Source organism: Helianthus annuus, chromosome 11 (genome assembly GCF_002127325.2).
Source record: "Helianthus annuus cultivar XRQ/B chromosome 11, HanXRQr2.0-SUNRISE, whole genome shotgun sequence".
Lineage (NCBI taxonomy): Eukaryota > Viridiplantae > Streptophyta > Magnoliopsida > Asterales > Asteraceae > Helianthus > Helianthus annuus.
The window spans coordinates 12325527-12397615 of NC_035443.2; the positions used below are offsets into that span (position 1 = coordinate 12325527).

Sequence of the window (72089 nt, forward strand, 5' to 3'; positions counted from 1 at the left end):
CTAAATTCAAACTTGCTTATTTCGTGGGGAACACTACTTGGATATATAGGTAACCCCTGAAATCTCATTTGAAAGGTCCCTTATTCTGAGATACTAGGTCTTTATACTCAGTGATATCTGGGGTATTATTCCGGGACTTCTGCTGAATGGAAGTTCTGACCTAGTCCCCGAATAATACTTTCCGCATTGCTTGAAACATAGCATCGCCCTCAGCAAATTGATGAAACAATAAAATTGATAGTCATTGCTGTTGAAACAAAAGATCCTCTAAAGGGGACACACCTAAAGTCGAACCGTCATCTCTCTGCTGAACGGAAGTTCTGACCTGAGCTCTCACGGTTTCGCACCTAACCCCTTACAGATATCATCTGTGGTATACTCACCTGTAAGACTGAATATTGGGATCTGAATACGGGAGTATATTCAAGAGGTGGGACACATGAATGAGTTTAAGTTCTTAAAACACCTAATACGTATCCTGAATCAGTTGAAATTTGTGTGAAAATTTAAGTGGATCAGTATATCGACAATCTAAGTGAATTGTTTAATTCTTAATGTGTAACTAAGCTCAACGGTACTTGTGACTTGTCAAAAACTGATATGATCCTCTGACGCATACTCAAATAAAAATATTGTCTGTAAATATGTTTGTACATATTTCTTTACTGCTTTATATTTTCAGAAAAATTCAAAAAGATTTTGATTTCTGCTTTATTTTTGACAACCGATGTTTGAAATGCTGAGTTTCAAAATCTAAGTAAGCTGATTGTGTTTCTGAAAATAAAACAAGTTCATTAATTTGAAACTTGAATTAAAACAACAAAAATCAAAAACAGTTTGTGATATCTCCAAGGTCATTAGTTTGGACTTGGATGATTAACTGTGAGGGATTTGGATGCTGATATTGTTAAAATCTGTTGAAAAGCGCCAGTTTTCGTTTTTTTCGCTGAAACTGCCAAATCTATGAAGCCTTTTGATAGGGGGAGAGAGTCAAGATAATCCTGGATATATTCATTAAAGTCAGGATCTTGATTTAGAAAGTTTAAAAGAGCCAGATTACGATTTCTGGATAATTTCAAAACATTGTCACTTATGAATGTTTGAGAAATTGCAGATACCAGACTACGATCTCGACAGCCGAGTCTAAGGGGGAGTCTGAAGACGAGCTCAACGCAAACGGAAGCGTATAAGGAGCCAGGAATCGTTCCTGGAAGAGCTTGTAACCGGAAAGCCAGATGTCGATCCCAAAGCACGGAAGCTTGACGAAAGGGGGAGCCTGAAGAGTTTACCGAAAGGGGGAGCTGAAGCTGAAAACAGATCCACCGGGATTCTGTTCGAGCAAGAGGGAGTCTATGTTGCTGAATACGTGTTAAAGCTTCAAAAAGACTCAAGAGAGAGAGAAAGAAAAGTCGCTACAAGCTTGACTACGGATTGACTGCGGCAATATCCAAGGGGGAGTCTGTTAGTGCAGTAATGTCTATCACCTCCGTCAATTCCGGTCGTAGCAGAAACAGAAGAATTTTAGTGATTATAGTGTAATATCTTGTTACTAAAAGGCAAGGTGGCATTATTGTAAATAAAGAAACCTTCCTTATCACCTTGGCCTATAAATAGAACCCTTAGGGTTAGGATTTAGAACTTTTGCCATTTTGGAGATTTAGAGCTTTGGAGCTAGAGAGAGAAGCTAGAGAGAGAAAGTAGAGAGAGAAAGGCAAAAGGTGATTCGTGTTGCTTGTACACTTTCATACGTTTCTATAGAATCACAGATTGAGTACGTCTCGTGTGTTTCGGTCATTCACGTTCACGGATTCCGCACGTCGAACGTGTCATACGCAATCATTTCGGAGTAAAACCGGTCCTAACAACAAAGCATGTCTAATCAATCAAGATGATGAAAAGTTACCAGAAGGATTTAGCTGGGATAGGTTTGTGGATGAGAATGGGGAATTTAAAGCTTTCATTGCTAAAATTGTAAAAGAACCAGATTTGTTTACAGAATGGATGAAAGTGGTTGGTGTTAATGTGAAGAATCAAGAAGAAGAGTCTGCTTCATCCGATGAAAGTTCAGAAAGAGCAACTGTGTTTGATCAAACACCATCTGATTCTAGTTTTTCAGATGATAGTTCTGAAAAGTCAATAGATTTTGATCAATCACCAACTGATGACAGTGATGATGATGAGGAAGAAAGGCATATTAATGTTGCAAAAACTCAGTTATCTCCTGAAAGTTTTCAATTTTATTTTGCAGATCGTTTGGAGAAACTGAAGGAGAGACGAGCAGCAAAAGAACAAAAGAAAATGAAGTGTGAAAGTGTTGATCAAAAAGAAGAAACTGTTTAAAATGAAGAAGTTAAAATTGTTGCTGAGGAGATTGTTGAAACAGAAAAGGTAATTGAAGTTGAAAAAGTTGTTGAAGCTGAAAAGATCATTGAAGTAGAAAAGATTGTGGAAGTCATCAAGCCTTGCTTAAAGTGTTTAGAATCTTGCAAGCAGTGTGCAGAAAAAGATGAGAAGTTGACTGAGTTTGAGAAGATGAAAGAACAATTACTGTTCAATCTCAATTATGTGAAAGAGTCATATGATGTGCTAAATAGAACTGTAACTGGTCTTCAAAAGACGAATTCTGAAAGAGAAGATGCATTGACCATGATGAATGCTGTGATGATGTCGAAGCAAAAAGCCATAAATCATTACATTGAGGAATGTGCCAAGCTAAAACAAGAGTTTGAGACTGAGAAAATAGAAAATGAAAGAATTAGAAGACTGTTGCAAAGTTATTCTAGTTCTGATTATTTGATTGATTGAATTTATCCAACTGTTGCAGGTTTTGAAGCATTTCAAGATGATGAGAAGCCAAAGAAGAAGGATACTGGTAAGAAACAGAGTGTTAGTTATAACAAGTGCCCGCCTCCAATTTGGGAAGGGTATTCTCCTAGAAAACCGAACGAGGAGCAAGTCAAAAAGGCTGTCAATATAAAGTTAAAATCCGAAACAACTGATGAATTACCAGAAAACATTGACGTTACGTTCACATCGTCTGACACTGATCATGAGTCTGAGTTAATAAAAAAGGTGGTCGATCAGGTGTTGGATACAGATGAGGAGTCGGAGTCAAAGTCTGAGTCTGGAAGTTCAAGTTCGTCAGACAACAATCCAAAACAGTCGGTTAAACGGGTTTATAGTAAAGAGTTTTTGCTATCAAAATCTAATTTGAATGAGGAAACATTTGAAGTTGCATATACTTTGAATGATTCTGACAAATTATATTCTGATAAAGAATTTCCAATAATCTGTGTTCAAATTGAAAAGATCAAAAAGGTTTTCAAATTAATAGAAATTAATATTTCTGAAATAAAAGATTTAAATCTTTCTGCAAAACCTAAAAAATACACTTCAAGAGTTCAACAGCGGTTAAACAAGAAAAAGGGTTACAGTTCTGGTTCTGGTTTTCAAAAGAAACCAAACCATAACGGTAATTTCAAAAAAGAAAGGTTTAGGTTTCGTTCCACCTGAAAATTATAAAAATGAGAAAATTTCTAAAACAAATACAAAATTTGTTTCAGGGACAAGTTGTGAAGAGGAATCAAAAAGCTCATTCTGGAAACAATCAAACAGAGAATTCATTATCCAGAAGCAAGAGAGAATGGGGACTGGAGTTTTTCATATAAAGGAGACTAGAACCTGTTACAAGTGCAATAAAGTTGGTCACATTGCATGGAACTACTCTCAAGCTACAAAGACAAAACAGGAAGTCTCTAAAAAGCTCAAAGAAAAAGTTGTTGAGAAAAATGGACCACCAACTGAAAAATTAAAAATTTTTGAAAATTCAACTTATGAAGTTGGTGAATGTTCACAGAAAAAAATTTTACAAAAGGAGAGCCAAAGACAACCAAATGTGGGTTGTTAAGAAGTTTTCTGAGAAATTTGGCGATGAATCTGATTTCACAAAGTCAGAGGAGCCACAAGTTGAGGTTAAAAAAGAAAACTCAGTACCTCCAGTAGATGATGTTAATTTTCCACCATTGAAGGCTGAGAATTTTAAATCAAAAGTTGGGAAGGTTGAAATCTCAAATCAATTCTGTTCTATTCTGAGAAGAAAGAATTTGATGTTGAGAAAGCATTTAATGGAAATGTGAAAAAGATTTTTGGAAAAATGATTGAGGGTAAAGTTCAAGGGGTTAAAGATTTTTATGCAACAAAGAAGGCAACCTATAACCCTACTGAACAAGAGTTATCATCACCCAAGGCTGGTCAGGCTTGGGTGGACATTTTCTTTGTTTGAAAAACCTGACTTGCCGGAGCTCCCAGGTTGGTAAGAGTGGAGCAGGAATCAACATCATTCTTTGTATCAGGTTTGATTATGAATACCTACATGTGGTATTTGATTTGATCTACAAGTGGTAAATCAGGGACATTAAGTTGTACTTGAATTTCTACAAATGGTATGTTTGGGTTGTGAGTTAACAAGTGGTTGAAAACAAAGTGATGAAATGATCCCCGTTTCCTACAAGTGGTAAAATCAACAAAAAAATATTTTTCGGAAAAATTATTTTGAAATCAAAATGAGAAAATAGTTTGTTGTAAGGGGGAGTTCTGATTGTTTATGCCAAGTGGATGGCGAATTGAAGCAATTCACATCATGTTGTCATTTTACTTGTACAGTTTGTTTTCAAATTTCTTTAAATGTGTTTGCATTTTAGGGGGAGTAAAAATTTCAGAAAATCCAAAAACATTAGAAAATTGGAAAAGCCAAAAACATGATAAAATGAAAAAGAGTTTTGTTGTATAAAAGAGGAAATGATAGTACATCAGTGGACTATCACAACATGCTAAAGAATTGGAAAGTCAAAAATGTGATAAACAATCTCACTGCGGATGTGCCAGTAGATTTTTGCACATTCAGTAAATTGTTTTCGAGATATAAACCTAAATTTCAAACTTGCTTATATCGTGAGGAATATTTTTTGAATATATAGGTAACCCCTGAAATCTTGTTTGAAAGGTCCCTCTTTCTGAGATACTAGGTCTTTATACTCAGTGATATCTAGGGTATTATCCCGGGACTTCTGATTTTGCGGAAGCAATGGCCTAGTCCCCGAATAATACTTTGCAAATTGCTTGAAATATAGCGCTGCCCTCAGTATAAAAAATGATGAAACATTGAAAAATGCTAATCATGTGCTGTTGAAGAAAAGATTCTCTAAAGGGAACACACCAAAAGTCGAGCCGTCATCTCTCTGCTGAACGGAAGTTCTGACCTGAGCTCTCACGGTTTCGCATTTAACCCTTTAACAGATATCATCTAGGTATACTCACCTGTAAGACCGAATATTGGGATCTGGATACGAGAGTATATTCAAGTGGTGGGACACGCGAATAAGTTTAAGTTCTTAAGACATTAATCTTGTATCTCGAAACAATTGAACTTTGTGTGAAAATTTAAGTGGACCAGTATACTGAAATCTAGGTGAATTGTTTAGAACTTAAAATGTTTAAAGCTTAACGGTGTTGGTGATTTGTCTTATAAACTAATATGATCCTCTTACACAAACTCACAAAAATATTGTCTGTAAATATTTCTGTATTGCATTTCATCTAAATCAAAAATCCAAAAAGATTTTCAGTGTGTTTTAGTATAAATTTTGAAAAATCCAAAAAGATTTTCGACAACTAATGTTGAATAGCTGATTTTCAAAATTCCAAGTGCTAAACATGATGATTATTTTGTGAGGGGGAGTTTGTGTTCTAAAACGATAATATTTTGAATGATTGTTTTCAAATGGTTCATCAGAAATTCTGGTTGAATTTAAAGGGGAGTCTGAATATTAAATTGTTAAATTTGTGAAATTTATTGTGTGGTAGAGGATATGCAGGAGACAGGTTACGATTCTGATTCTGTGAAAGCCAGACGGCGATCCCAGCAAATTGAAAGGGGGAGTCTGAAGACATCCGAGAAAAAGTTTTGTTCAAGGGGAGTCTGTTGATGCTGAGCAAGAGAGTAGAGTGAAGAATTGAAGAAAGTTTTACCGTGTCAGATACTTCAGAGATAGCAATCAGACTAATAAAGACTGAAGATGTTGAAGACTCGACACTTAAGACTCGTCAACATCCGAGGAGGAGTCTGTTGGTGCATACGTCTATCGACTTCGTCTTGTATCGAGTCTTGCATTGCTCATGGCACGAAGTTCAAGAAAACATGTCAAAGGCTAATTCCGCATGAAGGGCTAATTCTGCTTGAATGGAGCATTATGTAATTCCGCACGGAATTACAAGGTAATTCCGTGTGAACATGTAATTTCGTTTGTATCTGATTCCGTGTGAGCATGTTTCGTGCAGAATTAGTGAGTCTATAAATAGGTGTAATACCGTGTCATTTGGTACAAAATTACTTAGAGGTTTTCCGACGGCGAAGCTCTGTCGAAGTGTCGCCTTGCTGTAAAACTGTTTCAGATCAATACAAACGACAGTTAAAGTGTATATCTAGCTGAATTCAACTCATCATGTCTGTTTCCGCCTTTTATGTTGAGTAGAACGCCTCTGATCGACTCATTTCGGGTCCGAAAACGATCCTACAACATATAATCCAGATGACCGGAAAGAATTTAGCTCCCAGATAAAAGAGCTCCTGGATTTAAAATTAATCAAAGCTAGTCATAACCCTCATAGTTCTCCTGCATTCATGGTAAGAAAACATGCAGAAATTAAGAGAGGTAAGCCTAGGATGGTGATAAATTATAAAAAAAATTAAATGATAATACTGTTTTGATGGATATTTTTTACCTCATAAAGAAAGTCTAATAAATTGGACAAGAAATAAGAAGATATTTTCTAAGTTTGACTGTAAAAGTGGATTTTGGCAAATAAAAATGCATCCTGGTAGTATTGGATACACAGCTTTTTCAACTCCTCAAGGGCAATATGAATGGCTTGTCATGCCTTTTGGATTAAAAAATGCACCACAAATATTCTAAAGGAAAATGGATATAATATTCAAAGATTATGATTTTATTTTTGTTTACATAGATGATATTTTAATTTTATCAGACAATGTTAATTTGCATCTAAAACATCTTGATATTTTTGCAGATTTATGTATAAAACATGGGTTAGCCTTATCCGAAAAGAAAACTAGTCTATTACAAGAGAAAATAGACTTTTTAGGGATGAAAATAGATGGAAAGGGAATAGAACTCCAAAGTCACATTCTTGAAAAAATTACAGCCTTTCCTAATAAGTTAGTAGATAAAAAACAGGTATAAAGTTTTCTTGGCATATTAAATTATGCTTCGGATTTTATAAAAAATCTTGCAGAATTAAGAAAGCCCTTTCAAAATCTACTTAAAAAAGATAAAATATTTACTTTTGATAAAAATCTAGAAAACCAAGTTAAAAAGATTAAGGAATATTGTAAAAACCTACCAAAATTACAACTTCCTAAAGAAAGTGATAATCTTATTTTAGAGACAGATGCCTCAGAATGCTATTGGAGTGGGGTACTTAAGAAAATAGATTATAATTCTGAAAATGAAAAAAATAGGAGAAAGTATTTGTAGATATTGTTCGGGTACTTTTAGTGATACTGAAACAAGATATCATATAAATGAAAAAGAATTATTAGTTGTTATTAAAAGTTGTCAAAAGCTTTATTATTTTTTATTACCAAATAAATTTTTGCTAAGAACAGATAATACACAGGTAAAGGCTTTTATTAAAAATAACTTGCCTTTTAAACCAGAATATAAAAGACTTATTAGGTGGCAAACACTATTGTCTGAGTATCATTTTGATATAGAAATAATCAAATCTGATAAAAATGTTTTAGCAGATTTCTTAACCAGAGATGGAGGAGCAAGAATTAGCCCAAAGGATGGATAAATATATTGATGATATGGATAAACAAATAAAGTCGATAAAAGAAATTGCAAAAGATATGGGAGAAATGTTAAACATCATTGAAACAATCCCCGAGAAGATCCCAGATATAAAGGATTTGATTGAGAGAAATTGTCTTCTCATAAATTCTAAGATATCATTTTATGAGTTTGACAGTATGAAGATAAAGCTTCTGGTAAAGCATCACATAAAAGAAAGAGTAGATCTTTCTTTCATTTATCCTGAAGTAAAAAGGGAAAAAAGAGATAATCCTTCCACTTCATCAGTTGGAGTACAAACGATAGATCTTACCTCTGACCAGGAAGAACCTAAAGAAAAATCTTTTTCATTTTTCCCTAATACGGGGAAAAGCTCTACCTTTAAAAAATTTTTTCAAGAATTGCCAACTCAACCAAATTATGTTGACCAACAATGGTTCAAGATGAAGGAACTATATGGCCTTCAAAATACAGATATAAGATATATTGATTTTACAGGAAGCTTCCTTAGAATCAATTATCTACAAGGAAACTCTGCTGAAGAGATAAGATACTGGTATGATTTTGGAGCAGTCAATAAGATATATCTTACTTTACCCGATTTTCCCGAAATCTCATGTTTACCAAAATGGGTTAAAGATGGAGTTAGAGATTGTTATCTAAATAATCCCACAATAACTCCAAAAGATGTCATGGCTCTAAAACTCTTTTCTGCAGGGCCTGGTTTTTACAATGAATTTTATTATCCAGCTTTTCACTTTATTTAGAGATTGTTATCTAAATAATCCCACAATAACTCCAAAAGATGTCATGGCTCTAAAACTCTTTTCTGCAGGGCCTGATTTTTACAATGAATTTTATTATCCAGCTTTTCACTTTATTCAGCTAGAAAAGGTTAATTTAGCCTTTACTTATTCAGTTAATACTGAAAGAAAGATTTTTCATAACTTTAATGAAAATGATGTTCATTACAGAAGAGGATTAGGAATTAAAGTAATACTCCAAGCATTGCAAGCTGCTTTTAAAAATGGATTTAGAACATATGGTGAGAAAAATATGTTTTCTTCTGTCATGATTTCTCCAGCAAAAAATAATCCACCATCAGCCAAAAAATATTTAGAAGATAAAATCCAATTTTTAGAAAAAGGCATAATAAGATCGAGTCCTCAGGCTCAAGAAAGGGTTTGCTTATTTAGGGATCATAAAAAGGGTATGAATCCAAGAGATATGTGTCCAATATGCTATAAACAAAAAGACAAGGACACTATGAGTATTGTTTCTCAAAATGAGGGTCAAACATCTGATAATTAAGGATTTTATAAATCCTTTACTCCAAAAATGATATTCAAATCATCAGATTTTTACCGTTCGAAGATCAGGAATTTAAACAAGCCTTTAAAACTCACATGGAGTCAAAACTTGCTTTTCCCATGCCCACCTACTTTAGAATACAAGGATGAACATGGCTAAAGAGGAAATAATGGATAAATAAGCTCAAGTTCCCAAGAGTGGACTTTCTTTTACAAAAAACAACTTTCAATACCTCCTGACAAAGTTAAAGTTACAAGAAGGGTCATGTCTTAAGGAAAGCATGTGAAAAGAAAAGGACAAAGACCTGGAGCTTATCTAAAAAAGAGGAGGATAAAAGGAGGAGAAAGGAAGGAGAAAGGCCATCAAGCTTCAACAAGTGTTTAAAAAAGTTTTTGTGTACTAAAAAAGTGTGTTGTATTTTACTTAAGCTTTTGTATCTTTTCTAAACATCTTCTAGTGTAAATCATCCACCATGAAATAAAAAGATTTCCCTTTTCCTTATAAAGTCTTTTTGAGTGTTCTTTCTATTTTTAGATATTTCTCTATTAAAAAGAAAAAAATCTCCAATCTTAAACCGTCTCTTTTTACCCTACACCGGAGGTAGGAAACGAAACCAGGTTGTGCTGGATATTGCTGAAGGATCCAAAGGGGAGTTACCTAAGGCCTCTTAGGTTTGGTGTGAAAGAACCTAGTAAAAAGACCCGTGATGTAACTCGACGATATTTTGGTCAAAACGGAAAAAAGGTACGGAAGCATGTTGGACCCTTGTTCTTTTTAATTTTGAAATATTTTAAAATAATTGACACTATTAAGTGTGAAAGAACCTAGTAAAAAGACCCGTGGTGTAACCCGGTAATATTTTGGTCAAAACGGAAAAAAGGTACGGAAGCATGTTGGACCCTTGTTCTTTTTAATTTTGAAATATTTTTAAACAATTGACACTCTTAAGTTTTATAAGGAAACTTTTAACAAACAAGTTCAAACAAAGTTTTATTTTATGTTTGTTTTTATAATCTAGAAAAAAAAAATGTTACTTTTTTAATTTTAAGGTCTTTCTTAAAATTTATGTCATATAAAACATATTTAATATATGGCTAACTTTAATAATAAACATAAACAATTTTGATATAATCTTTAATCTTGTAGATAATAACCTACTTGAGTTATCAATTTTGAACTGACAAAATATTTCGGCAGATACCGCTATGAATGGTATCAGAGCCACGCAGAATTCCTTCGCAGTGGCTCTAGATATTGATAGTACTTTGCATGAGATTGAGTTTGATAATTTAATTGTATTAAAAATTATCAAACTTTAATTAATAATAATAATAATATATTATTATTATTATTACTATTATTATTATTACTATTATTATTATTATTACTATTACTATTATTATTATTACTATTATTATTATTATTATTATTATTATTATTATTATTATTATTGGCGGGGTTCCTTTACAAAGTGTGTTTTTTTCTAAAAGTGTAAGAAGTGATATCGACCATTGGATGAGTGTGTTCAATGGCTGAGATCATCTTGGTGACCTTTTGGTAATATGTAACACCCCAAAAAAATGCATAATGGATTTATTGTTTCTTTAAATGTTTTAAAATGCAATATAAAAACCTTATTTGACTATAAGTTAAGTGGTATGACAATAGTGTAGAAAGAACAAAAGTTATACTTTAGTAATAACAAAATGGAACTATAGGGGTTGAAAGTGTACATTGAATAAAGTAAAAAAAAAGTGCAGTGTGTGTATGTGTGTGTCGCAAGAGAGAAGCAGGAGAGAAGGAGAACCCTTCTCATCCAACAACCATAAAAAAATCAGCAATTGGGTGTGTTTTAGGGCAAGATTCGTATGCATGTGTCTAGTTCCTCAATCATCTAAGTGTCTTCAACATAAGGTAAGTTAAATTATATGTTTTGATGATCTTGATGAAGTGGGTTTTAATCAATCCGTGAAATTTGTATGTAATTGAGCTTGAATATGAGTTAGAATCATCATGTAGGAGGTGACTTATGCTTGAATTTGATTATATTGAAGAATTGAAGTGAAAACCTGTTAGGATCTGAGTTTGGATTGATTGTGATTTGTGTTTGAATTTAGATGAACAAATGAAAGAGTAGTGCAGCGGAATTTAATGGAACCAAACTTTTCACAATCAAACGGAAGAATGCTATCAACCATACATTTTCTAACACTGAATCAAATGATTAAATTTATTTTTAAACTCTGATTACAATGTGTGTATGATATGCAAACTCCCCCTCAGCCTGAGCTCAGTGTTTGTTCGTGCAGAAAGAAGATGGTGAATGAGCTAAACAGAACAGTACAGAGTACTGTTCTCTTTATAGGCACTTGCAAACCACTGAGCATCAAAGCTGACGTCACTATGAAATTGACATCTAACCTCCTAACAAACTCTAACCTCTGATCTATACAAACACTGCTATGCTAACTACTGATATTACATTTCAATCCATAAACTAAACATAAACTGCTGCTGCATCCTTCCACTGCTGTGAACCCAGCAGTACTTGTCATGATCAGCAGAGCTTGAACCAAGGCAGTAGATTGAGCAGCAGAGCTTTAGTTCTTCTATCAGACTTTGTCTTGGTCAGCAGTTGTAGGTCAGCAGATTGCATGATCAGCAGATAGGAGGTCAGCAGATGTTGAAACCACTTTCAAGGGGAGAGACTTACAACCAGACATCTGCTTATTTTGAATCTACTGTTGTGATCCAGTTTTGGCTTTTATTATCTGTTCCTTTGGTAGGATTCAATCCCAACAATCTCCCCCTGGAACAGATAATGCCAAAACTCTCCATTATTGTAGATTTTTATTGCCTCAACAACAGTTCCCTTATTTGCCCTTTGAATTGTAGTTCAAAGGTTAAGGCATTTGTATCATCTTCATCCCTGCTAAGTGGAAGATCAAGGAGATCCTGCAAATCTTCAACTCTCAGGCCAAGAGCTTGTTCCCTTGTAAATTTCTTCATTTCGCCATCTGCCCTGACCATAGTCAATACGTGGTTCTGTTTATCAGTTTTCCACTCTTGTATTTTTAGGCGAGATGGGTTTCTTGGGAGATTTTTATTTGATGAGGAGTTTGGTGAGGCTGGCCTATTCATAACTAGCTAAGCAGTGTTTGCAGATTTTTCCAGTTCAGATTCTTCTTTCAACATTAACAACAAGCCCTTTTTCACAATGGCATTTCTAGTAAGAATCTCTTGAACTGTTTCAGAACCTAACTGGCTTTGTCTCCTTCTTTTGTAGATGGCAGTACGAGCAGGAGCAGTGGTTCTTTTGGGATGTGGCTTTGATGATCCTTTCGAAACCTCTGCTTTGGAGTAATCAGGCTTTTGTGGAGCTGTTGGATCTTTCTTCCTTAGCTCTTCCAACCTTTTGTAGGTGGCCCTGACCCTCGCTTCTCCCCACTTAGACACAGAGTTCTTTGACCCATAATCAGCAATTATCAGCTCCTCTTTCATTCTCTTCAGCTCTAAAGCCTTATCAGCTTCAACCTTTTTGAATTTTTCTGGGGGAGTCTGCTCGACCTTATTCTTGATCATTTCATGAATCCTGGCTACTTCCTCTTCAAGCTCAGGAATGGTCCAGTTACTGAACATGTGTTTCTCCCCCTTGTATGTCTTGTAGGTCATTATATTCTCAATGTAGTCTTTTCTCAAGGACTCATCTGCCTTCTCTGAGATTTGCTGACATACATTTTTTGCAAACTGTTCCAAAGCTCTGACCTGTGTAAGTAGAAACTGATAGTTTTGTTGATACTCTCTATCAGATCTCCCTTGTTTGTTTTTGATTGAGATATCCTCTGCTTGCTTGGCCTTGATTTTCAAGTATTCTTCAATATTAGTTGGCCTGGGATATCCTTCAATCGATGGCAAGCTCCTTTTGGCAGGGTCATCCTCATAGTAGAAAGACTTAATTTCATCTCTGACTGTCACAAGTTCAAGAGGAAATTGAACACCTGCAGGAGGTAAGGGTTTGTACAATTGAGCTGAAGAGAGAGGAATGGGCTTTGAAACTGTGACAAGTGCTTGGGATTTTGAAACTTTTGGTGGTGGTGATGGAGAATCATCATCTGATATGACAACCCTTCTCCTTTTTATTTTAGAGAGGGCAGATGATGTTTTGGGTGGATCAGTGGGAGTGATTTGGGTGGCAGTGGTATGTGGCTGACTAATAGTTGTTGAAACAACTGGTGTTTCAACCACTGTTGTCACTACAACAGATGTTTTAACATCTGCTGTCTTCTGCTTTAGGGCAGGAACAGATGGTGGTGGTAAGGCAGTGGTGGTGGTGTGTGTTGAGGTGGTGTGTGTTTGAGTGGGAGCAATTGTTGTAACAACTGTTTGGATGGAGGTTTGATGTTAGTGGCTTTTGGACAGTGGTTTTGGAGTGTGCTTTGGAAGGCTGGATGGTGTGGATTTGGGTATCCTTACTTTTCTAGTAAGTTTTCCTTTTGGAATCGGATTTTGACCATCCTTTTCACCAGAACAACCCTGCGCATTCAGCTTCATAAAAGCTTTCTTCTCCTCATTCCACCTTGACAAGGCCTTTGCCGCTCTATCCCTTTTTACACTTATGACAACATCATCAAGTGCATTCTGGGTAACATCAACCTTTTTACTACCATCTGGCAAAGGAATATCTCTGAGCATTGCACCTGTTACTGTATCAAGATATAGCCCATTTTCAAACCCTTTCTTTGTCCACTCCTTAATTTTATCCCCCTTTTTGGCATTATCTGCAGGGAGGTCATCAATATAAAGCACAGTCGGAGGAGTGGTGCCAGTGGTTGTCAACAGGTGGGCCTTAAGAGCCTTGATGTCATCGCTTGTATCCCTGAACCTAGACTCCATTGCCTTTTTGAGATTTTGAACATGTTTTTCATGTTGTTGCTCGGCCAACTGAAATTGTTGATGGAGAAAAGGTTGAAAGAGGTTCCAGAGCTCATTTGTAACATCTGCTGGTGGTGGAACAGGTGTTTGAGATGGAACAGCAGTGGATGGTACCTTTTGAATTGTTAACAATTGTTGCAGCATTTCTTTAATTTCTGCAACAGATGTATCCAATTTTTCAACACGTTCTGTCAATTCTTGGTACTTTAAACCATCACCCAATTTAATGGGATCATCTGATTTCCCACTAGCAGTGGTTTTATCAGAAGTAGAGGTAGGGAGTGTACTCCAAACATCAACAACTGATGCCCCTTTTTCTTGGTACTGGGGTCTTCTTCCTTCAACACTTGATAATCTTTTGATGTTACCAGTGGTTAGTACAAACTCACTGGCAGATAACAGAGGTGTTATAGAAGGAATTGCCTCCAAGGAAGTCTTATTGATGTAACCACTGTCCAAGTGTAAACCTGTAGGTTTAACACTTGTAGTGGCTGCTTCACTTGGAATACCACCAAGAGTTACGTGTAACCTCCTCAGGTTGTGTTGGTGGTTTAGCAAAGATTGATACATCAAGCCCAGTCTCTTGTTGAGGTATTTTCTCATGAACGAGTGATTGAGAAGGACTGGTTTGTGCTAGGTTCAAATCAATTGCATCCAACAGCAGTTTGGTGTTTGGTGGAACTGGGGATGTGAAGGTAGGTTTAGAAAGCGGAATTGCCACGGGTATTGGGCTGTGGAGGATGGAAACGAGTGCTTCCAGAGCCTCATGATGTGGTGACCCTATTTGTACAACCTGTTCTTTTTGTGAAGAGACAGGAGGAGTTTCAGGTATAGGTTGAGATATTTCTACCAACTGCTGTGAGGAAGTAGCAGCAGTGGTTTGTGGTGATTTTTGTGCAATCACAGGCAGTTGCTCTGGTATCTCATCCTCCAGAGTTGCCTTTTTGATGGGTTTGGGGGGGTTTTGAGTTTTCTTTTTTTGTGATTTTTTGGTGATTTTAGGTGTAAGTTTCAAGACAGTTGTTTGGCTGCCTTGATCACCTTGAGCAGTGGGCTCAGCAGCAGATACCTGAGGAGCAGTGTTTGCTGCTAAAGTCTGCTCAGGCACCTCTGCTTGTGTTTTACAAGGTGCTAACATTCTTAAAAATGTTTCAGCAGTTAAGCTGTTTATTTGAAAAGATTCACCTTGGTTTATTACCGCAATATCATCCTTACTAAACTTTTTCTCAAAATAATAACTTAAAAATCTTGGGAACAGTAAGAATGATTTTTTTGTAACATTTTTAACCAAATCATTGAAAATTTCCTTGGAGTAGTTAAGATTTTCTCCTTGTAAAATAGCATACCCCAAGTTTTGAATTTTCATTGGTATTTCATTAAAGGAAGTGGTTTTGTTTGAAACACACATGAGAAGGGTATGAAATAAAAATCTGGTTGCAGAATGGAAGAAACCTTTTTGTAAGGTGTCCCTCTTCATTGTGTCTGCATACCCTCTCTCAATGAAGTCAATTTTTAACTCGTTTTTAGGGAAAGAGTCTTTACCTTGCAGATCATCGAGTTGAAAGACTTCAGATATGGATTGCGGTGTTATTCGGACTGCTTTCTTCTGCAGAGTAGAGTTAATGGCTATGACATCTTTTCCTTGTTTTTCAAGGATGCAATTTTTCCAAAACTCTCTCTGAGTTTGCAGGTAAATCGGTGCATCAGCGGTTAACAAAGTTTTGTACTTTGAAGCGTTGAGCAGATCGAGGATGGAATCAAATGTGTCGATGGTACCGGGTTTTGTGAGAAGACCCAGTAGATTATGAGATGGTTTGTGTGAGATTTCGGTGGAGGTAGCCTTTTGAGAGGCCCCTTTAGAAGCTTTTGCGGATGATTTCGATTTTGTCATTTTGAAGATGAGAATCGAAGATGAAGTTGTGAAGGAATTTGACGAAATGTGATGGAAACTGCTTTGAGAAGAGAATGTTTGGAATTCAATTCGACAGTGAAACCCTTTTTGGATTTAATCAGGGTTTTATTCAGGGAAAAAGTGAATGCTGATGTGGCAGCGGTTATAATGATCTGACGGCTAAAAGCTGACCACGTGCCAACCCCTGATGAAATGGTAAATAATGGATGATAGTTGTTTTGACAACCACTGATGGATCAATCATCAGTAGTTACAACGGTAATGAAATGAAGCAGTGGGTGTATCAGTGGATAGAACAATGATTTTAAACATCAGTGTTTTTGAAAGAGCAGGGGTTGACTATTAGCAGCGGACATACTTTAGAGAACAGATGTTGAGGCACAACAGCATTTAAGGTACAGCAGTGGTTGAAAACAATAATGAGGATCATCTGTGTAACAACTGTTTGTGCAGCAGTGTTTTGACTTTTGACAAATAATTTTAGCATCTGCTTGTTCAGATGTAGGAATTGATTTTGTCTTGTGAAAGCACAATATCTTATCTAGCATCTGTTGAGCACCAGAATTGCTATTCTTAACAAAATACATTTTAGATGTATATTATCAAGATTAAATTGCCAGCAGTTTTCTACAGAAATTTTTTGTTCAAGGTTTTGCCAAATGTCCATTATTCCAGACAGTGGTTTAGCATCCCAGATGATGAAGACTCTTCTACTAAAACTACTCATTTTGTGTCTAATTACTTGAACTAGAACATGAGTATCTTAGTAGTTCAAAATCAATTTGCAATCAATTTTTGATCCGTGACAACCAAACTTGAGCTTAACATGACCTTGATATGTGTGCCATTTCCTTTTGATCAGATTTAAGGATAGTAATTTCACACAAAAATAAGGAAATTGCATCCTGACCAGAGATGAACTTTTACTATCAAAAATAAGTAAAAGTACAAAATATATTTTATAAAAAGTGATATATATATATATATATGGTTTTATTTAGAGAAAACCACCCTTTTAAAAAAAATTAAAGGAAGTTTTGAAAATCATCAAAAGGATCTAACAGCTTTTCAAATAAGTTCATGATCATATCATTCTCAAGTTATTTTGACCATTGTTTGGGATCATTTTCTTGACAATTGATTGTAAATTCTTCTTCTAAGGACAATCACTGGAGATGCCATAGTTACCTGAACGATTCCTGTATTTGATGAAAGCACACAGTTGCATGATGGCCACTGTTTACCCAAACTTTGACCTCATAAGTGATTTATGCTTATTCTCTTTTTCTTTTGGATTCAAAAGTTTTGAGATAACCACAATTTGAGATTTGTTCATTTCCCTTTTCCCTTTTTACCCTTTCCATTCACATGTTCAGAAATACTCACTGGGAGATTTTATTTTGAACAAACTTAGTCCATAATCATTTTGAAGTAATGTTTTGAGAGATCTGGCCACATTTGTACATGTTTTATTACCAGATCTCACATTACGTATGATTTGGACTGTTTTGACATCTTATTTTCTTAATGTGTTTTGACAAAGTTGTTTTGGTCCTTTTGAGGATTCTCAACTTGCCTTTGAGCACATAAGAAATTTTGACTAAAGCTTTATTTCCCTCTTTCTATGTCAGCAGAACACTAGTGTTTAGATGAACATAGGTTTTGCTGATCTGAGGTGCATACTTTAGTGTAAGATATGAAAACATCACAAATTTCATAACAACAGTTGAAATCAATTTTGAATGAGGATGAACACATCATAGTTTTCAGATAAGTTTCCAGATCTGGAAAACATGAGTGATTTGTGCATGACATCACCAGTTGTATGAGATTTGTGAATCTTATGACATCTTGGTTGTTTTACAGAGCTTTTGAGTCATCATTTTGAACATGATTTCTCGTGACTCTGTTTTTCAACTGAAATACGACCAACCTTAGTATCAATGAATTGTGAGCTGAACTGTTATGTCAAATTGATTGTTAGATCGAATTTAACTGTCCAGGCTCTGATACCAATTGTTAGGATCTGAGTTTGGATTGATTGTGATTTGTGTTTGAATTTAGATGAACAAATGAAAGAGTAGTGCAGCGGAATTTAATGGAACCAAACTTTTCACAATCAAACGGAAGAAATGCTATCAACCATACATTTTCTAGCACTGAATCAAATGATTAAATTTATTTTTAAACTCTGATTACAATGTGTGTATGATATGCAAACTCCCCCTCAGCCTGAGCTCAGTGTTTGTTCGTGCAGAAAGAAGATGGTGAATGAGCTAAACAGAACAGTACAGAGTACTGTTCTATTTATAGGCACTTGCAAACCACTGAGCATCAAAGCTGACGTCACCATGAAAGTGACATCTAACCTCCTAACAAACTCTAACCTCTGATCTATACAAACACTGCTATGCTAACTACTGATATTACATTTCAATGCATAAACTAAACATAAACTGCTGCTGCATCCTTCCACTGCTTTAAACCCAGCAGTACTTGTCATGATCAGCAGAGCTTGAACCAAGGCAGTAGATTGAGCAGCAGAGCTTTAGTTCTTCTATCAGACTTTGTCTTGAGGTCAGCAGATGTTGAAACCACTTTCAAGGGGAGAGACTTGCAACCAAACATCTGCTTATTTTGAATCTACTAATGTGATCCAGTTTTGGCTTTTATTATTTGTTCCTTTGGTAGGGTTCAATCCCAACAAAACCACTTGTTGTAGAAAAATGATGAGATATGGTAATCTTGTAGTAGTGAAATTTGTGTAATATTAATGTATGGATGTTAATGTATTAGATAATTGCGTTATCTCCCAGGAATCCTTATACACAAAATTGAGAGTGAATCTTACAACTCCCCTTTTTATTTATTATACGTTTTTTGGGTGTATCATATGTCGCATATTATTTTTACATTTTACAAATTCAAATACGTGCAATTACCATTATGTGAAGTATATGGGTTATGTGTTGATTGTTTATTTGTCAGTTGGTGTGTTTCATTCATTCCAGACATTACATCATCATAGGATCGTCTGCTCCCCATTACCTATGAGCAGAACTTGATGTTGCCAACCATACGAGGTCAGCTCCGTTTGATTGAGCTTAGACATTGCAGCACACAATAATACAGTGCAACATACATACATTCATTTGAATCATTATAGTTGATTTGTTTATTGTTTGAGGTTTTGTTATGAGATTTGACATATGACATACTGTAAGATTAAATATATTTTTATGTTATATTTAATCTAGTAGCCATTATAATCATTTACATTATATGGATCAAAATATATAACAACCTATTAAATAATTAGTTGGTAATTGTTGATGGACCATATTACCCTTATTAACTAATTAGGGTTTCCTCTTGGGTGCATATATAAGGAGACTAATGTAGAGGTTTCAAGGTTAGACAATTGACATAACCTAATAACTCATAACATCAATCGACCTCCTCTCTTCAACCGAACACCCTATTCGGTTTCTACTCGAGACCACTGAGGTTTCGACTAAGGGTTTTAAATCTTCACAACTCGAGACCATGGTTGCGACTCGAGACCTCATTATGGAGTCGAGATCTCATAAAATTCAGTACTCGAGACCACAAGATGAGTCGAGACTTGACTCGAGACCTCATAACTGAGCCGAGATCTCATAACTGAGTCGAGATCTCACTCGAGACCTAAGACTAACTCGAAATCTCAACCTCATTACTTTAGGCTATTTAATGTGAACTAAAATTTAGCTCGGGGCTCCGCCCCGAACCCCGTGCGCAGTTCAATCCGCGCTAACAGGTGGTTTGCTATTAAATGATTGGTTTTGTAAATATTTAGTTAATTAATCAGGATCAAATAATGTTTTACAAAACCAAAATGGCTTTACTTGAATGAGCTTCTGATGTATCATTTCTGGCCAAAGCTGATTTGATACATCTACTTATCGTTCAAGTATTATGAAAGCTATGTTAAGTGTGCATTACAAACGTGAATGTCTTAATATCTGGCCAAAGCTGATTTAATTCTTTCATGTATAGCATACTTAACAAGTGCATAACTAAAGTGATTGTCTCATTTCTGGCCAAAGCTGATTTGTCATGATTACTTTGCACACATGCTTAAATGATTACACTTCTGGCCAAAGCTGATTTGTCTTCGTTTAAGTAGAACTTTAAATAAGTCTATTATTTTGATGTTAGTAATAAACATATCACAACCTCTTCACATAATGATCCTTATATCAATGATCCTTCATTAATTTTTTATGATCATTTTGTCTGCCTTATTTTTTAGTACCCATAATTTTCCTCACTGTAATTTCTACTATAAATCAATATCTTATCCACTCTAATTCTTAAACCTAAAATGTTTTGCTTTATTTAACGTTTCTATAAGAATTAGCTCTTAAATTAAATCCTTGATTATCTCTTAAGATACGATAATCATATTGCTCTCTTCTGATAAAGATACTACAGAAGAAAGTTAGAGCATGATGAATAGGATAAATCGAACATGATGTCTCTTATGATAATCAAGATCTCTCTAACATAATTGCTATCACTAAAGTTATTCTAGATTAAGTCTTTCCTAAGACAAATCTATTATATAATGGAATAATCACAAGAATTCCTAAGATGCATGCCTTCATTTAAAATTCTAAACTATAAGGTTAAGTGATATATGTGAATACATTATAATGTACAATACCATGACCCATAAAGTTAAGGGCTTAAGCATGGAAATAAGTACAATTTTTCAGTACATGACATACTAGGATTTTCACTTGTGCAATTTGATGCCTTATAAATCAACATAACACTCAAAAGTACCAAAGTATAACGAGTGTGTTGATAAGCAACATACGTACAAAGAAATAAATGTTTGAAGCTGCAAAAATAAATTGTTACTCACCTTACAACCACTTAAACTTTAAAAGAGGATTGTTCCAAGGTCCATAGTCAAAATACAAGTACAAAATTCCAACTCTAAGGTTCTTCAAGGGAAAATCTCATAGCATAATTATGCCATTAGACTAGGCATAAGCAACGAGACTATCCATTATTCAGAAGAACATTTGGATAAGTTAATTAGGTAGTCACTTACTAAAGATATTTAAGTCTGCTAATTTTAATATTCCAATTAACACATGATTAGTTGACTCTAGTTCCATATGTTTCCTTACCAGAACTCGACAAATAACTAACATGAGAGTTAGTGACAAAATTAAATGTTAAGGCTATAAGAACCATAATAAGCAGTCTTCTAACAACGTTTTTCGATACCTTATATATATTCTGAAGATTAGTCAGAATATGGTATCATAATTAAGCAATGTTATGAAGCTTGTGAGGTTTGCATAGTCAACATAAAGTCACACTTACCTTAAACTCTCATTTTATTTGTTCTAAATATCTGGATAGAAACATTACTAAGATGAAACTAGATGATACCTTACATTTTCACAACTTTTGTTATCATGCAAATGAGAATTTGACAAAAGGAAAATGAGACTTATAAATTTCATCCATTATAACCAAAATTCATGAGAAATCATGACATTGTTAATGAGGATTATTTTTTTATCTAATCTCATTCTAAGTGATTTTAAATCATGACGTTACAACCCTAAATATTACTTGGCTTAAGGAATAAGTATGGGTCTATCATAATTCATTCATTGACATTCGTGGAATTTATTCCAAATGAAATATTCAGACATAATTCTTTTATCATTTGAAAGATTATCAACTTGTATCTAAATTTTGTCGCATTTGGCCCACGGTCTTAGAAGAAATCTATTCATATATATATATATATATATATAATAAGATTTCTATTAAATATGTCCCTAAAGTTTCTTATGATATCTGGACATTAAAGAAATCAAATAAAGCCTAACGTATATGTGATAGGTTCCCACGCCACGTAGATCATTGAAACTTCTCTTGTAGCATTCTAGAGATATTAAAGATCAGTGGGAGCATTAAGTGTCTTAATAATAACTTGCAATAGTTGCAAGAGGTGGGGGAGTGGAAATTTTACATTACCTAAATTTACACCTCTTGTACAAGACACTGTTCCATCTTGACACTGTTCTATCATAACTTGTCTCCTTAAAATCTAATACTACTCTTACAAAAGTTTCATTGTTGCTTAATTGTGGGCACACTTAGATTTCTTACCTAAACTAACATACTCCTCAACAAGAGAAACTACAAAGACTGATGTCATTAATTTGTTTTCTCTATTAGAATTTGTTGGTCGTTAAATATTGACCCTAAGCATGCTAAGTTCCTAAAGTTTTCTAAGGCCAGTGGGAGCAGTCAAAGTCCTTATCATGACTTGCAAGGAATACAAGAGGCGGGGGGAAGAGTGTCATTAATTTCACTCCGAATTTAACTCCGATTACACCTCTTGTATACCTTACTGCCCCAACTCTTACAAACTTAGAATCCTGAAAATGATAGCAACCTAACCAAGAGCTAATCCATAAAACTGAAACTTCTAACAAACCCAATAATCAGCTCAGGAGGTCATCTAGGTTTAAAAGCCTACTAACTTTGATGATTACATAACCTCCCTAACTAAAGTCGAAATGGATTTTGGAAAAGTTTACTGGTCCTATATCTTCAAATTAAGCCATTAGTATCAATCAATCCTCTGAATGGAATAAAACTGTTTTCTAGTAAAACTGATTTTATGTGTTCGTATAACGTTTAGGATTTGATTGAATTACCTAAGAGTGTTCATAACTAAACCAAATCCTAATATAAGCATTAAGACACGAACAGACATGATTGATTGTCAAAGGTTGTACTTAGGAAGAGATAAATTATCAAAGATTTCTTTGAGGATCATCACTGTTCTAGTAGCTTATAATAGTTTAAAGCTACACTAGATGAACATTAAAAACAATTTTCCCTAATAACTGGCTGGCATATTTACATGTTCATAAAACAACCTGAAAGTTCCAAACTGAAGGTTAAAGAACACTTTATTTGTAAGCCTATAAAATCCATGTATAGGTTAATGCAAACATCATAATGTGATGAGATCTTAACGTAATTATTTTCATCAACAACCAAGTGGATTAATGTACCTACCTCAAAATGAGTGGGAGCAACTAAGATAAACTTGTCTATATAGATGATATTCTTTTGACAAGTATATGTTACATAAGTCAAAGCATTGTTAACACAAACTTTGATATAATAGATCTCAGAGATATCTCTTAAGTGATAGATATCATAACATACCGAGGTAGACCCAATGGGACATTAGTTCCGTTCCATAGGTTTAACATTAAATGGGTCCTTACATATGTAACAAAATATTGCTCTCCTTTAGAGGATAATAGGATAAATGAGATTATTTCCTTACGCTTCATTAATTAGAAGCCTTATGTAAGTTCAAGTCTATACTCGTTTAGATATTACTCACATTGCAACACACTAGATATGTCTAGATTAATGTGAAGCATCTAGTGGAGTATTATAATATCTTTAAAAGAAACGAGAGGCTATGATTTGAAGAAGAAGTGAGAACTCAAACCGGTTTATTACTCTAAATTGTGATATTTAAAGATGACATAATGTAATTCCGGGTATACCTTTATGTCAGCAGACAAAACCTATCTCATGGAGGAGTCATAATGGACTGATAATAACAACCTAAGTTATAACGGCATAATATAGTCACTAAATGTTCTTGGAAATTTATCAGTGGACTCATATGTTTATTAACTCCATATAATTAATGTTTTGAAGACTTAGTGTGATAAAGTCAGCTACCATGACTCCTTGAACAGTAACAGTTCAAGAGGTGCTGCATTAAATTTCGATACGTAATTAATTATTCATTTATGAACGAATTGAGGAAACTAAGTTTTGTATCGAATACATTTATGATATGCTTAAGGATCCTATAACTGAAGGGATATTACCCATAAGTCTTATTAAAAGAGCTCATAGACGGGTATTAATTAACGGTCGTGCGCAATTGCATATCGTACTATGAATGACTAAGTATTAGTTAATTTTCCTCATCAGTTTGATTTTGTATGTCTCGAAGAATATGTCAAGCCGACATAATGGCATATAGACAAATAAAGTTACAAATCAAACAAAGGGCTTATGCGTATTTTGATCATAACGATTAGGTTTTAAATTAAGGCTATAGTATGACTAATGGGGGTCCTGAGTCGCATAATGATTCAACGGCTGTATTTCTCTGCTATACTTCTTGTTTAAGGCTAAAATGAGTGTTAACTCCTGATCAGGCTTATCTAATACTCATAGTAAATGATTACTCGGCTAAGTGGGAGAATGTAAGATTAAATATATTTTTATGTTATATTTAATCTTATAGCCATTATAATCATTTACATTATATGGATCAAAATATATAACAACCTATTAAATAATTAGTTGGTAATTGTTGATGGACCATATTACCCTTATTAGCTAATTAGGGTTTCCTCTTGGGTGCATATATAAGGAGACTAATGTAGAGGTTTCAAGGCTAGACAATTGACATAACCTAATTACTCATAACATCAATCGACCTCCTCTCCTCAACCGAACACCCTATTCGGTTTCTTCATCACCATCATTAGATTGCACCCTAAGGAGGAACCAGATCAAGCTGACAATCATGTCAAACACTGTTGCTGCGTCTCCATCTGGATTCTCTGCTGGCCTGTACTGATGCAATCAAAGGTATGTTTTCATGTTTTCCATTATGTTTAAACAGAACTGATCAACACATACAACATATTTACTTACAAAAGGTTCCTTCACCAACCTTTGTTGACCAAAAAACTACTTTTACACGTGATACATGTGAACATACATGAAGAGAAGATTTGGACATAGGATGGGCCTTAGTTAACAAGAATGAATAAATGTAGTTTAGTGGTTATGAATAATGTCTCGTATATTTAAATTGTTTTATTTGGATTATCTGTTTTGTGAAACATTCAATATGGATTAATGATTATTTAAAACATGTAATAGCAAGTCACAAGCTTTGAATCAACCAAATTATGTCCCGATCACCTATTCCGCTTGGTTACATGCACATTTGATACACTTACATACAACACATTCAATTACATTTGGTTACATGCACATTTTCTATATACAAACAAATAAACTTATCATTTTTCAAAAAAAAAAAAAAAAAAAAAAAACAATACGATTCACTTACCAACCTTTGTTGACAAAAAATTACTTTTTACACATGATACAGGTGAACAAGAAGGAAGATGAGATCAACATAGGATTGGGCCTTACTATCAAGAATTGGACTTATAGTTTATTATCTACTTTGTATAATGTCTTTTATGTATTTGTTTCATTTAGATTATTTGTTATGTGAAACCTTTAACATGGAATTAATTAATATTTAACCATTTAATAGCAAGTCATAAGCTTTGATCAAACAATCATGCCCCGTCACCTATTCCGCTGCGGGTCGGGGTGTGATACTGATGGATTCCATAAACCCTCGCCCCTGTCAGGTTCGAACCCGGGATTAAAGCCTCGATTCGTCCCTTCACTTAGATGTCCTTTGGAAATGGCCCAATTAGAAATCGAAGCTACGTCTCCATTTGGGTTGTTTATGAGCCGAGCCGAACCGAGAGGACCTTTGCTCGTGCTTGGCTCGTTTACAAACGCAACCGAGCGGAGCGACTCATTCGAAACCGAACCTCAAATCAAACGAGTGTTTTCCAAGCGATGAATATTCCGAGCGATTTTGACAACTGTGTCGCTCGATTTAAAATTGTGGAGAGAGATAGTGACAATGTTGTGTCTCAAGTTTTTATGTCTTTAAAAAGAGGTACATTTCATGACATAATATTTTTTTATGAATAACAATGTTGTGGTCGTTTTACTTTTTGATTTGGTGTTAATTTTTTTATTGGTGTGATTGGGCTAGTACGTATAAATATAATTGTAACCTTGTATAAAGTGGACCAAAATCTAATAGAGAGGTATATATAAAACTATAAATTTAACTTATATTTATGCATACATGTACCTCCGTGTATAGGTGTGTGTTTTACTTTATATATATGATGTGTGTATATGTGTATATACGTGTTCATATATGTATGTGTATATGTGTATATATATACTAATTAAAAATAATAATTCGAGGCGAGCGGACCTTTGCTCATGGTTAGCTTGTTTACAAATCGAACTAAGCATAGCGACTCATTTACAACCCGTCGAACGAGTATTTTTCGAACGATTTCTAGTCAAGCGTCGGCGAGCGATTTGAACATGCCTTTTACCATTGAATCAATGTGTTTTATAAAGATTTCGTAGGGTTAAAACTATAGATAATCACGTCTTAGCAAAACATCGGACGGCTCACAACGCATCCCCATCACCGTATCTCCATACCTTTCTCCTATAAATCCACAACAAACACATCTTAACCCCAACACTCAAAACCCTAAACCACCTTCTTCCACAACCCCTTTTCCAGATCGCCACAATTACACATTCACTGTCATTTATATCAAGGTAACAACCCTCTTTCTTCAATCAACATCTATCACCGACGATTTACAAACCATTGGGGCGAAATAGTACATACATATTCGTAAAACCCAAATGTAAATCGTCGAAAAACAAGCCGTCTCCGTCATCACAACGGTTGAGCCGCCCTTTATTGGGCGGATCCCGTTGCCGGAGACGGCGTTGTCACATCCTATCGCCTTGGGGAGCAGAGTCTCTGCTATGAACTCTTGGGTCTGGCCGTGAGAAAAACATTCCAAATTGTTTTCTGTTTGTACTGTTGTTATATTGGCCTGTGATGAAATTTGTATTAAAGAACACCATCTTTCGGGACTGATATACCCTTTTTTCAAAGGTTTTTGATGTTAATTCTGCAATTCTGAGGCCCTTATTGGTTTTGTGAATTTGGTGAGATTTAGATGCAATACGTTTGAATGCAACATAGCTAATGGCTTAATGTTTTAAACCATTACTTATGTTATCATTTGCATGTAATGTTTTAAAATCGGGTTTTTATACCGTACTTGATTTGGCTCTGTAATGGTTTAGTGGGTTGTATCAGGTGATTTAAATGGGTGTACCGGGTGGTTAACTAGTTCAACCGTATGTTTTGAACCGGTTTTTAAAACATCCCATTGTTTTTAGACCGTACCCCTAGTTTAGATATATGTAATGTTCTAAAATCCGGTTTTATACCGTAGTACTCTAAATTGGCTTAAAACGGTTTAATTATGTTTATCCTGTGGTTCAACGGGATGCACCCGGCAGTTTAACTGGGTCTACCAGACGGTTCAGTGTGTTAGAATATGTCAATGTTAGACATCAACACAGCTTAAACACACAAACCCTCAACTTTAACCTCTTATTACAACCCCTTTCACTGATTGTCACAAATTTACATTTGCCTGTCTATTTTCTAGATAGCAAAACTCTCTTTTCAAATAATAATTATCACCGACGACTTACAAATCATTGGGGCGAAATAACACACATTCGTAAAACCCAAATGTAAATCGTTGAAAATCAAGCCGACTTCGTGATCACAGCGGTTGAGCCGCCCTTTATTGGGCGGATCCTGTTGGCGGAGACGGCGTTGTCACATCCTATCGCCTTGGGGAGCAGAGTCTCTGCTATGAACTCTTGGGACTGGCCGTGAGAAAAACATTTTTACTTTGTGTTATTATGTTATTGGTTTTGTGAATTTGGATGCGATTTAGATGCAGTGCGTTTCTTTTTGGTTTAGTGAATTTGTTTGTTGAAGTTAAAAAGAAAAAAAACATTTCTTTGTTAAAAAATATACTTGTTCACGAATTGTTCATGAACGCTTACTGAATGATTTTTTGTTTGTATTCGTTTGTGTGGAATCGGACGAAAACGATTTTTGATGAACAAAATATATAATACATCGACACTTGTTAAATACATAATTTGTCGGAATTTATAAGTATTTAATGTAAATAAAAAAACACTAATGAACTATCGAACACAAACAAACACGTTATTGGATGTTCACAAACATAATCAGACGAACACGGGCTTAGTTCATGTCATTTAATAAATGAACGGACACAAATGAACTTCCTTAACGGTTCACGAAATGTTTGTCATATGTAAAACTTAACAATTATCTTTGACGATTTACACATTATTGGGGCGAAATGGTACATGTTTGTAAAACCCAAATGTAAATCGTCAAAAATCAAGCTGACTTCGTGATCACAGCGGTTGAGCCGCCCTTCATTGGGCGGATCCCCTTGACGGAGATGGTGTTGTCACATCCTATCGCCTTGGTGAGCAGACTCTCTGCTTTGAACTCTTGGGTCTGGCCGTGAGAAAAACATTTCTTTTTATTGTTTTTATCATATTATTGTGATTGGCCTGTGAGGAAATTTCTATTAAAGAACACCATCTTTCGGGACTGATTGATCTTTTTCAAAGATTTTGATGTTAATTCTGCAATTCTGAGGCCGTTTGTGTTTTTAGTTTTGTGAATTTGTGTTCAATTTAGATGCATTACTTCTTTAAAAATAAGTGATGAAGGCATTAAAATATGTTTTTTTTTTCAACACAATTTAATTAAAAGAACTATAATGTATTTATCGGTTAAAATCTTTTTTTTATATAAAAAATAGGCTAAATTGCACTTTTCGTCCTTTGTGTTTCAGGGTTTTTGCAGGTGCTGTCCTTTAAGTTTATAAATTACACTCTATGTCCTTTATGTTTGCAACCTATAACAGGCGGTGTCCTTTATCTTTGCAACCTATAACAGGCGGTGTCCTTTATGTTTGCAACCTATAACAGGCGGTGTCCTTTCTCATAAAACCAGAAAGGACACCGCCTGTTATAGGTTGCAAACATAAAGGACATAGAGTGTAATTTATAAACTTAAAGGACAGCGCCTGCAAAAACCCTGAAACATAAAGGACGAAAAGTGCAATTTAGCCTAAAAAATATAGAACTAAAATTAACCACTGAAGATATTTAGCAGGCGGGTACCGTCTTGATCTGTCACCGAAAAACGTGCATGGCTGACCGATACCATTCAGGTGTTGTACCCACCTTTGTCATTGTTCAAGCCCAAGGCAACCATCCTTGTCGCCTGAATCTGCCGTCACCAACCAAGTGATCCGCTGAAGGGGTATCTGCGCTACCTCTCAACTAAGCATTGCATTAATAGAATATAGAAAAGTGGACCGAATTGGGGTACTGTGTTTCTAAAATGCAATTGTGTCAGGAAAAATATTTCATGAAAGAAATGATGGATATAGATTCTGTAATATTGTTTGAACGTGTTGCAAGTAGTGTCATTTTTGTCACTTTATAAGTAATTTGATCTTGGCTAATGTCATTATCCATATTTTCATTGTGGTTCTCGCTGGTGGTTCATGTGCCATGGTGGTGTGTCCTTCTGAGAATATAAGGTAGTAGGCATTAAATTTAGGATGATTTGTCAATGCTTATACAATCGGGTACACAAGTGCATCACGAGTGAGGGGCTAATCCGCTAATGTGGCCAGCAGACACTGTGAGACAACACCATTGCTTAGTGGTGCCGCAAAAAGTGACCTGTGCGAGGAGAGGTCGCCGTGAGGGAATATCAGCGTCGGATCCAAAAATCGTCACGGCTGGCGTAGTCGACCTTGAACTAAGCGGGTCAGGTTTAGATTCCTCCTCTTGTCGTCGTGAGGTTCCTCGTGCGGGTTATTGAGTCTTGAGTTGCAACCACGTGAAAATTTCGTTAGAGGGCCCGAGGAGGATCGCTACGAGGGCACTCCGAGTCTAAAGTCAGTACCATATCGGCCATGGTATATGAATATAAGCAACGATGTTGTGAGAAATACTCCTATTGGAGTTTTTTTTTATATAAGAATTGGGTCTTTAACTCTAATGGGTTGGTATAAGAGTGGGCTTATTAGAAACAGACTCACATGAACCAACAAACATGTGGGGAAAATCTAAATAGGTTCAGCCCTGATCATCAGTTTAAAGTAGAGGTACAAATCGGTTTTTTTCAAAAACCGGTTTCGGTTATTAACCGAACCGGTTTTTTTCACCCAAAACGAAAACCGGTTTTTTTATAACCGGTTTCGGTTACTAACCGGTTTTTCAAGTCCAATACAATAATCGGTGTAACCGGTTAGGACTGGTTGTTTTTTTTTTCGGTTTTAACCGGTTTTTTTCAAACCGGTTTCGGTTATTAACTGGTTTTTAGATCAAGATTAGTAACCGGTCACAAACCGGCGATTCGGTTATAAAAAAAACGGTTTCGGTTTTTTTTTCCTGGTTTCGTTTTTTTTTTTCCGGTTTCGGTTCTAAAACCGGTTTTTTTTACACCTCTAGTTTAAAGGAGTCAGCCGGGAGACCATGGTCGTCAATCAGTTCGATTTTCTTTAATAATAATATCACATCTATTATTTAAATTGACTTTTTATTAATATATTGTAATAAAAAAGCTACATAAATACACAGTTTTTTATTTTTATTTTACGTCAGTATTCTGATTATTAAATTTATTGCATTGGTTATTTTTACATCTGTTTATTTTCGTCAATATTCTGATATTAAATTTGTTGAATAGGTTATTTTTACATCAGTTTATTGAATACTAGCCTAAGACCCCGCGGGTTTCGCGGATGGCTTAACACATAAATATATAACTTAAAATTGTTAAAATAATCCTTTGAAAGAAAATAAACGTTCAAGTAAGAAAATCCATCTCTCAACCCGCGGGTACGCAATGTATCAAATGAAGTTAGATTCAATCTAACTTTAAAAAATTAAGCTAAAAATAAGGTAAGGCATCTAAAGTTTGTTGAGTTTCGAATCAAACCATATACCAAGTAAGATGACAGATGTTGAAATAAGCGATTACGGGTTCTATAGCCCAAGGTTCGAATCAAACCATATACCAAGTAAGATTGTACATGATGGGATTAGGATCAAATACAAAGGATCCTAATTGTAAGAAGTGTAAGAAGAATTTGTAGAGTGACAAGTGTCCAATAACCTAAAAAAACCCACTACACAAAAAAAACCCACTACACAAAAACCCCACTACAAAAAAAAAAAAAAACCTTAAATATTCACCACCACCAAAAACCTAACCCACCACCCCCCCCCCATCACCCACACCAAAAAAAAAAAAATTGTTTTTTTTTTTTTTTTTGCCGAGGGGGTTGGGGGGGGGGGGGCGGGGGTTAGTTTTTTTTAGGTTTTTGGGGGGTTGGGAGGGGGGTTAGGTTTTTTTAGGTTTTTGGGGGGTGGGGGTGGGGAGAGGGGGGGGGGTTAGGTTTTTTTTAGGTTTTTTGGGGGTTTTTTTGGTGAGGTATAGTTTTTTTTGCCGGGAGGGGGGGGGGTTAGGTTTTTGGGTTGGGGGGGGTTAGGTTTTTGGGTGGGGGGGGTGGGTGGGTTTAGGTTTTTGGGTGGTGGTGGGGTGGGGTGGGTGTTTAGGTTTTTGGTGGTGATGTAATGGGTTTAGTTTTAGCTTATTGGACACTTGTCACTCTATAAATCCTTCTTACACTTCTTACAATTAGAAGCTTTTGTAGAATAACTTGACCCGTACATGATGAAAGGAATCATCCAAAGTTGACGGCCTATGATAAACAATTATATTTAACAAAGTGAGATTCTATAGCCCAAGGTTAGAATATGACTAAATACATGGACAATCTTGTAAATATGACTCAATACATGGACAATCTTGTATTCACCTTGCTGAGGTGAATGAAGTTATATATTTAATCCTTGCTCCTTTACCTGTCTTACTTTGACTATAAAGGTCAAAACAATATTTTTAGAAAATTGGAATTAATATGAAGATATATTAAAATTCTATAAGAAAAACTTATTAAGTAAGTTAAATTTGGCCAAAACAACACATCATGTATAAGGCAAGCTCAATGAAGCTCGTGCAGAATGTGCAATTTTGCCAGCAACATCTCTTCTAATGATTGCTTCTTACCAGAATTTGCACTTACTACATATCTACATGAAAATGTGGCATTTTGCTAACTGACCATACATATTTTGATAATTCGATCAATAATAGAAATACATAAATAAAACAAAAAATTATAATTTTATTGTATAAACATTATTGTTTTATTTATATTGATAGTATGATTTGATTGATTATTTACTTTGAAAGTAAAAGTAACCCAAAATATCGGTTACCTGGAGTTTCTTGTTTTAGCCTTTTAGTCTAGTATGAACATAAAAGTCTAGGCATTGCCAAAAAAATTACCATCAAAAACTGATAATGGCTTAAAAAGTTTAAATTTACTATAACACTTTGCAAATTTCAAAAATTGCCCATAACACCCTTTACAATGTAATCCCTTTTTTGAATGGTCAATATTATTAACACTCGTCCTAGTTGCCACAAAAAACAAAGCCAAAGCTATCCACCAAATATAAGAATATACATTGCTAGCCAAAGCTAGCCACCCAACATTTCATTACAAAATCCTAATAGCTAACTACAAAAATTAAAGCTGCTCCATTGTGCCCAGTCAAGGGATGCGATTTTTGAACGATTATGACACAAATAGACCCAAGCGTTCTGATTTCATCCGGCTTGTTACCGATCTCCACTTTTTTTTTTCTGAATTGAAAACTACATAGTTTCTAGACATCCATAAAACCTAACAACCAATTAGGATCACCGATTGCGACATTCCCTTCTTTGTATCCGAACCTTCGATGACCAAATGAAAGTTGATTAGATCCTCAATAGATAAGGCATATACCTATATACCTGGGGATAGAACATCATGAAGACACTCTTTGCTAGTTAACCGATGCCACATAGTTGGAAATAAAAAAAAAATGTGCCTACTGTTTTGCCATTGGTTTTCCTTGTTCCTCCAGAAGTAAAAGTTGACCCAAACAAGTCAAAGTTGACATAATTGCTCTAATTGACTAACTTACAGAGTTGCATCTTTCCTTTGGATTTTCCTTAATCACCATAGTACCCTTTTTTATCACAGTTAAGATTGTTGAGAGCCTATCCCACATTTCAATCTAGTATCAAATAAGCTTGGAACTCCTCCAAGAAGAACTTGCCCCACTGCAAATAACGAATATGACAAATTGCAAGTAAGCCATCAAAAAAGAACTCATAAAGTTTTGAAACCTCTATCATCATAATGGTTTCATTTATTTAATTATTATGGTTTGCACTTAGCACTTTTAATTAAAATCTCACTAACCACTTTATCACAAAAATGATCATCCCCCCATAATGGCATTGCATATCCCTCCACTGATCTGGTCTACACTGTTTTGACTATGCAGATACCTCTTGTCGACATTGACCCAAAAAAGGTCTAATATGAAAAAAATGAATAAAAAGCTCTTATAAGTGAAATACTTAAAATGTTGTTATAGAAAACACTTACCACAACAACATTTTTAAGTATTTTGTAAAATAAAACCATTTGACCCGTTTGATCCAAAACACCATTTGACTCGTTTTGATTCTAACCCAACATTTATATAAATTATTTGACCCATCTAGCAAAGAACAACCCAGAGCAACCCGTGACCCATGAATGATAGTGGGAAAATTTATGAAGTCTTACTACCTTTCAAAAGTGAAAATTAAATAGGAATCCTTGACCATTAACTAAATAACATGCCTGCCACGCAGAAATCTGGAAGATGGGATGCATAAATTAGGATAGTATACATGATTGGAAACTAACATACATCGACCTAGGGTCTTTGCCGACAGTCTTAGTAGTATCTCAAATAGTATAATGCATGACACAAGTTCAACCATTCTCTCTTATTATGTAATTAAATAATTGACTTCTTATTAAATTGGAATGTAATTAAAAGTTATAAAAACAGAATGGTGGACATATGGAAGCCGATAATCTTTCAATTTTCATTTTCATTATATATTATTATAAATTTATATTATTTTAATTGCATCATGCAAATGCATCAGTTTTACATTCATGAAATGCCAACGATTCGTAAATTCAATTATAATTTTATCTTTTTTTATCAATCAGTTTTTAATAATTAGATCTTTTTTATTATACATCTAAACTGAACTGAGGTTTAGAATTGTGAGAATTACTTTGTGTCATTTGTATCAAGCAACTCTTTTCAACTATCTTTCTAAATAGAACTAATACATTTAGAACTAATCTCACAACCATTATTTAAAATACTCACAACCTTACTAACAGTTGAATCAATTCCACCCTTTCCATGTAATCTATACCCAGAGAAATAAACACAAGAAAATCATACAGAGTCAATTCGCATAACATAATAATAACACAATAATGTTTACCCTACTGGAAGATGATAAAAAAACAGTCATTACCTTTCATAATAGGTGATAACTGACTCAAGATCTCCTGGGGTTTTGTAAATCACATCCATGTTACAATATGGTTCAGCATACATGGGTCTTTCTAGAAAAGTTAACAAAAATAGAAATCGAACTCATCCAATAAAATTGTCAGCAAGCAACAAATTTAAAGAAATTGGATAAACCATGAGGCACATAGAAAACAAATTAGATACACGCAACATGATTGAAAAAGAATTTGGTAAGAAAACATTTTGCGAATTACCTAACAACGTATAAAGCATAAAAAGCGACTTACCTTTAGAAACTTTAGGAAGCTTGAAGCCGATGAACAGATTGTATACATGCCTTTCATCTGCATTTACCAATGATATTAACAAAATTCTATGAAGGAAATTTATTATGGAACTCACGGGTTTATAAAGAAGTGACGTGGCTGGCGTTTTTAATTCTTGTATTGTAGATGCTTTGACTGAACCATAAAAAACAGTTATAAGAAAATCATAGCTAAACTATGGATCTAATCTTCATTCATTTATCTCGATTCTTTTGTTTACTGATCTTTATACTTAGGGCACAGTCATGTGATATTCAAGAACGGCCTAAACCTTGCTTCCCTGTGCAACATCAAGGTGTAAAACTGTAAGAAAGGCATAATTTAGAAAAAAAAGGTACCGCAACTATTACCTCAAGTTCAATAGAAATCCAAAAACCTTCATTTACTATCTTACAGAACCGTCCTTCGAGAGACAATTGGCAAAAGCCAAAAAGTGAACCGTCATCCTAAATCTGGAAATCACCACCCATGAAAGTCGTAGTGTTCAAGTTCTTTGTCATCTTATCAACTCAAATAACATAATCTGAACAAAAAATAAACCCTAATCTTAAAATCGAATTCGTCAGAGAACTAAAAAAAGAAAATAATTGTAAGATAAACTCATCTTGTAGTGGAAGAACGTTCTTAGAATCCTACAGCCACTTGTTCTTAGATTATCATAATTGTTAGACAATATAAACTCACCTTGAGATCCCAAATGCCGACTACATCAACACCCAAACAATCTTTTCCACCAATGAGTTTCAGATCTTCTTACCTCTCAATCTCGGCACTCGTAAATCGTTGGCAAATCTGATTAGTTTGTATAACAGTCATATCTCACTAACTACCAATTTCGAATCCATTTTTTTGCAATCAAAGCTCATTTTGTTCTCTAAGCACAATGTAAAAAAACAAAAATTTGAATAAAAATATCCCCATTCTTTCTTTTTTCATCCTAGTTAGTCTCGTTCATCTTTTTTGTTCAACTCAGTTAGACCTATTCAACATTTTAACCTATTTTCATCTACCAGTGAAAAGCCTCATGTTCCATTGTCGATTAAAAATCAAAATACAATCCATCAAAATACAAACAACAAACTGAAAATAACATGTATAGAATCAAATTAAAGTTATAAAAGTACTAACCCATGATTGGATTGAATTGTTGCTAACCACTTCCGAAGCTTTCAAATTACTCTCTGAAAATCAAATAAGAATAAATTCACAAAAATTAGAATAGACACTCAAAAATGGCTGTTTCAGATTTCAATTATAATTTATATGTATATGAATAGACACTCACAAAACATATCACTTTCATCAAATTAAAACACAAAACTATCATAACAAAATAAAAATTAGGGCACGATACATAAACATGATGTTGTTCATTAACATCCACTCTGAAGACTCCATAGTTGTTGTAGGACTCAGCTCTCGTTTTCCGTTTGTGTGTAACTCAGGTAAAAAAAACCCTAGTAAATTAGACACGCAACCCATTTGAAAATCGAATCACTTTTACGTGGTTGGATTGAACGACAAAATCAGAAACGATTCGACAATTCTACACCTAGATCAATGATTAACATACCTGGATGAGAGTTCAAATGCTTGAGATATAGGGATTTTTGAAGTGGGTATGGGCCAGGTACAATCGATTTCCAGAACTCCATATCAGTATTAGGTGCTTCAGCAACTTTTGTAGCCCAAGAAATCAACATAATAAGGGATCCAGCAGCAAGAGACGTTTAGAGATAGAACCAGAGAGAAATCATTGCTCCCATGAATCCTGCAAATTTATACACACAACCAAATTAGGGTTCTAGGAACGATCAATGGAGAGGAACCGCTAATTAGGGTTCTATTAGAGATGGATTTGAAAAATTGTGAGATTTAGATAGAGAACCAGATTGAAAAGGAGCGTAGATGAAGGAATGAAATTAGGGTTTAATATTTAGAATGGAATGATTGTATAGTACGCGTGAAGGAAAAGGATTGGCGCTCTTTGTGAATTATCAGCCAAAAGAGAGTGTCCACATCAATAAAATGATTGGCTAAGAATAGCCCATGTGGCCTAAGAGAATTCATTTAGTATAATAGATAGATGTTATTTATTAAATAACCGTTTTTATGCTTTAAGAAAATTCCAAAATATTTCTGAAAATTCAAAAAAGAAATCCATCAAATCTATACATATAATAAAGTAAATCATATGGGATACACATGGCGCTCTATGAGGTGATCTCAACATTTTTTTCCCGCCTAAATAAACAGATTATAGATAATATTTGTTAATAAGATTTAAATAAAAAATATATTATTTTAATCCATAATTTTATCTGTTTATCTTTTACCCTAAACAAATAGATATAGATAATATTTGTTAATAATATTCAAATAAAGAATATATTATTTTAATCTATGAATTTTATCTTTTACTATTTTTTTTCATTTATATTTATCCAGTCTTTACTTTATAATAGTGATAAATAAAATTAAATTATAATAAAATGAGCATAGGTAACTCATGGCTTTTACTAATGTTTTAGATCTTTAATGTAAAAATATAAATGAAAATACAAGTAATAATTTTATTTTTTTTTATCTTTTACTGTTTTGTTTTCTATTTATATTTATCCATTTTATTATTGGTATATAAAATTAAATTTATTTAACTCCTGTAATACACAGGATTTTTTTAAATATAATTTTTTATTATTTAGTATATGAAATTACATTTATTCAAACCGTGCAAGATACATGGTTTTTAAAGATGTAACTTTTTTATTTTTTGATATATAAAATTTCTAATAAAGTAAATCATATGGGATACACATGGCGCTCTATGAGGTGATCTCAACATTTTTTTCCTGCCTAAATAAACAGATTATAGATAATATTTGTTAATAAGATTTAAATAAAAAATATATTATTTTAATCCATAATTTTATCTGTTTATCTTTTACCCTAAACAAATAGATATAGATAATATTTGTTAATAATATTCAAATAAAGAATATATTATTTTAATCTATGAATTTTATCTTTTACTATTTTTTTTTCATTTATATTTATCCAGTCTTTACTTTATAATAGTGATAAATAAAATTAAATTATAATAAAATGAGCATAGGTAACTCATGGCTTTTACTAATCTTTTAGATCTTTAATGTAAAAATATAAATGAAAATACAAGTAATAATTTTATTTTTTTATCTTTTACTGTTTTGTTTTCCATTTATATTTATCCATTTTATTATTTGGTATATAAAATTAAATTTATTTAACTCCTGTAATACACAGGGTTTTTTAAATATAATTTTTTATTATTTAGTATATGAAATTACATTTATTCAAACCGTGCAAGATACATGGTTTTTAAAGATGTAACTTTTTTATTTTTTGATATATAAAATTTCTTTTATTCAACCCGTACAATACATGTGATTCTTAAAGATGTAACTTTTTTATTATTTAATATATACAATTACATTTATTCAACCCGTGTAATACACGAGACTTTTTAAAAATATATTTTTTATTATTATTTGCTATACAAAATTACATTTATTCAATCCCTGTAATACATGTTGTTTTTAAAGATATAACATTTTTATTATTAGGTATGTAAAATTAGATTTATTCAATATATTTAATACACAAAATTACATTTATTCAACCTGTATAATACACAGGGTTTTTTAAAGATATAATTTTTTTATTATTTGGTATATAAAATTACATTTATTCAACCCATACAATACACGAGGTTATATAATTAAAAAATAAAATGGGGACATTTTCCATTGGGTTGAGATCCATGCATTAATACCAATACTTTTCTTTTTCATAAGTAACACACACAAAGTTGTAAAAGTGAGTAAAAAGGAATCAAAATAGTTGCATGTTTCTTTAGGGAATATTGGATTTCAATAATAACAACTATTCGTCGTTGGACGCCAACAGTCCTAACTTAAAAAATAACCATTGGCAGTCCCAACTATTAACATATTGGTCTCCAATGGACCCTGACTAACAGAACCTTAACGTTGTTAATCTTCGATCGCCGGAAAAGTGTTTTTGGCCGAAAAACACTTTTTTGGTCGAAAAAAGTCAAATTTGTTGTCCAAAACCTCTTTGTAACCTTATTACTTATTTTAGGAATCTTTTTCTACTAAAAACCCCAATTATTGAGGTCGCCGTAAATTCTTTCATCGCCAGAAAACTTCTTTTGTCCTGAAAACTCAAGTTTTGGGCCGGAAAACTTAACATTTTCATCCCAAACCTTTTAGTAACCTTAGATCGAACCTTTAGGAACCTTTTTCCAGCTAAATATGTTTTTTCCGGCGATCGGAGACTAACAACATTAGGGTTCTGTTAGTCAGAGTCCATTGGAAGCTAATATGTTAATAGTTGGGACAACCAGTGTTATTTTTTAAATTAGAACTGTTAGCGGCCAACGGTGAACAATTTGTATTATTAAAATCCAATATTTCTTTCTTTAATTCAACTTTTCCCAAGTTTTGTTGGTGTGACTTTTGATAACTTTGTTTTTTATTTTATAATTTTCGGAGGTTTATCCCATGAAATTCAATGTTATTAGAGGTTTGTCCAATGAAATTCAATGTTATTAATGACAACTTATAAATTTATCATGTATGTTCAATCAAAACTATCAAGAGTATATTAAAAATAATAAGTATTTACAAATAATAAGTTATATCGTTTTCATTAATCAACCCGTGTAACACACGGGTCCATAACGTAGTACTAAATATATAAAAGGATAAATTACAAGTTTTATCCTTTATCTTAACACCATTTTGCAGGCGGTGTCCTTTTTTACGAATTGTGATAGGCTCTGTCCTTTGCAGCGAATTTTGTTACACGTTTTGACCTTTAGCCTTAACTCAGTTAGATTTTTTGTTAAAATTTAGTTACCCAAGAGTATTTTAGTCTTTTTACCTCTTTATTTATTTTATTATTAACAACTCTCTGCCTCTATCTTTACCAGACTCTCTCACTCACATTTCTCACATTTAGATCCCACCATCACCTCCCACCTCCTCTCATCACCATTAACCGCCTAAGCACCACCCGACTAAACCCCAACCTAGAAACAACGGCGGCGCCGCCACCATCCATACATCGGTTCACCACCATCTTCACCGCCTTAGCGCCGCCAAAACAACCACTCACTACCCCTCCGCTTTGTGTATCCACCACCGTACAACCACCACCAACTGCAACCACTGCCAAATAACCCCTTCATCTTCTTTCGCTCTCTCTCACTCTACAAACACACACAATTCTCTCTCTATTTCTCTCTCTCAGCCTTCATCTACCAATTATACAACACCATCGACGACCAATTCTTCTTCCGGTAAACCTCGTATGCCACATCTTCTCTCGGATCATAGCCTATGTAGATCTGTATGGTGTTTTCGTGGTGACATTTTTGGAATTTGGATCGGCATTGGCGATTTGGGGGTTTAGGGTTACGGAACCATTGATGTTCAAAATCTGCAAATGTGAAAGTGAAGTGGGTTATTGTGAAATGGAACCATTGATGTTCAAAATCTGCAAATGTGAAAGTGAAGTGGGTTATTGTGAAATCTAGTAAGTGGGTATTGATTGAAATCGAGAAATAATAAACGGGTATTGAAAAAGTTTTGATTTTGAGATTGGGTTTTTGTTCCTCAAGAGAAATCAAGATGTAGATCTGAAGTGACGGGATGGAGTTGAAAAGGGTTAAGATGCAGGTGTGTATTTATTGATTGGTGGATTCTCAATCTCTTTGTAAAAATTACACGTTTTGTCTAGCGGTTCTTACGATTCAGTCGGATAGAAGTTTTGGGGCGCTTTTGTTCATGATTTACATGTATGGGGGGCGGTGGTTGCTGGTGATTGCTGGTTGGGCGGTGGTTGCTGGTGATTGCTGGTTGGGCGGTGGTTGCTGGTGATTGCTGGTTGGGCGGTGGTTGCTGGTGGGGGTTCAGTGCTTGCTGGTGAGGGTGGTGGTGAAGTGGTTGCCGGTGAGGAATGTTAAGTCTGGTATATATATATACATATGTGAGTAGTGGAGGGTTCAAATGAGAAGAAATTTTTTTGTAAGAATAAAAAAGAATAAATTTCAACCAATAAGAACCCTTCATTTTACTTCATTTAATTTTTGCATTTAATATTAGTGTAAGGGTATATTGGTAAACTTAAATAGATCATTAATTGGTAGTCTTTCTTTTTAATAACTAACTATATTAAATTTGTAACTTATTTTTAAAAAAATATATTTTTTCAAAGAACAAAAGAAAATTAATTTAAAGTGTAGGATGAATTACGAGATGTGTATGATGAATTACGAGGTGTGTAGGATAAATTTAATATGTGTAGGATAAATTTCAAAACGTGTAGGATAAATTTTGATGCGTGTAGGCAAAAAATTTAGTGTGGAGGATGATAGTCTTTATGACTAATTAATTAGTCAAAAAACAATCATAAATGAGATTAGAAAAAACTATTTAATGTTTTACAATTGTACCCTTTGTTCTTTTTCTTCTCAAATTAATTTTCTTCTCAAATGAACCTTCCCCTATGTGAGTATTTACAAAAATCGTCCTTTATATGTAAAAAGACTTAACTACCCTCATGTGACTTGCACGTGATGAGATTTAACAAAAAAATCTAAATGGGTTAGGGTTAAAGGACAAAACATGTAACAAAATTCGCTGCAAAGGACAGAGCCTGTCACAATTCGTAAAAAAGGACACCGCCTGCAAAATGGTGTTAAGATAAAGGACAAAACTTGTAATTTATCCTATATAAAATAAACTCAATAGACTTCATTTTATTTATTATAAAAGTTTTAAAGCTAACAAAACTTATTTCTGTTTAGAAAAAGTAAATGAAAACTAATTATATAAAATACCAAATATAGTTCAATATACAAAAAAAAAAATAATAATATATTGTTGCAAAGAAACAACATAGATGTTGCTAGTACATTTATTTGTTTATGTTTAATCTTCGTTGGACCATTGGTGTCCATTGTTGCACTGTGCTCGTCGAGTTTGTTTTGTTATGCTCTGAAGGGTTTTAATAAATTCTGTTTAATGGTTCATACATTGTCTCTAAATGGTTAAGACCTCTAATCTAAATTGGTCAGACATTTGTCTCTGAAAGGTTAAGCATTATACTGACTCTTAATAGTTCAGACCTCTTACTGATTCAGCACTTAATGGTTCAGACCTCTTATTGGTTCAGTACTTAACCATTCAGAAGTTGTCAAACAGCCCTTAGTCGCATGAGTAAATTCCTAACCCAACATGTAACCAATTTTAAAACCGAAACAAAATCAAAACGAAAATGCTCTATTGATCATCAACCTGGCCCATGAACAAAAATGTGGCCAGTGGGCCTATTGTGGTGTAAACAACAACATTTTATTGGTATGAAATAGTGTCTTGAAACTGTTCAGTTGGCATGCATTGAATGGACCATGAAAGGATAGTTGTTGGTGCACTGGTGTTGACCAATGTGGACGGCACCGTCTAAACACTCCAACAAAACATTCAAGTCTCCGATAAGCTTACACATGGGTGCTTGTCTGTCTTTATATCAAACTTTGATGTTGACTTTTTTCTGTATGGTCAAACCTTTATTCTTATTGTGTTAGATTTTTTTTTGGTGCATTGTAGTGAGCTCATGTGTGACAAAGGCGTGTATAGTTTTGTGTGTACTTTGACTTGTTGACTATGTTTTTCTTTTTCTCTTTCTTTTTTATTTGTGTGTTAATAAATGTATAAAAAGTTTTATTGATGTTTGTTTGTTTATCAAATAAAAAACGAACTTCCTATGAAACGGATAACCGAACATTCGGTTTGTTTAGACCATCCGGCCTGGCCAGCATGGGGTTACACGTGAATCATCCCGCCCCCTAGGCATGGTTCATAGTTGTGAGACTTCGGCGTTGAGATGCTCATAAGGTCTCCACCCTCTTTTAAAAACTTACCCATGTGAGCAGCGAAAGTCATTTCCCTCACCAAGTGATAGAAAGTAAAAATTAATGTGACGCTGGTGTGAGCGAAACCAATGTAATATGTAAGAAACACGCCCTCTAGACTCATGCCATGTGTTATACCGATCGCATACCCCTATCGCCCCATCCTTCTAAATTCGTGTGAAGTAGCTCATTCACGCTGGTCATTCACCCATTAATTTTTATCTTTTATATATATGGAGGATTAGATTCAAGAGTGAACACTAATGTATTTGCGAAGTGAGCGAACTAATCCTGGCCATACATGTGTGTAAATCAATGGCCAGGATTTGATGATGAAATACACTAGTGTATTTTATGATTTGATGATGAAATCATAGCCACACACGTGTGTAAATCAATGGCCAGGATTTGTTCACTTAACTCGCAAATACACTAGTGTTCACTAGAGAAATGATAATAAGAAAACTCTTACGAGTTCAAAAACCCAAGAAATTCAATCTTCATCATCCATCTAGAAATTATATGGTTGAAATTGAATGTTACAAAAAGTAACTTTTCAGAAACGTGTTACAGACTGACAAAAGTACGTGTAACATGTTTTTTACATGCACTACATATTAAAAACTCGTAAAATTTAACTTTTCTGAAAAGAATTGTAACACGTGATTCCCCCCCCCCCCCCCCCCCCCTATATAAATCAGCTACTAAGTTAATAAAGAAAAAAGTAAAAGGTGAGTGATGGATACAACGTAGTTTAATGATGGAAAGGAATGTAAAGATGACCTTGTGGGCACAACTTATATATCCACCACTCTACCAGTTCTAGTAGACCCCTCTCATGTACAATTTAGTCACAGTTCTGATTGACCAACAAACACTAAATCAAAACACGAACGTAGATCAATATATAATCATCGATTCATTAAGAACTTGTTTTTTTAAGTTACATTTTAGGACCAAAAAAACATGATACATTTGATCATTTCCAAGCACAAGAAGCAACTAAATCTCTATTCATCCACCCAAGATACAAAGCTCCATCTCTTTCTTCAAGCCTATATCTCTCGCTATAGTTCTTTAGTAGCCGTTTTATCGTTCCATTCACCAACGGGCTCATCGCGCACTGGCTAAACCCCGCCATACTAAACCGCAACTTCCACTTTCCCAAAAGCTCATGTCGCTCAACCCGCTCGTTCCCTTCACACGCTATTATGTTTACAACTTCTCGGGCCAAACAATGTTGCTCCACGTTTATTCTTTCTTTGTGGTCACGCGGAAGTGTAATGTCTATCGACTCGAACATCGCATTGTAATAATCGAGTGCCTCGAGGAACCGAGGGTAAAATGGGGCCGTGTTCGTGTTGGATTCTTGTTCAACTAGTGTTACAATTTTGGGCCTCATGCTCTTTACTAGCCTCAACACTCGGTCTCTATGGTTCCGAGTGCTCACACTCTCATCCGGCATTCGGTGTAACACAAACGCAAAATTAACCGCTAGAGGTTCACCAGGTCGGGCTCGAACACTTTCAAGCCCGACTTCTGTGTGAAACTCAAAAGGAACATTGTAAGTTTTCGCGACCTTACAAAGCCTTTTACCCTGTTTACTCAACCCATTAGGGGAGTCGTGGAGGCCCGTTATCCGGATATGTGGGGGCCCACCGGGCCTTTTCGCAAACGCCTGGATCAACGGAACCCACTGACTACCATGTCCGATACGAAAATCAACAATGTGAACCCGTTTCTCACACTTCATCGCTTCGGCTATCGCCCCGTTAGCTGACATGTACCCGAACTTAAAATACGGGCAAATCTCGTACAAAAGATGCGTGTTCGTGTTCAACGCATATTCGGACTTGTAGATCGTGCTACCGGAAGCCGATAGCCGAGCTACAAGTCCTTCCAACATATACGCCCCTAACCGCTGTATCGGCTCTCCGGCAACCGACACCATTTGCCGGAGCTCCGATATCAGCAACCGCGCGTTCAACAAGTCGTTATTCGACACCGCTTTCGCACACCCAATGAGGACTTGCTTCAAGTCCTGTTTCGGATAACCAGACACCATTTCTTGCCAGAATTCGATATCCGGTAACTCGATAACACCCGACTCATCGAAATCGGAATTATCTCCGAGCATCACAGTCTCTAATTGCCTCAATTTGTTCCTGAAATCACTGTCGTCAGGTGAATTAGATAAACATTCTTGATGTGATGAAGATAAAGTGGAAGGTGAGTAGTACATCGTGGTACAACTCCCGTTTGCAGAAGATGATTCGAGTGTGCAGTAGGGTTCCGATTTGGTTCCATAACTGAAATTATCTAAAAATTGAAATTTGGGGTTGCAAAATTCATCGATTTCAACCAATGATTGACTGTAAAACGCGTTAGATATCACGGATCTATTGTCCTCTGATGCTTGCATTGAACAATTCGTCACAAATTCGTCACTAACTCGTTACTAATCCGTCACAAATTCGTCACAGATCCCAATTTCTTCAATCTGGAAAAATATCATGTTCAAAATTAGGTTTAATTACAAAACAACATATAAAATATAAACTTGACATGAAACCCATATCCAGATCGTGATTTCGGACAAAACCCATGAAAATCTTGAAATAAATTGGTTGAAAAACAAGAAACAAGAAGATAAAGAAAACAAGAAACCAACCTTGAAAAACACCATTAAAGATGGATGTGTGAGATCAAAGGTGTGCTAGAAAGAGATGAGTTGTGATTGGTGGAAGCAAGAGTTAATGATGGTAGTAGAGATGAAATGAGTGAAGGGTTGAAGAAGGAATCTAATAACTTGGGGTTAAAGTACACTCAAACCCAGATGAGGTAGAAAGGGGGCAAAGAAGATAACCACTTTGAGAAGGAAATGGGAATTATTGACTAGAGTAGAGTAGAGTGTTCGGAAATTAGAATAGACACTTCATTTGAAATTGTGGAATCATGTTACCATTTATATACCACATAAAATTTATTTTTGTGAATTTGTTATTGTAATGTATACGCTTAAATAATTATTTTAGGTGTCACCGTTATTGATGTTTTTCTTTATGTTTTTGTTTATTTGTTAAGTTTATAGGTTTTCACTAGGTTTAAATTAAAAAATTATAACAATAATTATACCTAGTAAATCACATAGCAAAGTTATTAACAGCGTCTCGAAAGTATATGATGTAAGCAAACATTGTTTTTATATTTAGAGATATATGAACTGCTTTTGAAGAGACCATCAACTCAAAAACAAGCAACCGACGAACAAATAGAACTATATATAAACATATGTAGCTACCCATAACTAATGGTGGAAAAGTAGCTTAGTAGAAATAAAAGCTATATAGCATCTTAGCATGATAAAACAACATAGAGACAATCACATGTAAGGTATGTATATTAGCGTAAGAAAATCTAAGCCTCTTATAAAGGTAACACTCATCGATACCCCCTCTTAGAATTCATTAACCTCAATTCTACATCTCTATAAAGTCCTATCATGACCATGTCCTTAGAAAGCCGCATTATCGCAAATCTTATCTAATCCGCTCATCCCAAACCAATTTAGATCTGCCACTGCTCCTCTTCTCCTCCATAGTGAGTACTCCAACACTGTGTGTATATATATACACACACATACACTTATATTCGTTATTTTGATTATGATAATTTGTTTATGCAGTTTCGTCATTCCTTATGAAAAGTTGGTTAGGTATTAAACGTGTCTCAACACATATTCGTGCTTCATGTGCAAAGAATGTTAGGGCGGTGGGGGTATTTCTGGTTGAACCCACAAGTACCCTCTCCACCGTCCAATTATATTGCACCAAATTGCGTCACATCCTTGAACCCAATTCAACTCATTTCAATTCTACTAGGAGGGGGCATTCCTTGTTGAACCGACAATATCATCCGACTTCAAAAGCCTCTCCTGTTGGATCAGTTCTGTTAAACATAAGGGAAAACATGTAAATAATACCTGTTACAGCAGACAGGCCAGCAGAGAATCCAGTCAGAGATGCAACCATTGAGTTCGACATACTTGTCAGGATGATCTGGTTCCTCCTTAGGGTGTAAAGTTATGATGGTGATGAAACCGAGACTAGGGAAGAATCGGTTGGGAGAGAGAGCCGAGAATAGATGTTATGAGGGTTGTAATTGTGTAACTTGTCTAACCCTTAAACTCTCTAATAATCTCCTTATATATACACCCAAGAGGAAACCTAATTAGTTAATAAGGGTAATATGGTCCATCAACAATTACCAACTAATTATTAATAGGTTATTAATATATTTTGATCTAATATAATATAAATGATTATAATGGCTAAAAGATTAAATACTATATTAATAATATATGTAATCTCACATTCTCCCACTTAGCCGAGTAATCATTTATCATGAGTATTAGATGAGCCTGGCCAGGAGTTAACACTCATTTTAGCCTTAAACCAAGAACTATAGCAGAGAAATACAGCCGTTGAATCATCATTCGACTCAGGACCCCCATTAGTCATACTATAGCCTCAATTTAAAACCTAATAGTTACGATCAAAATACTTATAAGGCCTTTAACGTCTGATTTGTATTTATATTTGTCTATATGTCATTACACCAGCAGAACATATGTTAGAGACATACAAAATCAAACTGAGGAAATTTTATTAATTAAAACATAAGCTAGTACAATATGCCATTAAATAAGGTCTTTAGTAAGTCCCATATTCGATACATGTTCTTCGAAAACTTTAGGTGGGAGACCTTTAGTCATCGGATCCGCAAGCATATCTTTAGTACTAATATACTCAATACAAAGATTATTTTCCTCAACTCGTTCACGTACGAACAAATATTTTGTATCGAGATATAAACCAGCTCCAGTCAAACTGTTACTGTTCGAGAAACTAACGGCAGCTGAGTTATCACAGTAAAGCTTCAATGGTCTAGAAATGGAATTAACGATTTTGAGTCCAGTGATCAGATTTCTAAGCAACATTCCATGACAGGTTGCGTTATAAACAACAATGTATTCTGCCATCATTATGGAAGTTGTAGTTAACTGTTGTTTATGACTCTTCCATGAGTTAGGTCCGCCTGCTAACATAAAGATGTAGCCCGAAGTGGATTTCTTGTCATCTTTGCATTGGCAAAGTCAGAATCAGAATAACCTACCACTTCTAAGTGATCACTTCTTCTATAAGTCAGTTTATAGTCTTTCGTCCCTTGCAGATATCTAAGGACCTTCTTAGCTGCTTTCCAGTGATCTAGGCCAGGATTAGTCTGATAACGACCTAGCATTCCAGCAATATAAGCGATATCTGGGCGAGTACAGACTTGGGCATACATCAGGCTCCCGACTACTAACACGTAAGGTATCTGGCTCATTTGCTCCTTTTCAACCTCTGTTGTCGGACACTGGAATGAACCGAAAACATCTCCCTTAACTACTGGAGCGACGGAGGGTTTGCACTGTTGCATGTTGTAACGTGTAAGGACATGATCTATGTAGGTATTTTGAGACAATCCTAAGATCCCTTTGTGTCTATCTCGGTGAATTTCGATGCCAATGACGTAAGAAGCATCTCCGAGATCCTTCATGTCGAAGTTATGCGAGAGTAACCGCTTCGACTCATGCAACATGTCTAAACTATTACTTGCCAATAGAATACCATCTACGTAAAGGACAAGTATAGTAAAGTTACTCCCACTCATCTTGAGGTAGGTGCATTGATCCACTTGTTCTTCATAAAACCTTGTCTCTTCATGACTTCAATAAACTTGAGGTACCATTGACGTGATGCTTGTTTTAACCCATAAATGGATTTCTTCAACTTACAGACTAGATGCTCCTGACCTTCAGGTTTAAAGCCTTCAAGTTGTTTCATGTAAACATCTTCGTCTAAGTCTCCGTTAAGGAAAGCAGTTTTGACGTCCATCTGATGCAGCTCTAAATCAAAATGAGCTACTAGGGCCATAACAATCCTTAATGCATCTTTACGAGAGACAGGTGAAAACATCTCTTGATAGTCAATTCCCTCTTTCTGAGTGTAGCCCTTTGCAACCAATCTCGCTTTGTAGCGTTCAACGTTCCCATTCGGATCCAGTTTTGTTTTGAACACCCATTTACAACCTACAGGTTTGACACCGTTGGGTAATTCTACCAAATCCCAAACGTCATTTTTCTTCATGGATTCAAGCTCATCAATCATTGCTTTATTCCATTCAGAAGACTGGTCACTGCTAATGGCTTCATTATAAGAGATAGGATCATTGAGCTTTCCAGCATCCATTTCAGTCAGGTAGGTAACATAATTATCCCAATTAGTAGGCTTTCTTTGCCTAGATGACCTCCTGAGTTGATTATCGGGTTCAGCATTGTCTTGGTTTTAAGCGTTTGATGTGCCTTCGTTATGAGGTATAATGGGTTCTGATTGTGGAGATGGAATTTGTGCAGTGGCTTCAGGTGCAGTTGCATGGGGTACAAGAGGAGTAAACGGAGTAATGGTAAGCGACGAGTCTCTCCCCCCCGCGTCTTGTACTTCTTGCAATTCTTCGTAAGGGTTGGTACTGCTCCCACTGACCTTGAAATCCTCCAGGAACGCAGCACGCTTGGTTTCAACAATACGGGTGACATGGGAAGGACAATAGAAACGATAACCCTTCGAATGATCAGGATACCCGATAAAGAAGCAGGTAACTGTTTTAGGGTCAAGTTTCCTTAGGAAAGGATTATAGAGTTTTGCTTCAGCAATGCAGCCCCATACTTTCATATATTTAAGACTCGGTTTCCTTCCTGTCCAAAGTTCATAAGGAGTTTTAGGGACAGACTTAGAAGGAACTCTATTGAGTATATGAACAGCTGCTTTTAACGCTTCAATCCAGAGGAATAATGGTAAATTAGTGTTGGCTAACATACTGCGCACCATGTTCATAAGGGTACGATTTCTTCGTTCAGCGACACCGTTCTGCTGAGGTGTACCAGGCATGGTGTATTGGTTCACAATCCCCTGGCCCTTACAAAACTCATAAAATGGACCAGGAGCTTGACCCACATCAGTATGTCTTCCATAATATTCACCGCCTCTGTCTGATCTCCCAACTTTAATCTGACGATCTAATTGCTTTTCAACTTCAGCTTTATAATCTTTAAAAGTTGTAAGAGATTCAGACTTTTCCTTAATAAGATACAAGTACATGTAACGAGAATAATCATCAATGAAAGTGATAAATGAAGTATGTCCTGTGATGCTAGCGATTTGATAGGGACCACTGATGTCAGTGTGAATGAGTTCTAATAAATTAGAACTCCTAGTGGCACCTTTCTTATTCGCTGATGTCATTTTGCCTTTAAGACATTTGACACATATTCCAAAATCAGTGAAATCAAGAGGAGGTAAGACTTCATCCTTTACGAGACGATTTAATCGTTCTCTTGAAATGTGGCCTAAACGTTGATGCCACAACATGAATGAAGTCTCTAAGTCTCGAATTTGTTTCATCTTTGTGAGTGATTCATTAATATTATATGACAACAAAGATTTGGAAAAATTATCATCTAGTTCTAATCTATAGAGACCACCATCCAGAATGCCAGTACCATAAACAACGGAATCATAGAGAATAGAGAGTTTGCAATGACCATGGGAAACAACAAAACCGTCCATGTCTAATTTGGTCCTGATACTAGGTTCCGAGTTACCTCAGGAACATATAAGGTATCATAAAGTTTCATACATAAACCAGTTTTCAAAAATAATTGTAATGTTCCTATTGTCACGGCCCCCGACCCGGTTTGACCCGTTTCAGGAGCCGCGGGACAGAAATCCCGTGATATTTATTTATGTGATTTTAGCAGCGGAATTTTATCATCAGGATCGTTTTCAAGCTAAAAACTTTTCCCGATTATTTTATTTCACAATTCGGGATAAAACCCCGATAATTTACAATAACAGGATTTTACTGAGAAATCTTTATTTTTAGAAAACATATTTCTCTATTTTATAATGAGCCACTTTCTTAAGCTTGAAATGCTCCCCAGCACTTTTCCTGAATTACAATAGATCACCTGAAACATGTTTGAAAAAGGTTTTGTCAGCGGGAAATACTGAGTGAATCATTCAGTTTACTAAAATGACTCGTTTTATTATAATTTACAGTATTAAGAGTTTTTACATATGTTTCTGATATCTACCAACTACCCACAGTATTTGTCACTCGACCGGATCTGTGACTGTGGTCATATCACCATTGGCTGCCCCAATGAATGACGTATATCACTTAATTTTAGGTTCGCCCACCTAATGTGATTAAAACAGTAGTAATGTGCATAATACCCCACATACTGGCTGTAATTTGGTGATTACATAAACTTAATCACTGTAATTATAATTCTGAAAATAATTTGGAGTATTGTAAAACATTTGATAAAAAGAGAATGACTCACATTGCAGATTTAACACGGACAGAATATGGTTTAGCCTTGTTAACCTAATTTAAAAAATAACGCACACAAAACCGGGTTAGTGATCAATACAGCATTTACGATAACTCACGAGATCAAATTCTCACAACGAACGACAAAGTGCAATACTTAAACATCCATCGATTTAACGACGAACGACAAAGTATAACCCTATGTGGGCGGCACTTAAACATCCATTGGATATATTGATCAGTCGGAAAATGAATCGTAATAGCGATCGAGTTATTACCCTGAATTGTGGTAGCACTTCGTGATCAGTGTGTGTGTTTATAGTATTTCGACTATATCTCAGCGAACATTTAGAATTTTAACGTCGTTTCAGTGTCAGAATTCAAGTCCCAAGGCCCTCTATTTATACCCAAAATTTGCATCTCCCGCGTGTCGCGGAAGAATTCGTGGCACCTCCCGCGTATCGCCTGAGGTGTCAAAGTAGACTAGGCATGCTTCGTTGCCTATCTAGCCCTGATGAGTCGACGTTGCATGCAATTTCATTTGTGACAACGAATAATAAGGATAATCGTCCATTAGGGTTTAACCCCCCTCGGGTTTTAGGGGCCCTGATCCTGATTCTGGTTGTTATGAAAATTTTAGGGTTAGTGTAGAATTACTTGGGTGTCTCAATTAGGGTTTCCTTATTGAGTAATTATCATTCTAATTACGGATTTTAATGAGAGTTGTTACATCCTCCCCACCTTAAGAAAAATCTCGTCCTCGAGATTCACTGAAATAGATGAGGGTATTTCCGCTTCATTTCTGATTCTAGCTCCCAAGTATATTCAGCTCCTCTCTTTGAATCCCATCTGACTTTGACTAAAACTAGTCGTTTGTGTTTGAGAAACTTGATCTTTCGATCCTCAATTTGAAGAGGTTTCTCAACAAATTTCAGCTTTTCATTTACCTCCACATCTTGAAGAGGTACTACTAGGGATTCGTCTGATAGACATTTCTTGAGATTGGATACATGAAATACATCATGTCCTCCAGCTAGTTCTTCTGGTAGTTGTAAGCGATAAGCTACTGGTCCTATTCGTTGGATCACTAGGAATGGTCCAACATATCTTGGACTCAGTTTTCCTTTCTTACCGAATCGTACTAATCCTTTCCAAGGAGAAACTTTTAATAGTACTTTGTCTCCTATCTGGAATTCTAGTGGCTTGCGGCGATTGTCTGCATAGCTCTTCTGACGATCTCTAGCTGTCTTCAATCTTTCCTTGATTTGGGTTATCTTGTCTGTGGTTTCTTGCACAATCTCTGGACCTGATAATTGACTTTCTCCTATTTCTGCCCAACATACGGGAGTTCTGCACACTTGCGTCCATACAGTGCTTCGAATGGAGCGGCCTCGATGCTTGAGTGATAACTATTGTTATAGGAGAATTCGATTAATGGTAAATGGTTATCCCAATTACCACCAAAGTCAATTACACATGCTCGGAGCATGTCTTCTAGAGTTTGAATCGTTCTTTCACTTTGTCCGTCTGTTTGTGAATGATATGCAGTGCTTAGATTAAGCCGGGTTCCCATTGCTTCTTGGAAGCTTGTCCAGAAACGGGATGTGAAACGACTATCTCTATCCGATACGATGGAGAGTGGGACTCCATGTAAGGATACTACTTCATCCACATACAACTTGGCTAACCTTTCCATGCAAAAGGTTTCTTTCATAGGTAGAAAATGAGCAGATTTGGTTAATCGGTCCACAATTACCCAAATCGCATCATTACCTTTTCTGGTTTTGGGTAACTTAGTAACAAAGTCCATTGTTATGAGTTCCCATTTCCATACAGGCATTTCTAACTGTTGTAGTAGTCCTGAAGGTTTCTGATGTTCTGCCTTAACTTGTGAACAGGTTAGACACTTAGATACGTATTCTGCTATATCCTTTTTCATTCCTATCCACCAGAAATTCTTTCTTAAATCTTGGTACATCTTATTGTTTCCTGGATGTACAGTATACCTAGATTTATGAGCTTCCTCTAAAATCTTTGATCTTAAATTTCCCTGTTTAGGTACCCAAATTCTGTTTTTGTGGAATTTCCAAATTCCATCATTTCCTTGTTCCAATTATTTTAGGTAACCTTTCATTCCTTCGGCATCGTCTTTGATTGCCGTTTCCTGAATTTCTTTCAATTGTTCCATTAAATCTACTTGTAGATTTATTCTAAGAGCACGGACTCGCTTTTGCTTCTCATGATCCTTACGACTTAAGGCATCTGCTACTACGTTTGCCTTTCCTTCGTGATATTGAATATCACAGTCGTAATCACTCAGGATTTCCATCCATCTTCTTTGCCTCATATTTAACTCTTTTTGCCCAAATATATACCTTAAACTTTTATGATCTGTATAAACAGTAAACTTACTTCCATACAGTTCTCCATATCTTAAGGGCAAAAACTATAGCTCCTAATTCTAAATCATGAGTCGTATAGTTTTCCTCGTGCTTCTTCAATTGTCTGGAAGCATACGCAATTACCTTCTTGCGTTGCATTAACACACATCCGAATCCTAATTTTGAAGCATCACAATATACTTCAAAATCTTCTGTTCCTTCTGGTAAGGCTAAGATTGGAGCATTGGTTAATTTCTGCTTCAAGATTCTAAAGGCTTCTTCTTGTTTAGGTCCCCATTCAACTTAATGGCTTTACAGGTTAGCTTAGTTAATGGTACAGCTATTTTGGAAAAATCCTTAATAAACCATCTATAATATCCGGCTAAACCTATAAAACTTCTAATTTCCATTGCGGTTTGCGGAACCTTCCAATTGGTAATTGCTTCTATCTTAGCAGGATCTACGTGAATACCTTCATGATTCACCATGTGTCCTAAGAATTGCACTTCTTGTAGCCAAAATTCACACTTCGAAAATTTGGCATACAACTTTTCTTTTCTTAACAAGGTTAAGAGTGCATGCAAGTGCTGACAATGTTCGTCCTGACTTTTTGAATAAATAAGTATATCGTCTATGAAAACAATTACAAATTTATCCAAATATGGTTTACAGATCCTGTTCATCATGTCCATGAATGCTGCAGGTGCATTAGTTAACCCAAAGGGCATGACTGTAAACTCATAATGTCCATACCTAGTTCTAAAAGCAGTTTTAGGTATGTCTTCTTCTTGAACCTTTAATTGATGATATCCGGAGCGCAAGTCTATCTTAGAAAAGTACCTAGCGCCTTGTAATTGATCGAAAAGATCATCAATCCTAGGTAATGGGTATCGATTCTTAATTGTAACCTTATTTAGCTCTCTATAATCGATACACATTCTCATTGATCCATCTTTCTTTTTCACAAACAACACTGGTGCACCCTAAGGGGATGAACTAGGTTGTATAAATCCTTTGCTTAGTAATTCATCTAATTGCTTCTTCAATTCTAGCATTTCGGTAGGAGCTAATCGATAGGGTGCCTTGGCTATCGGTGTAGTTCCTGGAATTAGATGAATCCTAAATTCTACCTCCCTATCTGGTGGTAATCCAGGTAAATCTTCTGGGAATATATCTGGGTATTCTGAGACTACAGGAATTTCCTTAAGTTCTTTACCTTTAGTACTAATGATTACTGAAATCATATATACTATTCCTTGTTTTCGTTCATAATTAGCAATTTTCATTACTGATATGAACTTCAGTGGCTTTCGAGGTTTATCTCCTGTAATCATGATTACTTCTCCAGTAGGTGCTTGAATTTCTATAGAGTTTTTATCACAAATGATTTGAGCATGGTTGGCTATTAACCAATCCATTCCTAATACAACATCAAATTCAGCTAATTTCATAGGTAATAGGTTTGCAGTAAATTTATGACCTGAAAGTTCTATTTCTACTTTTTGCAAAACCTGATTGATTTTTACTGAATTCCCATCTGCGGTTTCGACTGTAAAAATCTGCCTAATGGTAGTTAAGGGTAACTTAAGAGCTTGGCAAAATGAAGTATTTATAAAACTTTGGTTTGCACCAGAGTCAAATAATACTTTTGCATAAACGTCATGAACTAAAAACGTACCGGCTGTCACATCCGGGATGAGCTCTGCTTCTTGAGTGGTTAGCTGGAATGCTCTGACATTCTTCTTAGTAGCTCCTTCGATCGCCTTGGTTTTGTTGTCTACTGGTTTAACTAACTTAGGACATTCTGTTTTAAAATGTCCGGCTTCTCCACAATTGTAACAAATTATGGATTTCTTTCTGCAGTTCTCTTCACGATGTCATATCGTTTTGCAAAAATTGCAAAGTTTGTTACATTTTCCAAAATGTTTCTTTTTGCAAATTTTGCAGAATGGCAAAGTTGAAGATTGCCCTGCTCCTCTTTTCTTGAAATTACTATTACCCACCCTAAATCCTTGGGTAATTTTCTGAGCTAGTTCCTTCTTCCTGTCTTCATCTCTTGTGCGTATCAATTCATCAGTTAGAGTGTTAGCTAATTCTACAGCATCGTCAATAGTGCGAGGTCTCGCAGCCTTAACGATATTGCGAATTTCGCTAATTAATCCCCAAATATAGCGAGAAATGAGTACCGGTTCTGGCGAAGCCAGTGTTGGTACCACTCTAGCATATTCAAAGAATGTCGAAGTATAACCACGACAATCCACACCTAACATCCGATGAGTTAGGAACTTATTTGCCATTTGTTCCTTTTCATACTCAGGACAGAAGTTTCTTTCGACAAGACTCTTAAATTCGTCCCAATTCATCGCATAGGCCACCCTTCTTCCTTTTGCTTGTAGTACTGTGTTCCACCATTCGAGTGCTCCTTCTTTAAACAGATTTGATGTGTACATGACCTGATCATCTTTGGCACACTTACTTATTGCAATTACTGCTTCGGTTTTCTCTAACCAACGCAGTGATGCAGTTGCCCCTTCATTGCCTGCAAATTCAGTGGGTTTACAAGCAAGGAATTCTTTGAAAGTGCAACCAGGTGTTGCAGCTTTCAGTTTCTTAGGGAGCGGCGTGTGCTGGGATTCATTATCATGATTAACAAGATGATTGCCCCCGTTTATACTATTACTGAAGTTATCTTCAGAAGTACGTTTACTAGGAACAATATGTTGCGGTTCGATTGGACTTTTTACAGCAGCAACGAATGCTGGAATAGCATTGGCTATCCCTTGAGCAACAATATTTTCAATATCTTGTCTAGTCATATATTGATCCCCTGGATGTTGCTCCGACTGATTAACCTCATTTACCGGTTCATTACCAATATTTGCCATCTGAATATATATAATTTTTTATTAGTATATGATAAATAGCAATTATCCACAAACAATCAGACAATTTACAATACACGTATAGTCAAAACTATCGATTTCTCGATTCCATTTTATATCTGTTATAGTATGCATCAATACACACCAATATCTTACAAAGTTTTATTCGTAGTTATGTTACAGACTGATTTTACTATTTACTTTTACTATTACACAACTATAGTTTTACCACCCTCCTATCTCTCGCCACTTGTCGTCCTAAAAACAAAATTCCCTTTCATCATACTTCCAGGCAATTTGTCCCCCTATTTCCCTGATTCTATTTCCTGCATCCATCAATTCTTCACCATAATGGCGAAGTTCAGCCATATTTTCGTTACTCATTGGTGGATTAGGTAGGGGTTCTGGATCGAACTGTGGAAAAAAGGAATAAGGGTCGTTGACAATATTTTGAAATTGCCAATCATTTGTCCATCATTCGTCCATTTCTACAGGTTGAGAGTGGAGTATTGGTTCTGGGATTGCTGGTTCAAAATTCATAGGGAGTGGATTTTCACTAGGATAGGTAAAAACATTAGTATTGACAGGCTGAATAGTTTCACAGCTTGCCAATAGGAAATCTATTTCTTCCTGAAAAGTTATTCCCTGGTTTTGGTTGGAGCTCTCTCCAATTTCTATCTGAGTTGTTCTAGAACCTTGTCCTACTTCCATTTCTATTTCTTTAGAATATTCCTCAAACTGTATTTCCATTTGCCTAGAGTCTTTCTTGACTTCAGTTTCCATCTCTTGTTGTTTAGTACTTTCTTTTATTACAATTTCTTTTCCTTTTTCTAAAGGGTTGTTTATTTTAGGAAGTTTTGTGGCTGGCTTTTTCCTACGGATACGACTACCCCATACATAATTCTTTCTTTTCTTTCGTTTTGGCTTTGTCAACGGTGGAGCATTGAAGATTTGTTTTGGGATGAACTTCCCTCTTCGTAGACTGACCTATCTAATTTAAGATAGATATCTTGCAGCTTTTGCTTACCCATACTGTGACTAACACATAATCAGTTTAACATAACACATAATCACATAATAGTAATCAGGAAAAATTAAATATCTCTAAATACTTAATTAGCTTAACTCAGTGGCTCTAATACCACCTCATTTCTGTCACGGCCCCCGACCCGGTTTGACCCGTTTCAGGAGCCGCGGGACAGAAATCCCGTGATATTTATTTATGTGATTTTAGCAGCGGAATTTTATCATCAGGATCGTTTTCAAGCTAAAAACTTTTCCCGATTATTTTATTTCACAATTCGGGATAAAACCCCGATAATTTACAATAACAGGATTTTACTGAGAAATCTTTATTTTTAGAAAACATATTTCTCTATTTTATAATGAGCCACTTTCTTAAGCTTGAAATGCTCCCCAGCACTTTTCCTGAATTACAATAGATCACCTGAAACATGTTTGAAAAAGGTTTTGTCAGCGGGAAATACTGAGTGAATCATTCAGTTTACTAAAATGACTCGTTTTATTATAATTTACAGTATTAAGAGTTTTTACATATGTTTCTGATATCTACCAACTACCCACAGTATTTGTCACTCGACCGGATCTGTGACTGTGGTCATATCACCATTGGCTGCCCCAATGAATGACGTATATCACTTAATTTTAGGTTCGCCCACCTAATGTGATTAAAACAGTAGTAATGTGCACAATACCCCACATACTGGCTGTAATTTGGTGATTACATAAACTTAATCACTGTAATTATAATTCTGAAAATAATTTGGAGTATTGTAAAACATTTGATAAAAAGAGAATGACTCACATTGCAGATTTAACACGGACAGAATATGGTTTAGCCTTGTTAACCTAATTTAAAAAATAACGCACACAAAACCGGGTTAGTGATCAATACAGCATTTACGATAACTCACGAGATCAAATTCTCACAACGAACGACAAAGTGCAATACTTAAACATCCATCGATTTAACGACGAACGACAAAGTATAACCCTATGTGGGCGGCACTTAAACATCCATTGGATATATTGATCAGTCGGAAAATGAATCGTAATAGCGATCGAGTTATTACCCTGAATTGTGGTAGCACTTCGTGATCAGTGTGTGTGTTTATAGTATTTCGACTATATCTCAGCGAACATTTAGAATTTTAACGTCGTTTCAGTGTCAGAATTCAAGTCCCAAGGCCCTCTATTTATACCCAAAATTTGCATCTCCCGCGTGTCGCGGAAGAATTCGTGGCACCTCCCGCGTATCGCCTGAGGTGTCAAAGTAGACTAGGCATGCTTCGTTGCCTATCTAGCCCTGATGAGTCGACGTTGCATGCAATTTCATTTGTGACAACGAATAATAAGGATAATCGTCCATTAGGGTTTAACCCCCCTCGGGTTTTAGGGGCCCTGATCCTGATTCTGGTTGTTATGAAAATTTTAGGGTTAGTGTAGAATTACTTGGGTGTCTCAATTAGGGTCTCCTTATTGAGTAATTATCATTCTAATTACGGATTTTAATGAGAGTTGTTACACCTATGGCCTTCACTTCTAATTCCCGATCATCCCCAACTTTAAGTGTTCTTTGGTTTCTTCCCAGCTTCCGGATTGAAAGGAATCCCTGAGTAGAGTTAGTTACATGAACCATAGAACCAGAATCAAACCACCAAGAATTAGCAGGAACATTTAAATTTAAGGACTCAAGTATCATGAAAAAATCGTTACCTTTCTTAGCCAGCCACTCCTTGAAGTCAGGGCATTCCTTTTGCTTATGTCCTGTTTTCTTACAGAACTTGCAATAGGGTTTGCCTAAGGAGTTCTTAGAGCTGGAAGGTGCACTTGTATTAGGATTTGGCTTTTGAACTTTAGAAGCATCCTTCCTTTGATGATTGTGCTTCCTCTTTTTAGAGTTGGAGGTGGTGAAGTTAGCAACATCAGTAGTGCGATCCATCTTCATACGCTCTTCCTCCTGTACGCACATAGCGACCAACTCACTCATCGTCCATTTGTCCTTCTGAGTGTTGTAATTGATCTTGAATGCTTCATAGGACGAAGGAAGCGAAGTGATGATGAAGTGAACAAGAAAACCATCACTGATTTCCATCTCTAGCCCTTTCAGCTTATTGGCCATGTCATACATCATCATGATGTGCTCGCGAATGCCGCTCCTCCCATCATACTTAGTCGTCACCAGCTTGAGGATAAGAGTGTTAGCGTGTGCCTTTGATGTTCCTTTGAATTGAGCCTCTACAGAAGCCAGATAGGTTTTAGCATATTCAGAATCAGGAATGGCGCCTCTAATAGCATTGTGAATGGATTGCTTCATGAACATGAGAGACATGCGGTTACACCTAGTCCATTTTTCATGAACTACCTGCTCAACAACAGTACTTTGAGTGGTAAGGTCCGCTGGCTTATTCTCTCTAAGAGCATAATCGAAGTCTAGCAATCGTAGAGTAAGCATGAGGGCATCCTTCCATTCAGCAAAGTTATCACCAGTCAAAGGTGGAATCCCGCAATTGGGTGCTGATAGTGTGTAACACCTCGAATTTTTGCGTCCAATAATGTGTTAACACGTGTCATTTGATTACACGTGGCATTTATATTAAATAAAGGACAAATTTTGGCAAACCTTGAAAATATACAAATTCGAGGGTTATAAATGTCAACAAGGGTATATATACTGTATAGTAACCCTAAATAACGCTTATACCTTCAAACGAATAAATCATAGATCGTACGGAAGCGAAACGCGGAAGAAGGTGAGAGATTACGAGCTACAGGGGTTAACTGTGTCAACATGTTTAATATTACCTCTGAGTGACCCTTTAACGTTCCCAAGGCTTCGTAACAGTATTACACGCTCACTAGAATATACTGTATAAATTCCGCGAAGTTCCGTCTTAAAACGAAAGAGTTATACTCAAATTCGTATGAGAAGGGTTAAAAGCGTCAACAGTGAAAGTTAAGGCTTTCCAAATAATTAATAAACTAACCGGGGACTTTATAATGCGGGTAAATAACATGAGGCCCCTATCGGTAAATAACCGAGGGCCAAACCGCAAAGTTACCCCTTCAAACCCGAAAGGTCAGGTAAATCATTACGAAAGATTTCGTTATTAATTACCAGGATTTCATAATCATTTCAAAAGATTTTAAAAATCTGAAAAACAGGCCCCACGCGACCCGCATTGCATTTGTGGTTAAGTTGAGGCGGGCCGCGAGCCTCCTCTTTTACTCGCCTGGTATTTAAATCCCAGGCGGCCCGCATTAGAAACGCATGGAACTCCCATGCGGGCCGCATTAGACGCCCAGATGCAGAAAGTTGTAACTACTTGCCTTTTGGAGCATTTGAACGACCAAACATCAATCAATGAGGCATGGGTGCCCCCTACTCGACCCATACACCTTAGGGACACCTGCCCATGATCCATGATCAAATGTAGGCTGAGTTGTGATGATCTTGAGGTCCTTTGAGCACTATAAATAGCAATGTTGAGGTTACAACATTCACACAACTCAAACACTTCCATCTGATCATTCCAAGAGCTCCCTAGCATTCTCTTCTGTTCCATAATCAAGATACAACTTCTGTAAGTCGTTCACAACCATTTTGGTCATACATTTCCATAGTTTTAGCCTATAAACACAACCGTCGTAACTAACGGTTGTCATTACAATAACTTGCAAATGGTTCAGTCTTATGACGGATCAAAAGTAGTTTTGAGTAGGTAATTATGTGGGTAATAAACCACTAAAAAGGTTCCCCCTGGTCACCACTCTAACTATGTCAAATATTGAGTCAAACGTGCGGTTAAAAAGTCAACAGAAAGCTATTTTAGCGATTTATGCATAATCTGTAATGTATATGTTATGAAACCTGTTTTGACACTTATAAAACATGATAATAAGTATATAAACTTGTTTGCGCTCGTTTGAATCGACCATTTGCTATATTGAACCGGTTCGGAGCCGAATGTCGCAAAAGTTTGACTTTTGCTTTGACTTCAGTTCTGACCCGTTTTATTGAGGTATAGATATACCTTAGGACTCTCTTAGGACCAGGTTACATGATGGTATGAACCTCTGTGATCGGTTCATGAGTTATCCGAGTCTTTTGCGCATTTCCGTCATTCGCCTAAAAGTTGACCGTAACGGCCTTTATAAAATAAAACGAGTATCTCGGACACGTGAACGGACCATAACCTTGCTTATTAAATTATAAGCATGTCCTTAAAGTTTCACGTCAATCCGAGGTCTAGAATGAGAGTTATGCTAAATAGCGCATTTAAAGCAAACTTTAGTAATTAACGGCGCAATTAGCATAACACCTATCTAAACCAAGATTTCGTCACCAAAACTTTTACCCACTGTATTGAAATAATATTTTGGGAATTTTAAAGATTTTTAATAATTTTTACCTCGCTCATAACCTGCGGTTATGGCTACGGTTCGGTAAATACCGAATATGCCCTTTTCGGCCAAAACATGAGTTCTACAAGGTCTTTTGACCCGATTCCAGTTGCTACTGGTTTTAAATAATAAATGAAGTATTTTAAGCTTTATAAGCTGTTCGGGAAACTCAGATTTCCTGTAGAACTCGAAAAGCCCTTTTAAAGTCTTTAAAATGACCGAAAAGCCCCTACGGGGCATAATATTAACTTAAACTCGTTACGGGCATCACGGAAGGTATCCTACTGATACCACAACCCATTTAAGGCATAATGACTTAGGAAATAAGCGTACGACTCTCATGGTTAACCGTTTCGCCTATTGCGCGCACGGTTCGGCTTATGAAACTAGTTTTCATAATTTAGCCGATATGGGTCAAATAATATCATTTGCACCCCAAAATCCAGAGTGTGAACCATTAACCCATATAAAAAAAGTCTCTGAACTTGTTGGGACAGAATCACACTCCATTCTCGGTTTTCGCTTTTCGCACGATTAAACCATATCTATATATATCAGAACCAACCGGTCTAGGCTACGGCCATTATAACGACTCGTTAGGATTCTAAGAGGTTAATTAAAACCTTCGTTCCAGATTAGGAGCCCCAGTAAAAGCTATTGGTGATTTAATCCAATTAAGGAAATATACTTGCAAAGGTAAATACTTTAACTTATTTCCCCTATATGGGCTTGGGTTACGGTATATTAATACCGCTTGATTGAGCATTATATTCTTCCATCGCATAGGTGGTTAATTAAATAATATGATCGGCTCATTTAAACAGTTTTGTTGCTTAAAAGCCTTTGGGGGGTTTAATGACCGTTGTCCCGGATATCCTTGGCATCATTTTACGAAATGGCCACGACCATCGACATCCCGGTGTAGGCGTACACCCGGTATAAAGTGTCGACATTAAATTAAAAGACGTAACCGTTGGTTTTTATACTACGGTTTTACGCAAACGTGGTGTGTCTATAAATCTTTAACCTGTCACACCCCGATTTCCACGTGTCTCACCGGTGGGCCCGGTGGGGGATTACCGTGACGATGTTGGCAACAATATAGTCAAACCACACAATTATATACCTGTCACACCCCGATTTCCACGTGTCTCACCGGTGGGCCCGGTGGGGGATTACCGTGACGATGTTGGCAACAATATAGTCAAACCACACAATTATATAATGCACAGCGGAAGCTTAAAGATAAATAAATATATTTCAACCTCTGATTGTAATATCAAATGTATTACAGAAGTCGAATGTATCCACAGCGGATCAAAATAAATAAATATTGTTCATTCAGATACGGCATCGAGTTTGCGAGACTATTCGTGATGCTTAGGCAGCTAATACCAGCCAATTTCGTCTAGCACCTGCACTTAATCTTTTTGGGGAAAATACGTCAGTTTACACTGGTAAATACATTCAACTGACACATTTGAAAATGTTTATTAAAATTGATTTGAATGCACAAGGCACAAACTCTTTTATAACTTGGGAAAATTATAATAAAATCTTGTGAACGTTTTACATGTTCTTTTATGCGTTCAGTAGCCCGGGTCGTGCCGGGTTAAAGATTTATAGACACACCACGTTTGCGTAAAACCGTAGTATAAAAACCAACGGTTACGTCTTTTAATTTAATGTCGACACTTTATACCGGGTGTACGCCTACACCGGGATGTCGATGGTCGTGGCCATTTCATAAAATGATGCCAAGGATATCCGGGACAACGGTCATTAAACCCCCCAAAGGCTTTTAAGCAACAAAACTGTTTAAATGAGCCGATCATATTATTTAATTAACCACCTAAGCGATGGAAGAATATAATGCTCAATCAAGCGGTATTAATATACCGTAACCCAAGCCCATATAGGGGAAATAAGTTAAAGTATTTACCAGTGTAAACTGACGTATTTTCCCCAAAAAGATTAAGTGCAGGTGCTAGACGAAATTGGCTGGTATTAGCTGCCTAAGCATCACGAATAGTCTCGCAAACTCGATGCCGTATCTGAATGAACAATATTTATTTATTTTGATCCGCTGTGGATACATTCGACTTCTGTAATACATTTGATATTACAATCAGAGGTTGAAATATATTTATTTATCTTTAAGCTTCCGCTGTGCATTATATAATTGTGTGGTTTGACTATATTGTTGCCAACATCGTCACGGTAATCCCCCACCGGGCCCACCGGTGAGACACGTGGAAATCGGGGTGTGACAGGTTGGTATCAGAGCCAACATTGAGTGAATTGAACACTAGTCTTTTGTGTTTAATCTCAATGACACAATTGCACATACTTGAGTCTAGACTTAACATAGGAATACTCCCGATTCTAATCCGGAATTTACTGCTTCCAATTATTATTTTTATTGGATGCGTCGCCAAGCGAAGAAGCCGTAATAAGAGTTCTCCACATCGGAGTCTTGAACTGCTGAGCTTCGTACCGCGACCAGGATGAAACGTGCAACCAAGGAGAAAGCATTCAGGAAATGAATGAAGAAGAAACTCCTCTTGCTGAAGATCGTTTCCTTAATAAGTCTTTATAAGAACATATTTACCTTTCAGTCCCTTCGAGGACAACATTATTATTTTCAAGTCCCGCTTAGGGCAACCTTATATTTTTATTTTCATATAGTGGAATGATTAAATTTAAACTTTCATTCTAAACAAGAATATTAAATAAATGGAAAATAATATTTCCTATTGTAGGATCTACCATTATAATAAAATGGCAAAATCTAAAAAGGGCAAGACCTAGCCACGTGTCATTGTAAAGATCGGGCCAAGATGGTAGTTCCATAATTAGATTCAGATCCATATTTAACACCTCAATTTAAAAAAATTGATCTGCGATAATTATTAATTAAGAATCTTAAGTGTGAAACCTAGCCTTCGGGTCAATTATAAGACCGGGCCAAGATGGTAAGACCTGATTAAAAGATTCAGAATTCCAGTTAACCTCTGTGATCATGTTAACATCCATGGCAGATGTGATTCGTTAAAAATCGCACGCGTCATTCCTATAAGAGAATCCTTCTATGGATTCCAAAACCCAAATTAGTGATTTATAAATCATGGGTTAAATCGTCAATAAAGATGATCATTTATTAAACATCCATTAGTGATGTAGTGCCTACGGGCCAAACTTATTAAACATCCATTAGTGATGTAGTGCCTACGGGCCAAACTTATTAAACATCCATTAGTGATGTAGTGCCTACGGGCCAAACTTATTAAACATCCATTAGTGATGTAGTGCCTACGGGCCAAACTTATTAAACATCCATTAGTGATGTAGTGCCTACGGGCCAAACTTATTAAACATCCATTAGTGATGTAGTGCCTACGGGCCAAACTTATTAGACATCCAATAGTGATGTAGTGCCTACGGGCCAAACTTATTAGACATCCAATAGTGATGTAGTGCCTACGGGCCATGCTAATTGTCATATAAGACAAAAGGCAGTGGTGGTCTATGACTCCCTGTCAGAAAAAGGTAATGAACTAGGTTCAAACCTCAAATGCTTTGATTCTCTGAAATCATAGCATATAATTTATATATGTCCTTGTGACTAAGCCTGTTGTGCTAAAATATTTAAAGGCCTTGATTTTCTGAAATCATGGCTTATGATTTAAAATTGTCCTTGCGACTAGGCCTTTGTGCTATTAAATAAAACTGTTATTGTTGCTTTGATTCTCTAAAATCATAAGCTTATAATTTATAAATGTCCATGTGACCAGGCCATTGGGTGCCACAAATAAAACTGTTAATGTTTTATAATTGGGATAAATTATAATAGAAATCCTAAATAAATATAATTAATAAATTAACCAAATATGGTCTCTGCTTACCATGGTTAATGAATTTCCCTAAGGGGCAATTCCGTAATAAACATCCCTTAGAAGGGAAGTGCCTACGGGCTATAGTGATGTCCTCTGAGACTAAAAGACAGTGGTAGCCTATAGCTCCCTGTCAGGAAAAGGTAATGAACTTTGATTCAAACCTTAATGCCTCGATTCTCCGAAATCATGGCTTGTAAATTAAACTTGTCTACGTGGCTAGGCCATTGTGCTATTATTAACTTATAAATTAGGATTTATGATAAAAATCCTGAATAAAATAAATATCCTTCCTTCTCTGCCAGTAAGCAGCTTAAAAAGAATCTTAAAGGTGAGACCTAGCCTACACGGCCAAGATGGTGAAACCTACTCAAGGGATTCAGATCTTTGTTAACACACTAAGGACGTGTTAGCACTCTTGACAAATGTGATTCGGGAAGATCACGACAGTCATCCTTATATTGGATTCTTCCAATTCCCTTATCCATCCTAGTGATGTAGAAATCGTGGCTTATATCATCCTATGAGATGATCATATTATAAACATCCATTAGTGATGAAATGCCTGTAAGCTAAAACTTGTCATCCGATAAGACAACGACAGTGATGGTCTTTGACCTCCTGTCTAAAAATATTGGACTATGTCCAAACATAAGAGTCTATATGGTCAATGTGATCATGACTAGTATCATCTGATATGATGATAATACTATTTAAACATCCTTAGTGATGTTTTGCCTATGGGCTATAATACATTGTCCATTTGTGACACAAACATTAAGATCTCTATGATCCCCGGTTACAAGTAGTGAGCTGCGCTCAAGCCTAATAATCTATATGATCAATGCGATCCTGACTAGTATCATCACTATGATGATCATAAATTCATGATATTGACATCCCTAGTGATGAAATCCCTACGGGCTATACTTTACCCTATTTTCGATAAGACAAAATAGTGGTGATCCTTATGATCCCCTACTCAAAATGGTAGAATGATACCAAAACCTAATAGTCCATGCGATCTAAATGATCATGACTAATATCGGTAGATACGATAATTATAAATAGACATCCACGAGTGATGTTAATTGGTATTGCCTTCCTGTCAAGAGAATCGCCTGTCTAGACGATGACAGTTGTAGTCTATGACTCCCTGTCCAAAAAGTGAAGAACTGTGTTCAAGCCTTAAGACTCTTGATCTAATGAAGTTGCAACCTACGAATTGATGTCCTTGTGACAAATCCACAAGTTGTATTCCAAGTCAACCATAACAAGCCCCGTACTATAAATTGTTGTTCATGACAAGCTAACATATTAAATGTTAACATTCCTGGTGACATGCCTTGTGCCAGGTTTGATAAATATCCTTATGACAAGGCCGTTTATGCCATATCTAAATAACCTTTACGACAAGGCCTTCGTGTCATATAATCATTTATGTCCGTCATGACTAGGTTTTATGCCATATCTTTCTATGTCCATCGAGACAGGCTTCTATGCCATATATATATATATATATATATATAAGTATAATAAGAGCCTTGTAAGGCAAGCCTTTGAGCTATTTGTAATCGTCCTTGTGACAAAAACAGTTGTGAAAATATGGTCCCCTGTCAAGCAGGTATTGGACTAGCTCCAAACCTTAAATGCCATTGATAGTCCTTTGTGACCTAAGCTAAATGTAATAGATATGCATTCGAACAGCATTCACTAAGAATGTTCTGAACAAGATAGCCCATACGGCTCATGAATGCCGTGGCTAATCTAGGTCAGGTCATCAGAATGATAACTAAAAATTGTTAAACCTTGGTGATTGGTACCAAGTTTCGAGTATGGAAAACTCGGATGAGGTAGACGACAGTCGCAATACCAGTAATGCGACGAAAGTTAATAAAACTACATACGTAAACCTCAATATTACTGGAGTTAATCTCCTGGCTGTGGTTGACGCAGCAGTTGAAAGGACCATGGAAAGTTCATGAAACAATCCAAGGGCCGAATGCTCCTCGCTCTGAATTTCATTCAAAACCATGTCCAATTGCTCATGAAAAGAGTTTGGTTCACACTTCGTATATGAAGGACGAACCAAAGGAGGAAGATAACTCCCATAAATCTAAGAAAGAAAGCGAATGCAGGCTTAATAAAAAGCAACGAAAGTTCAGTAAGAGCCTGTATGTAAGAATTGCTAGCAAAGACATTAGGGGCAGTGTCGAATAGAACCAAAACCCAGGCACTGTGACATCTGCTAAGGAACAGTCATCATTTCCCCGGAATGTAGGGACCTGAAGAATATAGTCTATCACGACTGCGAGGAGTAAGACCGTATTAGAGATAGATACCATAAAGCTGCCCAAGAAGGTGCAGCTAAGCCTGGAAAGGGCTAAAGGAAGAAAAGCCTGAACTCACCTAATGAACGCCAAAAGGCAGTTTGCAATGTCATCAAGTATGTTCATCATCCTTTTGCCAATGATAATTTCCGCTAAGTGTCCTGATTTAATACAGGCAATCATAAATCTTCATAAGCCATAAGCTTAGCAAACTTGTATATTATCCGCAAGGTATAATTTACCAAGGGAACCTTAGTAACCAATTCTTTTCGTATCGGCAAGAAATCCTTCCGAAAAATCTAAAAGTACTCTTCCTTCGCACAGAGTACAACAACATATGTTATTTTAATTATTTTTCTTCTTTCATTGTTTTTCTATCGCCTGCGAATGCCAAACTATGTTTGATAAAAGTGCCATATGAGGATTGGCGTATTCTAGTGTGTCCCATAGATTACTTCCATGCCTGATCAGTATGGAGGTTTAATACATGGAACCCCTGAGATATTCCAATGGTTATATTGTACTAGAGTCGACTAGTAGTATTCAAAGAAGATATCCAGAATGGAATTGTCCAAATAAATGCTCCCGAATTTGGAATTCGTGGACTGATATGTGTCACTTGTTTGGCACAAAGAATAATGAATGAACTGGAGCCTGAGATATGGAAAATCTCTGTAGTCTCCCAGTATCTTGATTATCTTCTCATAAGTTTTCCCTGCTAACCTCCTGGGAGGCAGGTAGAATAAATATTAACATCCCGCTGTGGGCTGGAGCATTGTGAAAACTCCATATTGCCATAGAACAATCGAAACCTTGATTAAGTAGGGTTTAAGATGTAGGCTCATATAGCCTCACTCAATATTCTGGAAGTTTTATGTTATTAAATAAGAAAGACGGTTCATATTGCTTATATATTAATGACCGCAACCCCAATTAAGCAACAACTAAGAATTGCCATAAGATGCCCAGGATCTAAAGGCAAACTGTTGGTGGATAGGCCTGAAAAAGTCTGTAGCCGCTTATGTAGCCAAATGCTTGACTGGTACGCAAGTCAAAGCTGAGCATCAAAAGCCGTCTGGCATGCTACAACAGCCTAAACTACCTGAATGGAAGTGGAAATGTGTAACAATGGATTTTATTACCAAGTTACCCAAAACGAGGAAAGGAAATGACACGATATGGGTTAGAGTCGACAGACTGACTAGGTCAGCTCATTTCTTACCCGTCAAGGAGACTTATAGCTCCAACATGTTAGCCCAGTTGTACGTTGCTAAGATTGTAGCCTTGCCTAGCGTACATGTGTCCATTATCTCTGACAGAGATAACAGATACACATCGTATTTTGGAAGAATTTCCAACAACCTTTGGGCACACGTTTGAAATTTCAGTACAGCTCATCATCCTTAGACTGACGGTCGGAGTGAACGTACTATTCAAACGTTGGAAGGCATGCTACGTGCATATGCGATCGATTTGGGGTGGTAGTTGGGATAAGAACCTACCGTTAATTAAATTCTCCTACGACCATAGCTACCATACCAGTATTAAGGCTGCGCCTTTCGAGGCATTATACGGTAGAAGGTGTAGAGCGCCCGTCTGTTGGGCGGAAGTCGGAGATGTCCAATTATCCGGACCAGAGATAGTGTTCGAAACAATGAACAAGATTGTTCAGATTCGTGACCGTCTCAAAGTTTCCCGAAATAGGCAGAAGAATTACGCAGACCCAAAAGCGTAAAGCTTTTCACTTCGAAGTAAGTGATAAAGTGTGCTTAAAGTATCACCCTGGAAGGGGGTGATACGTTTTGGTAAGAAAGGCAAGCTAAGCCCGAGAGACATATGACCTTTCGAGGTTATCGAATGTGTCGGGCCGGTTGCCTACAAGTTGAACTTACCAGAAGAGCTCAATGGAATTCACAATGTGTTCCACATCTGCAATCTCAAAAAGTGCTTCGCCGATGAATCATTGGTGATTCCACACACAGATGTGCATATAGATGAGAGCTTAAAGTTCATAGAAAAACCTTGTCGATTGAAGATCGACAGGTAAAGAAACTTCGAAGAAAGCACGTACCGATTGTAAAAGTCAAATGGGATGCTCGTAGAGGTCCCGAATATACGTGGGAAGTCGAAGACACAATGAAAGAAAAATACCCCTATTTATTCGAGTAAATCTCGGGTCGAGATTTATTTTAAGGGGGTGAGGATGTAACACCTCGAATTTTTGCGTCCAATAATGTGTTAACACGTGTCATTTGATTACACGTGGCATTTATATTAAATAAAGGACAAATTTTGGCAAACCTTGAAAATATATAAATTCGAGGGTTATAAATGTCAACAAGGGTATATATACTGTATAGTAACCCTAAATAACGCTTATACCTTCAAACGAATAAATCATAGATCGTACGGAAGCGAAACGCGGAAGAAGGTGAGAGATTACGAGCTACAGGGGTTAACTGTGTCAACATGTTTAATATTACCTCTGAGTGACCCTTTAACGTTCCCAAGGCTTCGTAACAGTATTACACGCTCACTAGAATATACTGTATAAATTCCGCGAAGTTCCGTCTTAAAACGAAAGAGTTATACTCAAATTCGTATGAGAAGGGTTAAAAGCGTCAACAGTGAAAGTTAAGGCTTTCCAAATAATTAATAAACTAACCGGGGACTTTATAATGCGGGTAAATAACATGAGGCCCCTATCGGTAAATAACCGAGGGCCAAACCGCAAAGTTACCCCTTCAAACCCGAAAGGTCAGGTAAATCATTACGAAAGATTTCGTTATTAATTACCAGGATTTCGTAATCATTTCAAAAGATTTTAAAAATCTGAAAAACAGGCCCCACGCGACCCGCATTGCATTTGTGGTTAAGTTGAGGCGGGCCGCGAGCCTCCTCTTTTACTCGCCTGGTATTTAAATCCCAGGCGGCCCGCATTAGAAACGCATGGAACTCCCATGCGGGCCGCATTAGACGCCCAGATGCAGAAAGTTGTAACTACTTGCCTTTTGGAGCATTTGAACGACCAAACATCAATCAATGAGGCATGGGTGCCTCCTACTCGACCCATACACCTTAGGGACACCTGCCCATGATCCATGATCAAATGTAGGCTGAGTTGTGATGATCTTGAGGTCCTTTGAGCACTATAAATAGCAATGTTGAGGTTACAACATTCACACAACTCAAACACTTCCATCTGATCATTCCAAGAGCTCCCTAGCATTCTCTTCTGTTCCATAATCAAGATACAACTTCTGTAAGTCGTTCACAACCATTTTGGTCATACATTTCCATATTTTAGCCTATAAACACAACCGTCGTAACTAACGGTTGTCATTACAATAACTTGCAAATGGTTCAGTCTTATGACGGATCAAAAGTAGTTTTGAGTAGGTAATTATGTGGGTAATAAACCTCTAAAAAGGTTCCCCCTGGTCACCACTCTAACTATGTCAAATATCGAGTCAAACGTGCGGTTAAAAAGTCAACAGAAAGCTATTTTAGCGATTTATGCATAATCTGTAATGTATATGTTATGAAACCTGTTTTGACACTTATAAAACATGATAATAAGTATATAAACTTGTTTGCGCTCGTTTGAATCGACCATTTGCTATATTGAACCGGTTCGGAGCCGAATGTCGCAAAAGTTTGATTTTTGCTTTGACTTCAGTTCTGACCCGTTTTATTGAGGTATAGATATACCTTAGGACTCTCTTAGGACCAGGTTACATGATGGTATGAACCTCTGTGATCGGTTCATGAGTTATCCGAGTCTTTTGCGCATTTCCGTCATTCGCCTAAAAGTTGACCGTAACGGCCTTTATAAAATAAAACGAGTATCTCGGACACGTGAACGGACCATAACCTTGCTTATTAAATTATAAGCATGTCCTTAAAGTTTCACGTCAATCCGAGGTCTAGAATGAGAGTTATGCTAAATAGCGCATTTAAAGCAAACTTTAGTAATTAACGGCGCAATTAGCATAACACCTATCTAAACCAAGATTTCGTCACCAAAACTTTTACCCACTA

The 72089-nt window shown here is 36.0% G+C and overlaps 1 protein-coding gene and 2 non-coding genes across 5 annotated transcripts; 2 read left to right on the plus strand and 1 right to left on the minus strand.

Moving 5' to 3' along the window:
- Positions 1–26842: 26842 nt before the first annotated feature.
- On the plus strand, positions 26843–26941 carry LOC118484632. The gene has a single exon (XR_004873735.1). It is a non-coding gene; the product is annotated as a small nucleolar RNA SNORD96 family (small nucleolar RNA).
- A 1486-nt stretch (positions 26942–28427) lies between these two features.
- LOC118484631 lies at positions 28428–28523 on the plus strand. The gene has a single exon (XR_004873734.1). It is a non-coding gene; the product is annotated as a small nucleolar RNA SNORD96 family (small nucleolar RNA).
- Positions 28524–43596: 15073 nt separating this feature from the next.
- On the minus strand, positions 43597–45640 carry LOC110889617 (scarecrow-like transcription factor PAT1). Of its 3 annotated transcripts, none has more exons than XM_035979599.1 (3): positions 45374–45633; positions 44943–45202; positions 43597–44867 (listed from the first exon to the last, which is right to left on the minus strand). In XM_035979599.1, exons 2-3 carry the CDS (start codon positions 45122–45124, stop codon positions 43682–43684), a joined length of 1368 nt encoding a protein of 455 aa, XP_035835492.1. In that variant the 5' UTR covers positions 45125–45202; positions 45374–45633; the 3' UTR covers positions 43597–43681. The 3 variants fall into 3 exon arrangements, with proteins under 3 accessions (XP_035835492.1, XP_021992873.1, XP_021992871.1); XM_022137181.2 differs by having other exon boundaries at positions 43597–44876; XM_022137179.2 differs by having other exon boundaries at positions 43597–45202; positions 45374–45640.
- Between the last annotated feature and the right edge of the window lie 26449 nt (positions 45641–72089).

Bases quoted from the DNA above. Each gene is read 5' to 3' on its own strand.
- LOC110889617 (XM_022137179.2), bottom strand. From the start codon at position 45,124: ATGCAAGCATCAGAGGACAATAGATCCGTGATATCTAACGCGTTTTAC.